Below are 71,697 nucleotides of genomic sequence, written 5' to 3' on the forward strand. Positions count from 1 at the left end.
CTCTCTCTCTCTCTCTCTCTCTCTCTCTCTCTCTCTCTCTCTCTATTTCTCTCTCTCTGTTTCTCTCTCTATGTCTCTCTATGTCTCTTTCTCTCTCTTCTCTTTTTCTATTTAGTGGTTATTTATACTCTAACTGTTCCTGTTCTCTGTCCTGTTAGCTTACTGGACTCTCTCTGACTGGCGCCTTCACTTATTTATACAAAAGCTTGCAAATGTACGATTTATCCTAATTCACTCCATTTAACCCAGTGTCATGTTCACTCTAACTGTGTGTGTGTGTGTGTGTGTGTGTGTGTGTGTGTGTGTGTATTGTAGACACCCAGTCATCCCTCACTGCTACCGCCCTGTTCATTCCTACAGTCCATCCATCCTTACTACCATGTGTGAAACTTTGATTAAAGAACACTTAAACCTGCTATCACATTCTCTTATGAAATACTATATGAACCTGCAGTAACAACACCTCAGTAAGTAGGTTATGATGTGAACACGATACGGGTCACAGAGGGGGAGAGGGTTCAGTTAAGGGGTGAATACACAAATGCAGTGGAAGAGGATTTAGTTTGAGAGGAGAGAACGAGGGGAGGAGGAGGTTTTGAGGAGGAAGGGTAGGGGTCAAGGGAGTGAGAGGAGTGAATTGTGAATGGTCCTGTTGCACCAAAAAACAGTGTCAAGAGAAGCCAGTTTGGATTTGGCTTCACTCCAATTGCATCTCATCGAGAGCAATATGTCATTGACAGAAACAACTTGAATTGTTGCATCTCATTGTGTTGTTGTCCTCCGGTGTGTAGCTAGCTAGCTAAAATTGCCCCTTTCCTAAATTAGCCATGGATGGAGATAGGGATTTTTACTTGTGGTTTTACTTAATTCTCCGTATTGGCCAATGATTATAACGGCGATTCTGATCCAACCATAAATTCATACATTGTGCCCCTGGACTGAGAGGATGGAAGTTCAATATGTAGCTAGATGTAGAAGGCTAATGTTAACTAGCTAACGTTGCCCATGTAAGTAAGTTAGGTTAGCGAGCAAGCATTTTAGCCAGGTAGCCTAGGACACAAAAAAATAAAAGCTTGTACTGTATGACAGAGTCATAGACCATTTTGTCAACATGAAAGAGAGGAGGATGGCATTTGTGTTTCTCTACAAGTAGGGTGAGTCAACATGTTTTTTTCTACTTGCACGAACGCACGCACACACACACACACACAAATCAGAACCATAGACAGCCACATCATATTTATCTTACGTTGATTGGACTAAATTGTTTTTGGTATCTTTTAGTTGTCACTGTATTAGACTAAGCATAGATGATTTGATGATGTTGAAATTTTGAAGTTGAAATGGTGCTGGAATAATGAAGGCAGCTCCAATGTGTCTTCTTATTATCTCGACCTTAGGCCTGTACAGTTGAAGTCGGAAGTTTACATACACCAAATACATTTAAACTCAGTAATGTGAAATGTCAGAATAATAGCAGAGAGTGATTTCAGCTTTTATTTCTTTCATCACATTCCCAGTTGGTCAGAAGTTTACATACACTCAATTAGTATTTGGTAGCATTGCCTTTAAATTGTTTAACTTGGGTCAAACGTTTTGGGTAGCCTTCCACAAGCTTCCCACAATAAGTTGGGTGAATGTTGGCCCATTCCTCCTGACAGAGCTGGTGTAACTGAGTCAGGTTTGTAGGCCTCCTTGCTCGCACACGCTTTTTCAGTTCTGCCCACAAATTTTCTAAAGGATTGAGGTCAGGGCTTTGTGATGGCCACTCCAATACCTTGACTTTGTTGTCCTTTAGCCATTTTGCCACAACTTTGGAAGTATGCTTGGGGTCTTGTCCATTTGGAAGACCCATTTGCGACCAAGCTTTAACTTCCTGACTGATGTCTTGAGATGTTGCTTCAATATATCCACATAATTTTCCTTCCTCATGATGCCATCTATTTTGTGAAGTGCACCAGTCCCTCCTGCAGAAAAGCACCCCCACAGCATGATGCTGCCACCCCCGTGCTTCACGGTTAGGATGGTGTTCTTCGGCTTGCTAGCAACCCCCTTTTTCCTCCAAACATAACGATTTTCATTATGGCCAAACAGTTCTATTTTTGTTTTATCAGACCAGAGGACATTTCTCCAAAAAGTAAGATCTTTGTCCCCATGTGCAGTTGCAAACCGTAGTCTGGCTTTTTTATGGAGGTTTTGGAGCAGTGGCTTCTTCCTTGCTGAGCGGCCTTTCAGGTTATGTCGATATAGGACTCGTTTTACTGTGGATATAGATACTTTTGTACCGGTTTCCTCCAGCATCTTCACAAGGTCCTTTGCTGTTGTTCTGGGATTGATTTGCACTTTTTGCACCAAAGTACGTTAATCTCTAGGAGACACAACGCGTCTCCTTCCTGAGCGGTATGATGGCTGCATGGTCCCATGGTGTTTATACTTGCATACTATTGTTTGTACAGATGAACATGGTACCTTCAGGCGTTTGGAAATTGCTCCCAAGGATGAACCAGACTTGTGGAGGTCTACAATTTTTTTTCTGAGGTCTTGGCTGATTTCTTTTGATTTTCCCATGATGTCAAGCAAAGAGGCACTGAGTTTGAAGGTAGGCCTTGAAATACATCCACAGGTACACCTCCAATTGACTCAAATGATGTCAATTAGCCTATCAGAAGCTTCTAAAGCCATGACATCATTTTCTGGAATTTTCCATGCTGTTTAAAGGCACAGTCAACTTAGTGTATGTAAACTTCTGACCCACTGGAATTGTGATACAGTGAATTATAAGTGAAATAATCTGTCTGTAAACAATTGTTGGAAAAATTACTTGTGTCATGCACAAAGTAGATGTCCTAACTGACTTGCCAAAGCTATAGTTTGTTAACATGAAATTTGTGGAGTGGTTGAAAAACAGAGTTTTAATGACTCCAACCTAAGTGTATGTAAACTTCCGACTTGAACTGTATATCACGGTGGCAAGGGATATGAACTAGCAGGTTATAGAGCAAATAACGCAATTATCACAACACATAGGTTGTAATATGGCTTTTGTTCTGGCTAGGGTTCCCCAGTGATTTTACCCACGCACTGCTGCTCTCATCTTTCTCTCACCCTGTCACTTTTCACAGACTGAATTGCAGGCCATTCTGGATGATTCCCTCGTGAGTGCTTAGAGGCTTCCGTTGCTTCCGTTTCTCTGGGAAAAAATTGATGGAGGGATGGATGAAGTGGGTAAATAGAGGAAGTAAGGCCTATTTATCTTGAGAAACCGCTTGTCAATACAGACAAAGTAGTGTAGAACAGACACATTTACAGTAGGGCTCTGTTCAATCAAATAGGTGTTTTGTGATAAGTCAAACTTTAAGGGGTGAAGGCACTCCCTTTTTTTACAATCTGAAGTGCTTTGTAAATGCAATCCATTATATGGGGTCTTGGCCACTGCCTGAAATACAATGGAAAGGCAAGAATGGCATATTTTTGCTTTTCTACCCTCAACATGACAGCCATGGAAATCAATGCATTTCACTGAGCTGGAGTACATTTTTGTATTGATTTCCAATTTCATATATTGATTCTTGTGCAATTTTTTTATTTCTCATCACCAAGACACAGTGTATAGGCATCAACTATTGCTAAATGGACCCCCATACCAGTTGAACAATGCCATATATCATCTTCGAAGATATTGTATCCTATGTGCCTTTTAGAAGCGCTAGTTTTCTTTCCATACAGTAGTATCCCGTTTAGTAAATCTGTCTCAAATTGATCTCCTCCAGGTCGCGGTGTGTGTGTGTGTACATACTGTTTTCAAGAGGTCAATGCCAACGGTCATTAGTTCAGACCGCCCTCAGGTGGCGAGGCCTCTGTGTACCCCAAAGGGGGCTCTTTAGAAGGGGTGCAGCCTACCCTCAGACGTTACCCCTCTTACCTAACGAGATTTGTTGGATCCGTCAAAGTCTCTGAGTGGGGTTTAGGGGCAATAAAACTGTCCTAAAGGAGACTGACACCTTTTAAACGCAATTACATAAAAAGGCTTGAAATGGTACATTTAAATACTATCTCTTTATGGCCTGGTAAAGGGGGCCTTGAAACACAATATTTTTAAGGCTGAGAGAGAGAGAGAGAGAGAGAGAGAGAGAGAGAGAGAGAGAGAGAGAGAGAGAGAGAGAGAGAGAGAAAAAGCAGCCAAGACAACCGCCATTTCTGACCCATATACTGTATGTCCACACATGCTTTCACAGCAGAATGACTACTATGATGAAGAGGAAGATGATGAAGAGCAGGAGGACATTGATGACATTAATGATGATGATGTTCTGGGATTGGCCGCCACCCGTGTCCATTCAGACTGCCGCCTCAGCAGGACCCGATTCAGCTGCCCCAGTTACTGCCTACTCACTTTTCTGCAAGCTGGCCCTTTCCTCTGCCCGATGGCACTCAAACTCAGCTCCATCCTCCGTCTTTTTTATGATTACCCCACATTTCCTTTCTTCTCTATCCCTCACTCTTTTTCTCTCTCTCTCTCTCTCTCTCTCTCTCTCTCTCTCTCTCTCTCTCTCTCTCTCTCTCTCTCTCTCTCTCTCTCTCTCTCTCTCTCTCTCTCTCTCTCTCTCTCTCTCTCTCTCTCTCTCTCTGTTTCCCTCTCTCCCTCTCTCACAAACCCTCTCTCTCTCTCTCTTTCTCTCTCTCTCTGTTTCCCTCTCTCCCTCTCTCACAAACCCTCTCTCTCGCTTTCTTTCTTATTTTCTATCTTTCTTGTCTATTCTCATTTCCTGACAGTTCATGTTTAATCTTGGCTCTTGATGATGATGATGAACATGATGATGATGGCAGCAGCAGCTGTAATAACGCTCTGGCCACTTTATCGATAATGTGTCAGAGGATATCTTAGTGTCGTTATCGAACACCTCCCAACCGACCAGAAAACCCCAATTGCATTTACCCATTTACCGAAGAGGAGGTTGGAATGGAGGGAGGGAGGATGGAGCGGAAGGAGGGATGAATAGAGAGAGGAGGAGAGGAGGGATGGGGGTATAACTGATCAATGGCTAACAGTGAATTAAGTAATTGCATATTTTGTGTCGATGCATATTACAGCGTGTTTAACAGCAGAGGGCCATAATAGCCTGGCTCCATATCGCTATAGTGACCAGATCAATACAACACAGAGAGAGAGGGCCTGTCTGCCAGACAATGTAATTGGCTATCATTATAACTATATGAAATTGTAGGAGATTTTTTTTAGATTTCACCTAATTTTAACATTGTCATAAAGAGCACTTATAACTTAATAAAAAACATGTTTCCCATCTCAAGAGGTTATTAAATAAAAAATTAAAATATAGTAAGAGGGTTGACCGTAACAGGGTTGATGATTTCATCTTCAATCAGCAATAAATCACCTTGTGACAGGGGGAATGGAAGCTTGTTGTGTGCAACAGGGAGTGACAATTGAATATAAAATTTTTTTTATTGCTAAAACATTTCTAGCCAGTCTATCTACGGATAACAGGGTTGACGTGTTATGCTCGACCCGCTCAGATTTCCACCACAAAACACCAGAAAATGTTCAAGAAGAGTAGAACCAGCTCATCTGCTTTTACACCATGATTTGACTATTAGATGTTCAATGTTTCTTTAAAACTATATTTTATAAGGAATAGCTTCGCTCTATTAAAACAAGAGTTCAATTCACTTAACAGAGTTGACCTTAAAATGAGGGACAGATGTACACTACCGGTCAAATGTTTTAGAACACCTACTCATTCAAGGGTTTTTCTTTATTTTTACTATTTTCTACATTGTAGAATAATAGTGAAGACATCAAAACTATGAAATAACACATATGGAATCATGTAGTAACCAAAAAAGTGTTAAGCAAATCAAAATATATTTTATATTTGACATTCTTCAAATAGCCACCCTTTGCCTTGATGACAGCTTTGCACACTCTTGGCATTCTCTCAACCAGCTTCACCTGGAATGCTTTTCCAACAGTCTTGAAGGAGTTCCCACATATGCTGAGCACTTGTTGGCTGCTTTTCCTTCACTCTGCGGTCCGACTCATCCCAAATCATCTCAATTTGGTTGAGGTCAGTGGGATTGTGGAGGCCAGGTCATCTGATGCAGCACTCCATCACTCTCCTTCTTGGTAAAATAGCCCTTACACAGCCTGGAGGTGTGTTGGGTCATTGTCCTGTTGAAAAACAAATGATAGTCCCACTAAGCCCAAACCAGATGAGATGGCATATCGCTGCAGAATGCTGTGGTAGCCATGCTGGTTAAGTGTGCCTTGAATTCTAAATAAATCACAGACAGTGTCACCAGCAAAGCACCCCCACACCATAACACCTCCTCCTCCATGCTTTACGGTGGGAAATACACATGCAGAGATCATCCGTTCACCCACATCGCGTCTCACAAAGACACGGCGGTTGGAACCAAAAATCTCCAATTTGGACTCCAGACCAAAGGACAAATTTCCACCAGTCTAATGTCCATTGCTCGTGTTTCTTGGCCCAAGCAAGTCTCTTCTTATTATTTGTGTCCTTTAGTAGTGGTTTCTTTGCAGCAATTCGACCATGAAGGCCTGATTCACACAGTATCCCCTGAACAGTTGATGTTGAGATGTGTCTGTTACTTGAACTCTGTGAAGCATTTATTTGGGCTGCAATTTCTGAGGCTGGTAACTCTAATGAACTTATCCTCTGCAGCAGAGGTAACTCTGGGTCTTCCATTCCTGTGGCGGTCCTCATGAGAGACAGTTTCATCATAGCGCTTGATGGTTTTTGCGACTCACTTGAAGAAACATTCAAAGTTCTTGAAATGTTCCGTATTGACTGACCTTCATGTCTTAAAGTAATGATGGACTGTTGTTTCTCTTTGCTTATTTGAGTTGTTCTTGCCATAATATGGACTTGGTCTTTTACCAAATAGGGCTATCTTCTGTATACCCCCCCTACCTTGTCACAACACAACTGATTGGCTCAAACGCATAAAGAAGGAAAGTAATTCCACAAATTAACTTTTAAGAAGGCACACCTGTTAATTGAAATGCATTCCAGTTGACTACCTCATGAAGCTGGTTGAGAGAATGCCAAGTGTGGAAAGCTGTCATCAAGGCAAAGGGTGGCTACTTTGAAGAATCAAATATAAAATATATTTTGATTTGTTTAACACTTTTTTGGTTACTACATGATTCCATATGTGTTATTTCATAGTTTTGATGTCTTCATTATTATTCTACAATGTAGAAAATAGTACAAATAAAGAAAAACACAAGAATGAGTAGGTGTTCGAAAACTTTTGACCAGTAGTGTAAATGAATCTCAAATCACATGAAATTAATAATAATCTTCAGAAATGACTTTGTCAAAGCAACAAAATAACTAGGGCTTTACAATGATGGTGAAACTTGGAGACGTTTCTGGATTTAGTGGGTTGAAATCTTCCTAGAAGTGACAGGATTGACTGAGGGACATGTCAAAATGCTACATTTAAATCCCAGGTGGCTACTGTGGTGACCCCAGGCAGGGACAGCTAATATATATAAAATGTAGCCTCCCTCTGTGTCAGAGTACCTGCCAAGAGTTCTGAACCTTTATGGCACAGCATGCTGGATTAACCCCCTGGAACTGGACTCTCTCAAATGTAGCATAGCCTATAACCTTATTGTAGCTTAATCCTAATATTAGTTTATAGCATGAGGCATTTGTTTAAAGTGTTCGTGCAATTATGATCCATCTAATCTCAAGCATGCCAAAAATGGATTTCGCACATATAGATTGGGGAGGGGTGCGATGCACGTGTCACGAGGCTAATTAAATAGTAGGTGGAGGCGTGAGGTGACAGCTGTGGCCCGGTGTGGTCGATCAGTAGCAGAGGGACTCAGCCAAGAGAGAAGGAAAGGGAGGGGGATCAATAAACTGTCTTTCACTCTTTTACTCTCTCTGGTGGGCTGTCTGCATGAGGCTTGCCCCCGTGCTTAGAACATTGTTCGGTCCTCGAGCGTGCGAGGGAGCCTGTACGAATCCCATTAGACTCTGACATTTGGGGGGAAACCATGACAACAGCAGAGACCGGAGAAAACTGCCAATAGACTCTGATGTGAGCGAAGGAGCATTTTATTTTTTTTACAATACAATTTTATTTCAAAGCCCTGACTTTTTCTCTGTCAAGTATGAAATCCTCGAAGAAGCGCGCGGAGCAGAATATCCTGAGAGTTCTATGGGGAGTGATGGTCATGGCCTCGAGCGGTCACGGCGCACGAGTTGTCAGTGGTAAGTTGATGATGTGATAACTTTTATAGTCCGTTTTTCACATATAGGTCTACTTTCAATGATCGTATAAAACAATTAAGTGTTATAAAAGAATAACATTTGAATATTGGTTGTATTTCTGTTATCTTCAAGATAAGAATAATCTAATAACAATTCCTTTACTTATGTTATCAAACAATAATGTCAACTCCTAAACTACCAGTAAAATGTTACCTTTTGTGACTATGTTAAAGTTATAAGCCTATAGCTCATCATCACCATCACCATCATCATCATCATCATCATCATCATCATAACCACCACCACCATCATCATCATTAGAATTAGATGGACATTTGTGAATTAAGTTAGGATTGGAAAATGTAAATCAATCTATAAGATTAGGTTATCTGAGACAAAAAAAAACATTTTCTCCACATGGAATCATGTTTTCTATTCCTTCAATTAGTCACGTCAAAAATGTAATTAGATGTAAACTGCTGCAGTTTTGCTGTTATTGCATTGCTACAGTTACAGATTATGAGGTGTGTGCTTGCTTTCATACATGTGTATGAATGTGTGTGAGCCTGTTAGAGTTTGTTTACACTGGGAACTGGATTTATTGGTTTTATTGACTGGTAGTTATTGGGGATGTAAAGATTGAGTCTATTTACTGTTCCTTACCTCTGTGACTCTAAATGTATGAATATCTATGATTTACAGCAGACTGCTATTCTACATGTGTCAGGGCTGTCAGTGTTATAGGGCAGGCAGCTGACTTAACACGTTTGCATTCAAATCTGTTACATACTGTGGAGAGAGAGCGAAGCGAGAGAGAGAGAGTCTTATAGTCAGACAGATGACAGATGGAGAGAGTGAGGGGAGAGTGGACAACTTTTATTTCATTAGGGGTGAGATATGCCCCTCTCTAACCTAAAATGTCCCTACTGTGTGATTTAGATTAAATCAGCTGCAAATGGCACAGAGGGGGAGAAGACAAAGAGACAGAGGGAGAATCAGTGAGAGAGATGGGTTTATGTTCCAACATAGGGAAAGTGCAGAGGATGAAAAGGGGGGATGAGGAAGAGGGATGAAGGAGAGAAACTGAAGAAGAGGTGAAGGTGGGTGAAGGAAGAGCAAATGAGGCTGTTAGAGGAAAATAGATAAGAGAACGTTTGAGGGGAAAAGAGAGCGAAGAACTGATGAACATTTGGATTTGAGAAATCAGAGCAGAGGAGGCAGGATAAAGGGAACAAATTAATAAAGGAGAGAGAGCGAGAGAGGAAGAAAGAAAGGAAAATAATAAAGGGAGAAAGGAAAGACGATGACGCTTTGGGTTGAAAATAATAATTTTGAGGTATCCGACCAGGAAGAAGGCAGGATGGATGGAGGGAAAGAACGAAGAGAGGAAGAAAGAGAGAAAGGAGGTGAAAATGCTGAGTGTGTTGGTCGTCTGTGCGCCCCGGTACCATTACTGGGTTCCAAAGTGATGATAGTGCAGATCTGATCTAGACCAGGCAGGCAATAATTTAAAGTACCTCCTGGCCACACTGCTAATGTTATTATTAGGCCTCTTTAACTGGCTGTGTATTAAACACTGGTATTATTCACTGATGCACGCATGCATACACGCTCACACACACACACACATTAGCGTATACACACACACTGTGAGGCTGACCTCTCTGGTTTTTATGAGTCTGTCCAGAATCTGGGCCAGATCCGCCACTTTTCACCCATTTAACTGCCATCATAGAGTACAGCTTTATAATGCTGGAGATTGTGTGCTGCATGTGTGTGATTATATGTGTGTGTGTACGTGTGTGTGCATGCTTGTGAAAGTGCATGTGTCTACTCTGTGTTTGTGGGTGTGTCTACTCTGTTTTTGTGGGTGTGTTACTCTGTGTTTGTGGGTGTGTCTACTCTGCGTTTGTGGGTGTGTCTACTCTGTGTTTGTGGGTGTGTCTATTCTGTGTTTGTGGGTGTGTCTACTCTGTGTTTGTGGGTGTGTCTACTCTGTGTTTGTGGGTGTGTCCGACAGTATAGGTACAGTACAGCATGACTGCTGCTTACTGTAAATGTCATATCAGTTATGAGTGTGAAAACATCCAGTAAAAGTGTGTTTGTGAGCGGTAACAAGGCTGTTCTGAAAATGGGCCTCCAGCCTACAGAGTGATTAGCAGCCCTGTTACTACAGTCAGTTAGCTAGAGTCACTTCCTGATTGACAGAGGATATTGACCACGCTAGGAAAGTTTGACGGTAAATTCTAAGGGACTGAGAGGATGGGAATGCGATGACCACATCCTTTTGGCCGGAAGCCAAAAGTCGTTAAGGGTGTGTGTGTGGGTGGGGGTCGAGGGGTTGTGTACAACTGATAAGTTCAATGGAGGTTTGCATTTGATTAAGACAATGAAACCACTTCTTAAGGTCAACAGAGAGTCACTGAGGTGTAGTTCTCCTGATATATGAAATTCACTAATATTAACTGATTGACTGATTGATAAATTAGTTGTTCAGTGAGGTGGTTGATTGACAGGTGGGTTGGTTGATTTGTTGACTGGTTGATTGACAGGTGGGTTGGTTAATTTGTTGACTGGTTGATGGATGTACTGACCGGCGGAGGGGCTGATTGGGTGTAGATACAGTAGTCTGGTGGATTTACTGATCACTGATTAGTTGATAGATGGTTTGTCAGATAGATGGAGGGAGGGAGGAAAAGACTAACAGCCACGGCCACAGGAATGAGTAGAGAACAAGGGAGTAACTTGATTTTGAAACGGTTGTGGAACCATTGCTTGATGGCATTGACTGTATTACTGGCATACTGATCTCAGCAAACAAGAACCGAAAATCTCACGTAAATTACTACCATTTATGTTACGTAGTCTGTCCACGAGAGATTCCTGGCATACAGTAGATGCCTAAATTGACTCATATTGCATACAACTGACACAGATAGATTTGACAGAATAGTCCATTGATGAATTTATCAATCCTTATGTAAAATGGTCTACTTACAATTAGGGCTGTGATGGTCATGGAATTTTGGATGACGGTAAGTGGCCAGCCAAATGACCGCGGTCACTGTAATAACCGTATACTTATTTTTTTAAGATGCACATTTTCTGCTCTCATCTGCTCCTGACTGCATGTGCTGCCATAGAAATAGAATGAATAGAATGGGCGTCCCCATTCAAGTCAATAATGGCATAATGAGTGGACTGGTGGCCATTGCGTGGAGCAGAGCAGGAAGTAAAAGCAGGAAGTAAAAGCAGGAAGTGTACCCATCAATATGCTATGATTTGTTGATTCAACTCAACTAACATTACAAAAAATACATTCCATTGCATGTGCCACATCAGTTAACATCATTTGAATGAACATTCTGCTGCCTGGTACTCAGCACTCTATACACTTTAATGAGAGCTCATGAGCTCATGTTGCGCAACATTTCTATAGGCTATGCAATTGCGTGAGAAAACAGAGTTTTGATGTCCTCTATTAAAAATAGGAGGATCACATCAGCTTTCTATAGGCTAGGCCTACTATATTTATTTCTCAACTTTCACATTGCTTCTCTTTACAACAGGAGTATAACCTACCTGGCTGGCATGAAAATAAACCACAGGAAAAGCATCCTCCATTCGCTATTTAAGTGCAAAGATTACATGCATTTTTTCCCCCTGCCCCTGTTTCGAGACAGGTGCATGATAGTGGTCCATTCTAAATCAAAACTAATTTCACACATATATTATTTAGTACATGTAAAGACAAGATTAAATCAAGAGTAGTCTGATGGGTGACAATATTGGCCAATCACTTGTGAATGATATATTATCACTTGTGAATGATGCCCAGCTTGTGTGCAGTAAGGCAGGAAACAGTGCATCCCTTTTCCCCCCCGACCTTTTCAAATCATAGTCGCACACCTCAGCCCATAGGCCTATATGTTTGGATAAGGTTTGAATCACAACTAAAGTGGCCAAATAACTTCTTAAAATGAAGCACATCAACCCGCTTTACAACGGGTGTAGAGCCTAACTGGCATACATACGCAGCGCGTGAGTTTCAAGTTTGGGGAAGATCATTTTCACCATGAAAATACACCTTTATAAGCCTTACATGCATAATCGCATTTGCGGTCACTTTTGAGATTGGGGTTTTCCCGCTAATTTATTGCATTTTGGAACATTTGCGCTCATAGCCTACTGCTGTGTGCGCATTGCTGCACTTATAATGTGAAGAAATAGCCTAATAGTTTATGAACATTTTAAGATAACATTTCTGATCTGTTGCATCAGCCTCATTGCTTTTAAAAGTTGTTTTGATGCTAGTGGTTGTATTAATTTGGGATCAATCGCATCCCACAACTGTCCCAGACTATGCTTGGAATATTTATTTCTCGCACAGAATAGAATAGGTCAACTTTTGGACTACGGGGGATAGTAGATTGACATAGGCTAGTGCTTTTGCTGTTCGTTAGGCCTACTCATCTTGTTGGCTGACGAAAAGTAAATGTGAACAGTTCTTCCAACATCTTCAATATGCGCCTCAGAATTGGATAAGGATGCGCGCAGTTGCGTCCCCAATGTGTCTGTCTTCACTTGTAGTCTGTGAGAAGGACCCGATCACGTGACGGGCATTGGCTAATAAGAATTGAGATATCTGAGAGAGCCATGTGAGTGAGAGGTGCTTCGGAGCTCGCAGCCGGGAGAAGGAAATTATATGTATTATATTCAGCTCAAGGGCACAACAGCCACTGGCCGCAAAAGGCATGGATTTTTTTAGGGGGCATTACGGCCACACAAAGGGGATGCTCCCGGGAAATTTGAGGCATTATCAAGTGCTTGTCAAATTGTGAATGAGAGACTGATGAAGTGTGTGCAGCCTGCGCAAAAAACTAAGCAGCGCTCATGCCTTTCATGTTACTTTTTTCAAATCATCATTAGAGTCGCATCATGCAGCCTTAGAATGTATTAAAAATCTAAACATATAGCCCAAAGTTTGTATCAGAACTAAAGTTGCATAAATAACTCTAAATTAAGCATATAGGAGGACCTGTTTCTTTGTTAACCGCTCAACACAGAATAGCCGCATGTGCGCACTCTATTTTATTCAGCTATGTTCAATTGTATTCTTCATACTATAAAATAATATAAAATAATGCCACGGAATTCTAAGCAAATCTTGTTTGCTAAATTAACTAGTGTAGCCCACAGCCATATGGCATAGCCAGATCAGGGCCTAACATAAGGACAACTCAGAGTATGCTATTCTGTTCATCTGAAATAGACAACATTTTCTTCATATCATGTTTTTTTGGACCTGTCTAAAATAAATAATGGATTTATTGTGATGGTGTAGGCTATTTTAAATGGATTTATAGAGACCTTTTTTTTATGTACAGTACCATTCAGAGGTTTGGACACACCTACTCATTCAAGGGTTTTTCTTTATATTAACTGTTTTCTACATTGTAGAATAATAGTGAAGACATCAAAACTATGAAATAACACATATGGAATCATGTAGTAACCAAAAAAGTGTTCAACAAATCAAAATATATTTTATATTTGATTCTTCAAAGTAGCCACCCTTTGCCTTGATGAAAGCTTGGCACACTCTTGGCATTCTCTCAACCAGTTTCATGAGGTAGTCACCTGGAATGCTTTTCCAACAGTCTTGAAGGAGTTCCCACATATGCTGAGCACTTGTTGGCTGCTTTTCCTTCACTCTGCGGTCCAACTCATCCCAAACCATCTCAATTGGGTTGAGGTCGGGTGTTTGTGGAGGCCATGTCATCTGATGCAGCGCTCCATCACTCTCCTTCTTGGTCAAATAGCCCTTACACAGCATGGAGGTGTGTTTTGGGTCATTGTTCTGTTGAAAAACAAATGATAGTGGGACTAAGTGCAAACCAGATGGGATGGCATATCGCTGCAGAATGGCCCAAGCAAGTCTCTCTTATTATTGGTGTCCTTTAGTAGTGGTTCATTTGCAGCAATTCGACCATGAAGGCCTGATTCACGCAGTCTCCTCTGAACAGTTGATGTTGAGATGTGTCTGTTACTTTAACTCTTTGAAGCATTTATTTGGGCTGCAATCTGAGGTGCAGTTAATTGCCGATTTCTGAGGCTGGTAACTCTAATGAACTTATCCTCTGTAGCACTTTCCTGTGGCTGTCCTCATGAGAGCCAGTTTCATCATAGCGCTTGATGTGTTTTTGCGACTGCACTTGAAGAAACGTTCTAAATTCTTGACATTTTGCATATTGACTGACCATCATGTCTTAAAGTAATGATGGCCTGTCGTTTCTCTTTGCTTATTTGAACTGTTCTTGCCATAATATGGACTTGGTCTTTTACCAAATAGGGCTATCTTCTGTATACCAACCCTACCTTGTCACAACACAACTGATTGGCGCAAACGCATTAAGAAGGAAAGAAATTCCACAAATTAACTTTGAACAAGGCACACCTGTTAATTGAAATGCATTCCAGGTGACTACCTCATGGAGCTGGGTGAAAGTATGCTAAGAGTGTGCAAAGCTGTCATCAGGGCAAAGGGTGGCTACTTTGAAGAATCTCAAATATAAAATATATTTTGATTTGTTGAACACTTTTTTGGTTCCTACATGATACCATACAGTTGAAGTCGGAAGTTTACATACACCTTAGCCAAATACATTTAAACTCAGTTTTTCACAATTCCTGACATTTAATCCTAGTAAAAATTCCCTGTTTTAGGTCAGTTAGGATCACCACTTTATTTTAAGAATATGAAATGTCAGAATAATAGTAGAGAGAATGATTTATTTCAGCTTTTATTTCTTTCATCACATTCCCAGTGGGTCAGAAGTTTACATACACTCAATTAGTATTTGGTAGCATTGCCTTTAAATTGTTTAACTTGGGTCAAACGTTTCGGGTAGCCTTCCACAAGCTTCCCACAATAAGTTGGGTGAAATTTGGCCCATTCCTCCTAACAGAGCTGGTGTAACTGAGTCAGGTTTGTAGGCCTCCTTGCTTGCACATGCTTTTTCAGTTCTGCCCACACATTTTCTATAGGATTGAGGTCAGGGCTTTGTGATGGCCACTCCAATACCTTGACTTTGTTGTCCCTAAACCATTTTGCCACAACTTTGGAAGTGTGCTTGGGGTCATTGTCCATTTGGAAGACCCATTTGCGACCAAGCTTTAACTTCCTGACTGATATCTTGAGATGTTGCTTCAATATATCCACATAATTTTCCCCATGTGCAGTTGCAAACCGTAGTCTGGCTTTTTTAATGGCAGTTTTGGAGCAGTGGCTTCTTCCTTGCTGAGCGGCCTTTCAGGTTATGTCGATATAGGACTCATTTCACTGTGGATATAGATACTTTTGTACCTGTTTCCTCCAGCATCTTCACAAGGTCCTTTGCTGTTGTTCTGGGATTGATTTGCACTTTTCGCACCAAAGTACGTTCATCTCTAGGAGACACAACGCGTCTCCTTCCTGAGCGGTATGACGGCTGCGTGATCCCATGGTGTTTATACTTGCGTACTATTGTTTGTACAGATTAACGCGGTACCGTCAGGCGTTTGGAAATTGCTCCCAAGGATCAACCAGACTTCTGCAGGTCTACAAAACATTTTCGGAGGTCTTGGCTGATTTCTTTTGATTTTCCCATGATGTCAAGCAAAGAGGCACTGAGTTTGAAGGTAGGCCTTGAAATACATCTACAGGTACACCTCCAATTGACTCGAATGATGTCAATTAGCCTATCAGAAGCATCTAAAGCCATGACATAATTTTCTCAAATTTTCCAAGCTGTTTAAAGGTACAGTCAACTTAGTGTATGCAAACTTCTGACCCACTGGAATTGTGATACAGTGAATTATAAGTGAAATAATCTGTCTGTAAACAATTGTTGGAAAAATTACTTGTGTCATGCACAAAGTAGATGTCCTAACCGACTTGCCAAAACTATAGTTTGTTAACAAGAAATTTGTGGAGTGGTTGAAAAACGAGTTTAAATGACTCCAACCTAAGTGTATGTAAAGTTCCGACTTCAACTGTATGTGTTATTTCATAGTTGTAATGTGTTCACTATTATTTTACAATGTAGGAAATAGTAAAAAATTAAGAAAAACCCTTGAATGAGTAGGTTGCACGGTTAGAAGGTAATTGTGCCAGCCCTATTTGCAATCAATAGATAGATTGATGACCTCCTGCGCCTCCAGGTCAGACGGTGTGTCAGGGAGGGGAGGAGCATCCATGCTATAAGATCGCCTACTTCCGAGGCATGACCAGCCGTGTTGCATTCTGGGAGGCCAGCCATACGTGTGAGATAGACGGAGGGTCGCTGCTGAGCATAGAGAGCGCTGCAGAGCAGAGCCACATAGAACACCTGCTACAGGTCAGTGTGTGTTTGCGCGTGTGTGTGTGTCTGTGTGTGTGTGTGTGTGACAGTACAAAGAACACAAAAAACACCTCCTCAAAGTCCTCCAATCCTGAACATGTAAATATATTTCTTATTTACTTATAATATACTTACAATATATATATATATATGATTTCTTACAGGAGCTTCGGACCTCCTCAACAGGAGCGGGGACAGAAACGGGGGTAGGAGCAGGTACCGGTAATGGAGGAATAGCAGACGGTGATTTCTGGATCGGGCTGATGAGGACAGAAGGAGAAAGCACACAGGAAAACGGCGGCTTCGCCTCCTGTCCTGACCTCTACCGCTGGACCGACGGGAGTGTGTCCCAGTTCAGGTGTGTATGTTTCACACAGCAACTGGTACTTTGGTGAGGCGTGTGTGTATGTCTTTGTTTTAATTTGTATGTGTGTATTATTGTGTGTGTGTGTGTGTTAGGAACTGGTATTTTGACGAGCCGTCGTGCGGAGGGGAGGCGTGTGTAGTGATGTACCACCAGCCTACAGCTCTCCACGGGCTGGGCGGGGCCTACATGTACCAGTGGAACGATGACAGGTGCAACATGAAGCACAACTTCATCTGCAAGTACGAACCAGGTACGAAGCATCACACAGGTACGCAAACGTCACGGCAGATAAGATGAGTTCTGTGTGTTTTGTGTAGTGTTCTATATACGTTTCCCTTTTTAAAGTGTTTTAAATATATTTTTTATGATTATTTATTTTTTACCCCCCGTTTTCTCCCAACTTCGTGATATCCACATTTTGTTTTAGCCTGGTACAACATTACACTAACATAAATGCATATCAGTTTTGTTTAATCAAGTTTTTTCTGATTCTGATGTTGATCCAGAGAGCCGTCTGGTGAAGGAGCAGGGGGACAGGCCTGGAGCTCGTGACCCAGGTGAGTAGGCACACACTGGGGCATACCCCGGCCACATCATCTCCTCTCCTGGAGGTCAGCTTGGTTGACTGCATGAGGGTATCAGTTAGTATATCCCTTTTTGCTTTAGTATCTTTGTCTGCCTGTCCCAGATGTGACGGTGGTGCAGACAGATGAGGTCAAACAATCCGGACCCAGTGAGGACGACGCCCCACACGTAGTCATAGCTGGATCCTCAGGTGAGAGGTGGAGGTGAGACAGGTGGAGGTGAGACAGGAGGAGGGAGACAGGTAGAGGTGAGACAGGGAGGTGAGACAGTTAAATGGTATGGCAGGACTCCAGAAGGTGAGACGTGGAGTAGCGATGATATGGAAGGTATGAGTGTAATTACTAAATAGAGTGTAATTACTGAAATAGCCAGTCTGGTGCTCCATCTCTGCTCTATCCTCCTTCTGCAGGTATGCTGCTGGTCTATGTAATCATCCCCACCATCCCTCTGCTGCTGCTCATCCTGGTGGCTTCTGGGACTTGCTGTTTCCAGATGTTTAGTAAGAGGTGAGACAAGGCACACCACTGCAACAACAAAAACTACAACTCCCTATGGTACAACACAACTGAACACACTAAGTCCCCAGAGTCCCCAGGACTGCCTTACTGATAACAACTTCACTAAAATATAAATCTATGATACTCATACAAACCAATCATATAATATTCTCTAATATACTCCTCTTTCTCTCATTTTCAATCACACATACACTCCCATCAACTCTCTTTTTAAAATTCCTTTAATTGGCATACTCAAAAATGAATCAGAGAAACAGCTCAATCTTTGAACCCTACCCCCCCTAATGGATGGGTCCAATCTCCCGTCCCTGTGCTGTGATGGATGGGTCTGGGCTGTAATTGTTTGGTAAGAACAGTGCTTACTCAGTCATAATCACTGGAATAACGCAGGGACGCCTTGTTAGCAAAGAGTAATTTAGCATAACAGCGCTGGCCACTGGCTCAGTCCGCTGTCATTAATTATTATTGTGAGTGTGTGTAGGCAGTGTGTGTGTTACCCTACTCTGGCAACAGTAAGGATAACGAAGTCTGTGATTTCTGGGTCGATAGCTGGACCCCTTGATGGCATTCTCACAATAACCAAAGTGCAACTCCAGCTCATTGTATAAAGCCAAACCAACCCCCCTACCCCGCTACTGTGACTTTATATTTCTTACAGTGCATTCAGAAAGTATTCAGACCCCTTAACTTTTTCCACTTTGTTACGTTACAGCCTTATTCTAAAATGGATTAAATAATGTTGTTTCCCTCATCAATCTACACGCAATACCCCATAATGACAAAGTGAAATTTTAGCTAATTTATTAAAAATAAAAAACAGAAATACCTTATTTACATAAGTATTCAGACCCTTTAATATGAGACTCGATATTTAGCTCAGGTGCATCCTGTTTCCATTGATCATCCTTGAGATGTTTCTACAACTTGTTTGGAGTCCACCTGTGGTACATGCATTTGATTAGAAATCATTTGGAAAGGCACACACCAGTCTATGTAAGGTCCCACAGTTGACAGTGCATGTCAGAGCAAAAACCAAGCCATGAGGTCGAAGGAATTGTCCGTAGAGGTCCGAGACAGGATTGTGTCGAGGCACAGATCTGGTGAAGGGTACCAAAAAATGTCTATAAAATTGAAGGTCCCCAAGAACACATTGGCCTCCATTATTCTTAAATGGAAGAAGTTTGGAACCACCAAGACTCTTCCTAGAGCTGGCCGCCCGGCCAAACTGAGCAATCGGGGGAGAAGGGCCTTGGTCAGGGAGGTGACCAAGAACCCATTGGTCACTCTGACAGAGTTCCAGAGTTCCTCTGTGGAGGTGGGAGACACTTCCAGAAGGACAACCATCTCTGCAACACTCCACCAATCAGGCCTTTATGGTAGAGTGGCCAGACAGAAGCCACTCCTCAGTAAAAGGCACATGACAGCCGCTTGGAGTTTACCAAAAGGCACCTAAAGACTCTCAGACCATGAGAAACAAGATTCTCTGGTCTGATGAAACCAAGATTGAACTCTTTGGCCTGAATGCCAAGCGTCATGTCTGGAGGAAACCTGACACCATCCCTACGGTGAAGCATGGTGGTGGCAGCATCATGCTGTAGGGATGTTTTTCAGTGGCAGGGACTGGGAGTCGAGGGAAAAATGAACGGAGCAAAGTACAGAGAGATCCTTGATGAAAACCTGCTCCAGAGTGCTCAGAACCTCAGACTGGGGTGAAGGTTCACCTTCCAACAGGACAACAACCCTAAACACACAGCCAAGACAACACAGGACTGGCTTTGGGACAAGTCTCTGAATGTCCTTGAGTGGCCCAGCCAGAACCCGGACTTGAACCCGATCGAAGATCTCTGGAAAGTCCTGAAAATAGCTGTGCAGCAATGCTCCCCATCCAACCTGACAGAGCTTGAGAGGATCTGCAGAGAAGAATGGGAGAAACTCCCCAAATACAGGTGTGCCAAGCTTGTAGCGTCATACCCAAGAAGACTCGAGGCTGTAGTCACTGCCAAAGGTCCTTCAACAAAGTACTGAGTAAAGGGTCTGAATACTTATGTAAATGTGATATTTCCGTTTTTGTATTGTTTATTTCTTTCAAAAATTTCTACTAACATGTTTTTTCCTTATCATTATGGGGTATTGTGTGTCGATTGATGAGGGGGAAAAAAACAATTTAATCAATTTTAGAACAAGGCTGTAACGTAACAAAATGTGGAAAAAGTCAAGGGGTCTGAACACTTTCCGAATGCACTGTATATACACACACTCCCAACTCTCCTCTGTCTTGATTGGGCAGCAACTTTGTTTGTTGTATTTATCCAGTTTAGTATCGCCGTCCGTCTGAGTGATGTGTATTTAACAGTGGTGTAAAGTACTTAAGTAAAAGTACTTAAAGTACTACTTCAGTCATTTTTTTGGGTATCTATACTTTACTATTTATATTTTTGCCAACTTTCTTTTTACTTCATTACGTCCAAAAGTTTTGTGTTTTTTTTACACCCAAAAGTACTTGTTACGTTCTGAATGCTTAGCAGGACAGGAAAATTGTCTAATTCACGCACTTATCAAGAGAACATCCTTGGTGATCCCTATTGCCTCTGATCTTGCGGACTCACTAAACACAAATACTTGTAAATTATGTCTGGCTATCCGTAAATTAAAACAAGAAAATGGTGCCATCTGGTTTGCTTAATATAAGGAATTTGAAATGATTTATAATTTTACTTTTGATACTTAAGTATATTTAAACCAAATACTTTTAGAATTTTTTTCAAGTAGTATTTTACTGTAGCTCAATTGGTAGAGCATGGCGCTTGTAACGCCAGGGTAGTGGGTTCGATCCCCGGGACCACCCATATGTAAAAATGTATGCACGCATGACTGTAAGTCTCTTTGGATAAATGCGTCTGCTAAATGGCATATTATTATTATTATTATTTTACTGGGTGACTTTCACTTTTACTTGAGTCATTTTCTATTTAGGTATCTTTACTTTTACTCAAGTATGGCAATTGGGTACTTTTTCCATCACTGGTTTTTAACATATTTCCGATAGCTGGGGAACTGAGGGGGCGTCCCCAGACAGAGACCAGTTAATCACGCCTCTGACTCCCACCTGCCACAGTAAAATGCTTCCTGGAATGCACCCAAATCCCTAATGCGGCTAGAAGGGATCGAGCTTTTGTCAAATTAATGTCAAAAGTTGAAATGTTTTGCATTTAACCTAATTCTCCTAACCTGCTACATTAATTATCCTAACCTGCTACGTTAATTCTCCTAACCTGCTTTGTAAATGTTCCTAACCTGTACGAAAAGTCAAATCTGACGTTCATTTGACAAAAGTTTGATCCCTTCTAACCATGACCCTAACGCGTACGAGGTCCCTCCTTTACAACAGGCGACACACTTGAATTTACAACACGACAAACGCGATCTGAGGAAATATGAGTTATGAGGTGTTATGATAGGCAAGGAGCCAGAGTTTTATCACTGCGTATGGCTGGCACAGAAGTGTTTGTGTGAGCAACGGCTGTCGTGTTTTACATTTGCACACACACACGCAACCACACACGTAAACGCACACACAGTTTTGTTTTACGATTCATCTGTGGTTACTATTCTAATTTAGTTTTGTTCTACTATTGTTCATTTCGTTTTCACTGTTTTTATTTCATAAAGCAAACCAATGACCAAAACCAGTGTTAACCACCAATCAACGCTCTGGATCTCCAAGACACCCAAGACGGACAGCATGGAAGTGTGAACAGCAGGTTACATCACAAACAAGAAAAACAGAATAGGCAAAACTAACTGAATGATACCTCTCTTTCCCTGATACTATCCTCTGTTCAAAATACATCTAACTATCCACCTCAATCAATCATCTGCTCTCCTCTTCTGCATTTCCTTTGTTCAATTTGTTCATGTCTCCACCACTGTTTTCAGTTTTCCCTTATTTCCGTTCCCCTCCCCTCTCCTCCTCTCCACCCCTCCTTGTCCTGTCCTCTCGTTAATGTGTTCCAGCCAACAAAAATGAAACGACTTAATGGATAATTTGGCAATCCTCGTACCTCTCTGATATCAAGGTAAACATACAGTGTTGCCTTTTCCCCTTGCTGCTGTTGCCAGGGAGTTTTTGCTGGAATCACAGTGTCTGTGCATGTGAGCGTGCTACCGTGTGTGTACACTAATGTGTGTGTGTGTGTGTGTTACACTAATTGATCTCAAACAGGGGAAGTAATTAAGTATCAGTAATTAAGGGTGGTGCGAGGGGGACACTGATAAAATAAGGAATTGAACCATCCCCTGTGACCAGGAATAGGGTCAGAGCCACTTAACACATCACACAGATTTACTCCTGAACAGCAGCACTCGTCCCACACAGGGAGGGGTAAGAGAGGAGGTAGAGGGGGGGAAAAGAGGAACATTAAGGGAAAGTGAATAAAAGATTAAAAGAGAGGGAAAGAGTGGGAAAAGAGGGAGGGAGAGGGAAAATAGGGAAATAGGGCTTTAAAATGGAAATTGAAGTTTGTTGTTTGATCTGCTTCCCGTGGTTCGGGGTTAGTACTAGCTTAACTCTCTGTTCCCTCGGCAGGGAGCTATGTCTAAGACAGGATCCTTCAGTCAGCTAAATTACTTTCCTAAATGTCCTGAAAAAACCTTATTACCTAGTTATTATAGAAAGATGAACTTGAAAACATACTGACATACCGACCTGATTATCTGTATCTGTTGTCATGCAGAGGGATATTATCAAAGTTGACCATGACTTTCTATTGTGAAGGTATAATGCTATTTCTTATTATTTTTGTTATCCAAAACTACACACTGTGTTTTGGGAGAGGTTGCTACCAAGATGAGGACCAAAGCTAGTGAACACTACAGAAGGGGCTTTTCATTATAAAATCTACTTCAATGCATAATGCCAGTAAATATCTCATGGATGAAACAGTCAATATTTATCCAATATTTATCACCGCCTGATATGACTACTATAAGTGCAGTTTTGTGCATGTTACATGGTCTACAATGTTATGTTCTATAATCTGTATAAGCGTTGCCTGATGTGAATGAGATTATCAACCTGGCTAATATTGATACATGCCATACATCTCAACTTCTCCTCAGATGTCCTATGTTATTGTTTTTATATGATGGAATATATGAGCATACTACATGTGTGTTATCTTTCAATGGTAAAGACACGTGTAGCACGCTCAACCATTGAACGAGGTTTTAATAAGGGATTTGTGTATATTTCAGTGTGTTGGATGGAGTGTTGTACATACATTAGGTTCTAGAGTTTCTAGAAACACATACAGTAGATCTGCGGTACATATATGAGACTAGGTTCTGGTAATGGTATGGTACGTATTGGAGCCTGTGTGTGAATGTGATGTTAAGAAGTGGTGTGTTTTGTACCCAGCGTTGTGATGCAGTCACTGTCCTGCTAGCATGTCTACCCACAGCCAGAGATAAAAACAGAGTTTATAAAGAGCCATGCAAAAACTTTAAGAAACCTTTTTCACCCATAAATTGTTTTGTGACGAGATAACTCAATAAAAGGCTTTATGTGATTCATTGACGTCAGTGTTTAATTGTGCTTTTTTGATGATGAGACACACACTGAAGAGTGTATGTGGGTTACCCCTAGTCTGTTATAAGTCGTACTTTGTTAAAGTGATTAGCCTGCCAATTTAACTTATCAGTCCAGTGCTTCAACAAGAGAAAACACACACACACACACGCACGCACACACACACACAGAGGTTCTGGTAATTATAGATATGAGTAATCACTGCATTTTAAAGCTCAGGGTAGAATTAAGAAAATAGAACCTTACACATTGGAGGTTCATTAGAAACACACACACACACACACACTGCATCCTACATATTGCGATGATCAGTTACAATTGATCATGCATCGTCAAAAATAGTTAAAAGGACACAATACATTGTAAAGATTTTGTATAAACAGTTTAAACAGTACTGGTCAAGCCTGAATGTACCCATAACAGTAGATACAGAGCTGGATGGAGAATCCTGGTCAATAAAAGCCCTCTTCAATCAGAACAGATTTATGCCTAACTGAGAGCGAGAGAGAGAGAGAGAGCGAGAGGCCGTGAGCAGGCAAACAGGCCCAACCCCCACTCTTACACTAGCCCAAGCACTGAGGCCAAACCACACGACTAACAACATTGGACACTTTATGGAGCACAAAGCCTTCAGTATCTCATCCTGGAATATCCAAGGCCTGAGGTCATCCGCCTTTGGCCAAAAGAGCAGGAACCTGGACTTCACCACCAAAGAAATCAGAAATACAGACATTGTCATCCTACAAGAAACATGGTATAGAGGAGATGGACCCACTGGTTGCCCTCTAGGTTACAGAGAGCTGGTAGTCCCATTCACCAAACTACCAGGTGTGAAACAGGGAAGGGACTCAGGAGGTATGCTAATTTCGTATAGAGCAGACCTTAATCACTCTATTTAATTCATCAAAACAGGAACATTTTACATTTGGCTAGAAATTCAAAAGTAAATGATCTCAACATTGAAAAATGTCCTCCTGTGTGCTACCTATATCCCCCCACTAGAGTCCCCATACTTTAATGAAGACAGCTTCTCCATCCTGGAGGGGGAAATCAATCATTTCCAGGCCCAGGGACATGTACTAGTCTGTGGCGACCTAAATGCCAGAACTGGACAAGAACCTGACACCCTCAGCACACATGGGGACAAATGCCCCCCTAGCCACAACTACGAATGCCCCCCTAGGCACAACTACGACAACATAACCAACAAAAACAGGTCACAACTCCTGCAGCTCTGTCGCACGCTGGGTATGTACATAGTCAATGGTAGGCTTGGAGGGGACTCCTATGGTAGGTACACCTATAGCTCATCTCTTGGCAGTAGTACTGTAGACTACTTTATCACTGACCTCAACCCAGAGTCTCTCAGAGCATTCACAGTCAGCCTACTGACCCCCCTATCAGATCACAGCAAAATCACAGTCTACTTGAACAGAGCAATACTCAATCATGAGGCATCAAAGCCAAAGGAATTGAATAATATTAAGATATGCTATAGATGGAAGGAAAGTAGTGTGGAAACCTACCAAAAAACAATTAAGCAACAACAAATTCAATACCTTTTAGACAACTTCCTGGACAAAAAGTTTCACTGTAATAGTGAAGGTGCAAACTTGGCAGTAGAAAACCTAAACAGTTTATTTGACCTCTCAGCTTCAATATCAAATCAGAAAACCAAAGAAAATTAACAACAATGACAAATGGTTTGATGAAGAATGCAAAAACCTAAGAAAGAAATTGAGAATCCTATCCGACGAAAAACATAGAGACCCAGAAAACCTGAGTGTACGCCTTCACTATGGTGAATCACTAAAACAATAAGGAACAGCACGTCAGAAATCAGCTCAATGTAATTGAAGAATCCATAGACTAACCACTTCAGGGAAAATTGGAAAACACTAAACAAACAACAACACGAAGAGTTATCTATCCAATACTGAGATATGGGTAAACCTCTTCTCCAATCTTTTTGGCTCTATAACAAAGAACAAACAGCAAAAACATATACATGATCAAATACAAATCTTAGAATCAACTATTAAAGGCTACCAGAACCCACTGGATTCTCCAATTACATTGAAAGAACTACAGGACAAAATACAAACCTTCCAACCCCAAAAGGCCTGTGGTGTTGATGGTATCCTCAATGAAATGATAAAATATACAGACCACAAATTCCAATTGGCTATACTTAAACTCGTTAACATCATCCTTATCTCTGGCATCTTCCCCAATATTTGGAACCAAGGACTGATCACCCCAATCCAAAAAAGTGGAGACATATTTGACCCCAATAACTACAATGGGATATGCGTCAACAGCAAAATTGGGAAAATCCTCTGCATTATCATTAACAGCAGACTCATACATTTCCTCAGTGAAAACAATGTACTGAGCAAATGTCAAATTGGCTTTTTACCAAATTACTGTACGACAGACCACATATTCACCCTGCACACCCTAATTGACAAACAAACAAACCAAAACAAAGGCAATGTCTTCTCATGCTTTGTTGATTTCAAAAAAGCTTTTGACTCAATTTGGCATGAGGGTCTGTTATACAAATTGATGGAAAGTGGTGTTGGGGGAAAAACATACGACATCATAAAATCCATGTACACAAACAACAAGTGTGCAGTAAAAATTGGCAAAAAACACACACATTTCTTTCCACAGGGCAGGGTGAGACAGGGATGCAGCTTAAGCTCCACCCTCTTCAACATATATATCAACAAATTGGTGAGGGCACTAGAACAGTCTGCAGCACCCGGCCTCACCCTACTAGAATCTGAAGTCAAATGTCTACGGTTTGCTGATGATCTGGTTCTTCTGTCCCCAACCAAGGAAGGCCTACAGCAGCACCTAGATCGTATGCACAGATTCTGTCAGACCTGGGCCCTGACAGTAAATCTCAGTAAGACAAAAATAATGGTGTTCCAAAAAGGTCCAGTTGCCAGGACCACAAATACAAATTCCATCTAGACACCGTTGCCCTAGAGCACACAAAAAACGATACATACCTCGGCCTAAACATCAGCGCCACAGGTAACTTTCACAAAGCTGTGAACGATCTGAGAGACAAGGCAAGGGCCATCTATGCCATCAAAAGGAACATAAAATTCGACATATCAATTAGGATCTGGCTAAAATGGTTGTGAGGTCTGGGGTCCGCTCACCAACCAAGAATTCACAAAATGGGACAAACACCAAATTGAGACTCTGCATGCAGACTATCCTCTGTGTACAACGTAAAACACCAAATAATGCATGCAGAGCAGAAATAGGTCGATACCCGCGAATTATCAAAATCCAGAAAAGAGCAGTTAAATTCTACAACCACCTAAAAAGGATTCCTAAACCTTCCATAACAAAGCCATCACCTACAGAGAGATTAACCTGGAGAAGAGTCCCCTAAGCAAGCTGGTCCTGGGACTTTGTTCACAAACACAAACAGACCCCACAGAGCCCAAGGACAGCAATACAATTAGACCCAACCAAATCATGAGAAAACAAAAAGAGAATTACTTGACACATTGGAAAGAAAAAAATTAAAATAAACAGAGCAAACTAGAATGCTATTTGGCCCTAAACAGAGAGTTTGACCCAAAATTAAGGAAATCTTTGACTATGTACAGACTCAGTGAGCATAGGCTTGCTATTGAGAAAGGTCGCCGTAGGCAGACCTGGCTCTCAAGAGAAGACAGGCTATGTGCACACTGCCCACAAAATGAGCTGGAAACTGAGCTGCATTTCCTAACTTCCTGCCAAATGTATGACCATATTAGAGACATACTTCCCTCAGATTACACAGACCCACAAAGAATTCAAAAACAAATCCAATTTGGATAAACTCCCATATCTATTGGGTGAAATACCACAGTGTGCAATCACAGCAGAAAGATTTGTGACCTGTTGCCACAAGAAAAGGGCAACCAGTGAAGAACAAACACCATTGTAAATACAACCTATATTTATGTTTATTAATTTTCCATTTTGTACTTACACTATTTGCACATCATTACAACACTTTAGACATAATATGACACTTGAAATGTCTTTATTATTTTTGAACTTTTGTGAGTGTAATGTTTACTGTGAATTGTTTTATTGTTTAATTCACTTTTGTTTATCATCTATTTCACTTGCTTTGTAAATGTAAACATATGTTTCCCATGCCAATAAAGCCCCTTAAATTGAAATTGAATTGAGAGAGAGAGAAAAATCAAAGAGAAAAATGAAAGATACATTAAGGGAAGGGGGGTTGGTATAGAGAGAGTCTGTAGTCCAGGTAGTAGTTTGTTGTGCTGGTGTCAGTCATTGAGATAAACTTGCTGCATGTATTGAGTGCTGTGCTTACTGTGCTGTATTTATTGTACTTTTAGTATTGATCCTGTATCACCACATAGTCAGAGTACACTTAAAGCCCTGGCCACAGTCAATGAGGTTCCTCTATAACTCAGTTTCACATTGAACACATTGCCAAAGTATCACAGTCACGGCAACCAGATAGCCCCATTGAGCCAAGATGGACGCTGCTGGTAAAGGATGAGGTAAGTAACCTCATCACAATGTAAAGCCCTTTAGGATCCTCTTACGAGGGGCACTTAACACATGGTAATATAATAATATGGTAATTTAGCAGATGCTTTTATCCAAAGTGACCCACAACTCTGGTGTTACTACTCTGGTGTTCAAACCCACAACCCCATGTGGTCCTCTGTAGCTCAATTGGTAGAGCATGGCGCTTGTAACGCCAGGGTAGTGGGTTCGATCCCCGGGACCACCCATACGTGAAAATGTATGCACGCATGACTGTAAGTCGCTTTGGATAAAAGCGTCTGCTAAATGGCATATCATATCATATTATGCTTCAAACAACTGAGCCAACCCAAACAGCTAGTCCAGTATCATTATGATCATGGGTAAGATGATCCTAGATCTGTTCCTGATACCAACTTCTACCCTCACTCTTCACTCTTCTGTGTCTGGGTGTCTATGTGTCTCAGAGAGCAGCTGGGAGAACAGTGCCCCCCTCTGGAGGAGAGCAGAGGCACAGTCAAACTCAGCTACACGCCCCCATCTAACACCAACACCCTGGAGAGGCAGGCAGGGGAGGAGAGGGGGAAAGAGAGAGATACAACTGGTCAAGCATATGGAAAAAAGTTAGCAATATTAATCTCTTCTTATAAGGTAAAATGACAGAACACAAATCCCACAGAAGAACACACAGACCTCCGTAACCCTCACCTGTCAGTGTGTGTGACGTTCCCAGGGTTCTGTGTTAGATACAGCCCGGTGCAGTGGGAGAAGTGTGTGTGTATGATGCTCTGGAGCAGCCTCTCAGTATGGAGGTCTACAGGGGGAACAGGGTCCTCCACTATCAGGACAACACAGCTCTTCAACAGGGCACGACACACACACAGCAGCCTCCTCTCACTGGAGCTGGAGATAGAGAGGGAGAGAGGGAGAGCCATTACAGCCATTACAATGAGCACGTCCTCCTATAGCTCCTCCCACCAGCCTCCTCTGATTTTAGTCTACACATTGTCAATCTGCCACATACCTTTCACATGCATACCTGTCTCTCACACACCTGTACCTGTCTCGCTCTCACACACCCATCTCTCTCTCTCACACACCCGTCTCTCTCTCTCACACACCCGTCTCTCTCTCACACACCCGTCTCTCTCTCTCACACACCCGTCTCTCTCTCTCACACACCCGTCTCTCTCTCACACACCCGTCTCTCTCACACACACCCGTCTCTCTCTCACACACCCGTCTCTCTCTCACACACCCGTCTCTCTCTCACACACCCGTCTCTCTCTCTCACACACCCGTCTCTCACACACACACACACGTCTCTCTCTCACACACACACCCGTCTCTCTCTCACACACACCCGTCTCTCTCTCACACACCCGTCTCTCTCTCACACACCCGTCTCTCTCTCTCACACACCCGTCTCTCTCTCTCTCACACCCGTCTCTCTCTCTCACACCCGTCTCTCTCACACACCCGTCTCTCTCTCACACACCCGTCTCTCTCTCTCACACCCGTCTCTCTCTCACACACCCGTCTCTCTCTCACACACCAGTCTCTCTCTCTCACACACCCGTCTCTCTCTCACACACCCGTCTCTCTCTCACACACCCGTCTCTCTCTCTCACACACCCGTCTCTCTCTCTCACACACCCGTCTCTCTCTCACACACCCGTCTCTCTCTCACACACCCGTCTCTCTCTCACACACCCGTCTCTCTCTAACCTGTACCTGTCACAGGGGGCTGCTGAGAGGAGAACGGCTCATAATAATGTCCGGAACACCGCAAATGGAATGGCATCAAACACCTGGAAACTATGTTACCATTCCACTGATTCCGCTCCAGTCCTTAACACGAGCCCGTTCTCCCCAATTAAGGTACCACCAACCTCCTGTGGTACCTTAATTGGGGAGAACGGGCTCGTGTTAAGGACTGGAGCGGAATCAGTGGAACACCTGTACCTGTCTCTCTCACACCTGTACCTGTCTCTCTCACACCCGTACCTGTCTCTCTCACACCTGTCCCTGTCTCTCTCACACCTGTACATGTCTCTCTCACACCTGTACCTGTCTCTCTCACACCTGTACCTGTCTCTCTCACACCTGTACCTGTCTCTCTCACACCTGTATCCGTCTCTTTCACACCTGTACCTGTCGCTCTCACACCTGTACCTGTCTCTCTCACACCTGTACATGTCTCTCTCACACCTGTACCTGTCTTTCTCACACCTGTACATGTCTCTCTCACACCTGTACCTGTCTCTCTCACACCTGTACATGTCTCTCTCACACCTGTACATGTATCTCTCACACCTGTACATGTCTCTCTCACACCTGTACCTGTCTCTCTCACACCTGTACATGTCTCTCTCACACCTGTACATGTCTCTCTCACACCTGTACATGTCTCTCTCACACCTGTACCCGTATACAGCGGTCTGATACCCACCTGAACCCGGCCCCTCCATAGTGTAGTGGGTAGTGGAGCTGTCCTGGCAGCAAGCTGACCCTTTCCTTCAGGTGGCACCTCTCCAGTGCCTGCCACACCTGGGCATCACCATGGCAACCCCAGGGGTCCAGGTTGGAGCGCAGTGAACAGGAGAACAGGGTTGGAACCCGAGGTATCACGGCCAACCGGCTGCGGAGATCGTGGAGTCCCACACTGGAGATGTCCACCCCATCAATCATCAACACGCCCCTTCGGCCCTCCACCAATCGGAACAGAGAACTGGTTATGGCATCCAGCTCCGCCCCTGATCTGCTCACCACACCAACCTGTAGAGTAACACACACCTAGTAATATATACATGTACACATTCACACACCTACAGCAAAGTACACACAAACACACACTGAGAGATTCAAGATCCACACACATACCTTCTCTCTGGTCCGTGTGCAGAAGGACAATTCAGCGGGTGAGGGGTTAAGCTCTGTCTCATAGCTCCTGAACTCCACCACTCCCTCCTCTGGCCAGCTAGGGGGCGCTCTACAGGGCACATACCAGGAGGGCTGAGAGAGGAAGAGAGGGAGTGATAAAATATACATCTGTATCTGTGTCCTCTCTCTACTCTTTAATACCATAACAGTGCTGTATCTGTGCCAGTAACTGTAGCCTACCCCCCCCTCTCTCTTTACTCTGTAGCCTACTTCTCTCTCTCTTTACTCTGCAGCCTACCTCTCTCTCTCTCTTTACTCTGCAGCATACCTCTCTCTCTCTCTTTACTCTGTAGCCTACCTCTCTCTCTCTCTTTACTCTGTAGCCTACCTCTCCCTCTCTCTCTTTACTCTGCAGCATACCTCTCTCTCTCTTTACTCTGTAGCCTACCTCTCTCTCTCTTTACTCTGTAGCCTACCTCTCTCTCTCTCTTTACTCTGCAGCATACCTCTCTCTCTCTCTTTACTCTGCAGCCTACCTCTCTCTCTCTCTTTACTCTGCAGCCTACCTCTCTCTCTCTCTCTCTCTCTCTTTACTCTGCAGCCTACCTCTCTCTCTCTCTCTCTCTTTACTCTGCAGCATGCCTCTCTCTCTCTCTCTTTACTCTGCAGCCTACCTCTCTCTCTCTCTCTCTTTACTCTGCAGCATACCTCTCTCTCTCTCTTTACTCTGCAGCCTACCTCTCTCTCTTTACTCTGCAGCCTACCTCTCTCTCTCTCTTTACTCTGCAGCATACCTCTCCCTCTCTCTCTCTTTACTCTGCAGCCTACCTCTCTCTCTCTCTCTATCTTTACTCTGCAGCATACCTCTCTCTCTCTCTCTTTACTCTGCAGCCTACCTCTCTCTCTCTCTTTACTCTGCAGCATACCTCTCTCTCTCTTTACTCTGCAGCCTACCTCTCCCTCTCTCTCTCTTTACTCTGCAGCCTATCTCTCTCTCTCTCTTTACTCTGCAGCATACCTCTCTCTCTCTCTCTTTACTCTGCAGCCTACCTCTCTCTCTCTCTTTACTCTGCAGCATGCCTCTCTCTCTCTCTTTACTCTGCAGCCTACCTCTCCCTCTCTCTCTTTACTCTGCAGCCTACCTCTCCCTCTCTCTCTCTTTACTCTGCAGCCTACCTCTCTCTCTCTCTCTTTACTCTGCAGCCTACCTCTCTCTCTCTCTCTCTCTTTACTCTGCAGCCTACCTCTCTCTCTCTCTTTACTCTGCAGCCTACCTCTCTCTCTCTCTCTTTACTCTGCAGCCTACCTCTCTCTCTCTCTCTCTTTACTCTGCAGCCTACCTCTCTCTCTTTACTCTGCAGCCTACCTCTCCCTCTCTCTTTACTCTGTAGCCTACCTCTCCCTCTCTCTTTACTCTGCAGCCTACCTCTCTCTCTCTCTTTACTCTGTAGCCTACCTCTCCCTCTCTCTCTTTACTCTGCAGCATACCGCTCTCTCTCTTTACTCTGCAGCATGCCTCTCTCTCTCTCTTTACTCTGCAGCCTACCTCTCCCTCTCTCTTTACTCTGCAGCCTACCTCTCCCTCTCTCTTTACTCTGCAGCCTACCTCTCTCTCTCTCTTTACTCTGTAGCCTACCTCTCTCTCTTTACTCTGCAGCATACCTCTCTCTCTCTTTACTCTGCAGCCTACCTCTCTCTCTCTCTTTACTCTGCAGCCTACCTCTCTCTCTCTTTACTCTGCAGCATACCGCTCTCTCTCTCTTTACTCTGTAGCCTACCTCTCTCTCTCTCTTTACTCTGCAGCATACCTCTCTCTCTCTCTCTCTTTACTCTGCAGCCTACTTCTCTCTCTCTTTACTCTGCAGCCTACCTCCCTCTCGCTCTCTTTACTCTGTAGCCTACCTCTCTCTCTCTCTTTACTCTGTAGCCTACCTCTCGCTTTCTTTACTCTGCAGCATGCCTCTCTCTCTCTCTTTATTCTGCAGCCTACCTCTCTCTCTCTCTTTACTCTGCAGCATGCCTCTCTCTCTCTCTTTACTCTGCAGCCTACCTCTCCCTCTCTCTCTCTTTACTCTGCAGCCTACCTCTCTCTCTCTCTTTACTCTGCAGCATGCCTCTCTCTCTCTCTTTACTCTGCAGCCTACCTCTCCCTCTCTCTTTACTCTGCAGCATGCCTCTCTCTCTCTCTTTACTCTGCAGCATACCTCTCCCTCTCTCTTTACTCTGCAGCATACCTCTCCCTCTCTCTTTACTCTGCAGCCTACCTCTCCCTCTCTCTCTCTTTACTCTGCAGCCTACCTCTCTCTCTCTCTTTACTCTGCAGCCTACCTCTCTCTCTCTCTTTACTCTGCAGCCTACCTCTCTCTCCATGTGTGTGTGTTGGTCCATCTTCTGGATGGCACCAGTGCTGCTCTCTACACCACAGCTGGCCTGGACCAGGAGATGAAGAACCTCTCTCAGGCTGAGGGTGTAAGTCAGGACCAGTCCTACAGTACTGGGGTCTACCTCAGAGTCCAGTAGAGCCACAGAGACCAGGAACAGAACCAGTCCTGCAAAGGCATCCAACCACACTGATACCCACCTAGAGAGAGAGAGAGAGAGAGAGAGAGAGAGAGAGAGAGAGAGAGAGAGAGAGAGAGAGAGAGAGGGAGAGACATAACATTTTATCAACACATACAGTATTTCTTTGTTTGTGCTATGTATGAGTTGTGTGAATGTGTTTGTGTGTGTATGTGTGTGCTAGGTGTGTACAGGGTCCTGTCCTCTAACCTGTCCAATAAAATGCAGTTGTAGCGACAAACCAGGTGCTCGTTGAGGGCGCCATAGCAACGGGTCAAGGGGTCATCATGACTACCGGTGGTGACCTCATCCCTGTGTGACTCAGAAAGGAGGGATGAGAGAGAGGAGGCGGAGTCTGAAACCATCCTCCTCACCTGACCTGAGACTGACCTGTAGTATGACTGAGAGAGAGAGAGAGAGAGAGAGACAAAGAGAGGGAGGGGATAAAGAAATAGATGGAGGAGAGAAATGGAAGAACAGAAGGTGAGTATAAGAGAAAAAAGCAATTGCAGAGTTACATAACTCTGTCTCCATGTGTTTCTTATAGAAGCTCAAGTGGATCAGTGAGTCAGTGATGTGATTACTCCATCTAGTGGAGAGGAATGCACTTACAGCACATAGACAGACTAAAGGCATAAAAAACACACGACATGTTATACCATACCATTACATGTAATACCATACCATTACATGTAATACCATACCATTACATGTAATACCATACCATTACATGTCATACCGTACCATTACATGTCATACCGTACCATTGCATGCTATACCATACCATTACATGCTATACCGTTCCATTACATGCTATACCGTTCCATTACATGTTATACCGAACCATTACATGTTATACCATAACATTACATGTTATACTGTACCTGTATGGTGAGGAAGAGGTATGTCAGGACCGGAACTATCAGGATGAAGAGCGGGGAGATGTAGCCAATCAGCAGCACTGTCACAAACACCTGCAGCCAACAGTAGAGCCAGGAGAGCAGGTGAGCGGGGACTAGCTCGTCAATCACGTACATCTCCTACAGAGAGAGAGACAGAGATACATTTTAACCTGTTTTCTATTCATCTTATAAAAAATCAAATTCTTATAGATCCTCTCTCACCTGTGATAGGCTGCACAGGACCAGAGAAGAGGGCGTGGTCTGGTAGAATCTGAGAGGAAGGCGGAGCCGAGCAAAGAGCAGCTCAGAGTGGAGACTGGCAGACGCCTTCAGAGAACCACCAGTTACTGCTAATGCTACACAGCACACGGACAGAGCTGAAACACACATACGCAAGTTAGACAGTGCACGCCCGCCCGCACGCACGCCCGCCTGCACGCACGCACCTACCTTGCAGCAGCCCCAGTACAGCGTAGACAGATAGTCGTGAGTCTCGTAGTTCTCTCCACTCCTCCAGCCCCTGTAGTTCTTTAGCCTCCCTGGTCCACACAGCTAACAGGCCGGCCTGACACACACCCACCACACAAACACACACCTGGGATAATACAGTCAGCAACACCCAGCCCCAGCCACACACATCCAGGTACAGCCGAATACACACACCGCTCACCTGCAGGGAGAATACACACATGATTATTCAGTCATTTTGTAAACTGCAAGGTTGGGATTAGAAGAGGAAAATACTGTGTTTTAACAGCTGACCTCGGGACAGATTCTGATTGTATTCTATGTGTAGATTGATCCTAGATCTGTGTACTCACACCATGTTTGGGCGGAGGTACAGTGTTTGCTTCTGTCTCTCTCAAGGTCTCATTACTGCACCTGTTAATGAGAGGGGACATTTTATGTATTTGTCGTCGTGTGTGTGTGTGAGTGTGAGTGTGAGTGAGAGAGAAAGTGAGAGAAAAAGAGTGGGGGAAGGGTTAGTGAAGGAAAAGATGTGTATGTCTCTATGTCTCAGCATGCATGACCACAGATCAGATATGATGAGTGAGAAGTCATAAAGGGAGGACCAGGTCAGGGCTCTGCTCTGTGTGTCTAATGCTCTTATCTCTGTGAGGGGGTTAATGTTGTGGATTAGAAAGCTTTGTAATTTGGCCTTTCTAACTCCCTCAAACACGCCATGACTCGCACACACACTCTACCTCTCATCTCTCTCAGCACAAACATCCCATCCCTCTCCACTCTCTCACACACACCAACCTCATCTTTAAACTCACCTCAACACGACCTTGCTGACATAATCTCTAATTTTCCCCTGCACAAACCCACCCCAACCCCTATCTGACCAATCAGACCAGCACAGATGAGAGACCCTTGTCCAATCAGAGGGCAGAGATTAGTTTGGGGATGAGCCTCGGTCAGTCCCTCGAGGTCGCATGTCAGCTGGCTAGTGGCCAGAGAAACTGTATTGTGTGTGTGTGTCTACATTTTACATTTACATTTTAGTCATTTAGCAGATGCTCTTATCCAGAGCGACTTACAGTTAGTGAGTGCATACATTATTATTATTATTATTATTTTATACTGGCCCCCCATGGGAAACGAACCCACAACCTTGGCGTTGCAAACGCCATGCTCTACCAACTGAGCCAAATCCCTGCCGGCCATTCCCTCCCCTACCCTGGACGACACTGGGCCAATTGTGCGCCGCCCCATGGGTCTCCCGGTCGCGGCCGGCTACGACAGAGCCTGGATTCGAACCAGGATCTCTAGTGGCACAGCTAGCACTGCGATGCAGTGCCTTAGACCACTGTGCCACTCGGGAGACAATGTGTTTTGTCTATGTGTGTCTGTGTGTGTATCTATGTGTGTGTGTGTCTATGTGTGTGTGTCTATATTTGTGTGTCTATGTGTGTGTGTATAATCCTTGTCATTATTGTGTAAGCAGGTTAGGTAATAACATAACACAACTACAGCTTACGGATGACAGGGGACTTGCTTTCTAGTTAATAAACAGAAACACACACACACTGATCTGAGTGCTCCTCGAGACAGCTTTTCTTGACCCCATTTCCTGAAGGAGTGCCATTCTCTGAAAAATAGATTCATAAAGATTTAGAAAAAGGATTCCGGTACACACACAGAGGGTAGAGGGTTAGATCAGGTCAGATTTGTACAGTATCATGCTAATGCTAGGTAAGTACAGTGAGGGAAAAAAGTATTTGATCCCCTGCTGATTTTGTACGTTTGCCCACTGACAAAGAAATGATCAGTCTATAATTTTAATGGTAGGTTTATTTGAACAGTGAGAGACAGAATAACAACAAAAAAATCCAGAAAAACGCATGTAAAAAATGTTATAAATTGATTTGCATTTTAATGAGGGAAATAAGTATTTGACTCCCTCTCAATCAGAAAGATTTCTGGCTCCCAGGTGTCTTTTATACAGGTAATGAGCTGAGATTAGGAGCACACTCTTAAAGGGAGTGCTCCTAATCTCAGCTTGTTACCTGTATAAAAGACACCTGTCCACAGAAGCAATCAATCAATCAGATTCCAAACTCTCCACCATGGCCAATACCAAAGAGCTCTCCAAGGATGTCAGGGACAAGATTGTAGACCTACACAAGGCTGGAATGGGCTACAAGACCATCGCCAAGCAGCTTGGTGAGAAGGTGACAACAGTTGGTGCGATTATTCGCAAATGGAAGAAACACAAAATAACTGTCAATCTCCCTCGGCCTGGGGCTCCATGCAAGATCTCACCTCGTGGAGTTGCAATGATCATGAGAACGGTGAGGAATCAGCCCAGAACTACACGGGAGGATCTTGTCAATGATCTCAAGGCAGCTGGGACCATAGTCACCAAGAAAACAATTGGTAACACACTACGCCGTGAAGGACTGAAATCCTGCAGCGCCCGCAAGGTCCCCCTGCTCAAGAAAGCACATATACAGGCCCGTCTGAAGTTTGCCAATGAACATCTGAATGATTCAGAGGAGAACTGGGTGAAAGCGTTGTGGTCAGATGAGACCAAAATGGAGCTCTTTGGCATCAACTCAACTCGCCGTGTTTGGAGGAGGAGGAGGAATGCTGCCTATGACCCCAAGAACACCATCCCCACCGTAAAACATGGAGGTGGAAACATTATGCTTTGGGGGTGTTTTTCTGCTAAGGGGACAGGACAACTTCACCGCATCAAAGGGACGATGGCCGGGGCCATGTACCATCAAATCTTGGGTGAGAACCTCCTTCCCTCAGCCAGGGCATTGAAAATGGGTTGTGGATGGGTATTCCAGCATGACAATGACCCAAAACACACAGCCAAGGCAACAAAGGAGTGGCTCAAGAAGAAGCACATTAAGGTCCTGGAGTGGCCTAGCCAGTCTCCAGACCTTAATCCCATAGAAAATCTGTGGAGGGAGCTGAAGTTTCGAGTTGCCAAACATCAGCCTCGAAACCTTAATGACTTGGAGAAGATCTGCAAAGAGGAGTGGGACAAAATCCCTCATGAAATGTGTGCAAACCTGGTGGCCAACTACAAGAAACGTCTGACCTCTGTGATTGCCAACAAGGGTTTTGCCACCAAGTACTAAGTCATGTTTTGCAGAGGGGTCAAATACTTATTTCCCTCAATAAAATGCAAATCCATTTATAAAAATGTTGACATGCGTTTTTCTGGATTTTTTTGTTGTTATTCTGTCTCTCACTGTTCAAATAAACCTACCATTAAAATTATAGACTGATCATGTCTTTGTCAGTGGGCAAACGTACAAAATCAGCAGGGGATCAAATACTTTTTTTCCTCACTGTATGTGTGTGTGTGTGTATTACACACTACACAGGTGTATCTCTGTAGTTAGTTACCATAGTTAACTGTGTGAGAGACTTCCTGTGAAAAGAGGAAGTGGTCCAGATTGCAGAGGGAGTGCCAGGCCTGTCAATCAAAAAGAAACAGGGCGGGGTTAGGCAGAAGTCTTTATTGAGTGTGTTACCTGTAAATACCTGTGTGTGTGTGTATGTGTGCGGGTGTGTGTTACCTGTGTGGGTGGTGGGTGGGTGTGTTACCTGTGTGATGCGCAGTGCCAGGGAGGGCAGTAGGTTAAAAGGTGAGCGTAGCAGTGTGAACAGACAAACACAGGTGAACACCTGAGACGCTGTCAGAACATTACCATCATCCACCAGCACATACACACCCAAACTGGACACACACACCTGTAGAGACACAGAGAAAGGGGAGTGTGTGTGTGTGTGTGTGTTAGTACATGTTAATCATCCATCACCATCTACAGTATCTATCAGTCCCACAATAACAATCACAGACCAAACTATCCGATCCCAGATCCATTCATCAATAATCACTGATCCTTATCTGTGATCCGGTCAATCAGGGTTAATCTTACACATTATTATAACATCTAATATCCTTTCCAGTGCTTTATGTGCATGTTAGGTTTGTCCCTCCAGGGCTCAGGTAGGCAGACACCAGTCAGGACAGAAAGCTGTGATTGGATGCTGATTGGATCCCTCTGATTGCATATCAGCTTATGGGTCAGAGAGGTGGGAGGAAGATTATGACCGAAAAATGAAACGCACGCAATGTCCCAGACATTACTGATCAGCTTAGGACAGCGCTAAGCAACTACCCTCTCTATCTGGCCAGGGGACACACTAAAGTAGGGTGCTTTTTAAACACTTTAAACACATTAACAAAGCTTATGTAGGTCTACTTTCTCATCAGCATTGATGATATTGCCACTTTTGTACTGTTTAGTGACTGAATTAGGCAGCCTTGGTCCTGGAGAGCTACAGTGTCGGCAGAGGCTCAGCTGGTGTCCCAGTCTAACACTGACCTGCAGCCTCTACTGCACCTGTCTGTTAGGGTATTTCTGAGGGAGAGAGATGTCAGGAGAGGTCAGCGGTCAAAGACGGAGCTCCGCCACCTACCAGGAAAGGCACACAGACGCGGTCCAATAGGGAGAAGGCCGTCAGGAATCCCAGAATCCTCCGCGTCTCCAGCTCCTTCTCTCTGGCAATGCCCACTCTGCGCTGGAACCACGCCTCCAAGACCAACAACTTCACCGTCTAGAAGGATAGAGGGAGGAAGATAGAGAGGAAGTGGGAATAGAGAGAGTTGAGTACAACAGAGATCACTTAGAAAAAGAGAAAGAGACAAGAGCCAAGGAGTCTTGAGGCTACTAAGAAATTGAAGAAGAGTGCAAGAGACAGACCTTGATTCCGTTCAGCATCTCCTGCAGGAGCTGCTCTCTTTCTCCCCTCAGTCTCTCCTGGCTTCTCTGAGGGGGAAAAGACAGTGTTACACACATACACAGGTCTGTGCCACGCAGCCACACACACCCACATGTACAAACACGCTCTCTCTGTTACCTGTAATAGCCTTGCCCTGCGTTGTACAGCAGAGGTGAGAGGTACCAGCAGTATCAATACAGCTAGTCCTGCCAGAGCAGAAGGACCCAGCTCTCTCCATAGCAGACATGCACACACTGTCCCCTGCACCCAGGAAGACCACAGGGCAGACAGAGAGACTGGGAACTCTGCTAGCCGTCCAACGTCACCCCGGAGTGGAGTTAACGATGGGGCAGGGGAGGGTAGACACCCAGGAATCCTGCACTGGGACAGGGCCTACAGCAGAGAAGGGAGAGGGAAGAGAGAGGAGGTGAAGGTTAGGGGGGGGGTGTAAGGGCAAGGAGGGCAAGCGTTTAACAGTATTATTTTATTTTCTTGAATGTATGTTCACTGAGAGAGAGAGCGGTGGAGGTCTCTGTACCTGTTTATACAAGGCTCCAGTCAGCGCTGTCTGAACTCTGACCTCAGTCATCCTGCTGTGACGCTCACACACCTGCTGGACCAGGGCGTGGCACACTACAGCAGCCAATAGTGCCAGGGCATGGGTAAGTCCCGACCAATCAAAGACAGGCTGGTTCTCACAGTAGAGAATGCCACACCTGGGGGACAGGTGAGGCGGTGGGGTGTAAGGAAGATGGTATCTATCACCTGTGTATATTCTTGCAGAATCTAGAAGTTCTGTGCTATTACACTTTTATAAATGCTTTATTACATTTTTTACAGATTCATTCAGCAATATGGGAACAATATGCATTTGAAGATAATGCCAAAGGAAATGTTTACGTGTGTGTGTACATGAGTGTGTTTATGTGTGTGTGTTTGTGTGTGTGTACCTGAGGGCCTGAGGGGGCAGGAGGGCCAGTAGGTCAGAGGTCATCCTCAGCAGGGTCACCTGGAGCAGTGAGGGGCGGAGCCACCCACACAGGTGACACAGCAGGGCGGGGCCAGACAGGTGAACACCTGGGTGGGAGGTGTTTCCACCCCGTGACTCCTCCTCCTCTCCTAACTCCTGGCTATGACTCTGTCCCTCTGTCTTCCGGTGCTGCTGGAGGGCGGAGCATAAACTCTGGGCTGAGTCCTCATCGCCAAGGCAACACAGGTCCGACAGCTGTAGCCCCCTCCTATGGCCCGCTGACACAACTCTGACAGCAACCACAGCACAAAGGACATCATCAATCAAAAAATCTGCCAGTTACGTAACACACATCAGATACAGTATGTTTAATGATAATGATGCATCTAATGTGAAAATGTTGATATTCAGTGTTACCTGTTAATCCACCAGCAGGACAACTGGCTGAGGAAGGAAACATCCCTCTCCAGAGTTGGCTTCTGTCCCATGCAGAGAGGGAGGAGAGGGAAAAGAGAGTGGCAAACTCATTCAACTGTAACATAGGCCTACTGTTCTTTTCACCAGTTAACCATCAATACGAGCAAATAGGTTTAGACTACCCTTCTTTTGTATTCTTTAATTTTGGGTAAAGGGTATAAACGATTAGTCTTTAATTAATTGTATTTTATTATTATAGCTTCTGCTTTTATTGATTGCTGTATACATACAATGTATCATAATTATCACATTGTTTAAAAGTCTATCAGGCTTGTTTAAAAAAATAAATATGAACCATCGTTTTAAACCTGTGACCTCTAAAGCATAGGCTACTTTTATATGGCCTAGCTCGTCGGTAGCGAAGACTCCGAACAGACACTATAAACCCCACAGAAACAACAAAAGAACGAGAAAAGAAAGAACATAAAATGAGGAAAAAATTTAACTCACCTGTTCTCCGCCCCATCTGCCGGAGAGATAGAGAGACATACCTGAGGAGGGACGCACACGCCAGTTTGGCCCCGAGCGAGGGGATGGAGTGGAAGAAGATGGAGGGGACAATAGCTCGCGGGGTGAATGGGCTACTGTACTAGTATGTCCACATCTGCACGCGCCCCAGTAGCAGCAGACTGAGAGCAGCACGCGACATTAGGCTATAATCTGGTCCATTTCATAACAGAAAACAATTTGAAAGCACGATATAAGCCCCAACTTGACAATTTACGCCTGGTGACCTCTTTTCTTTGTTGTTGGCCTTTGCGGTTTTTTAAATATCCGTTCCCATTGTCGTTGCATGGCTATGACTGATTGAATGAATGGATGGATGAATGCTGAAGGAGCGTAAAGCGTATTGTAGAATCCCGCTGGCTGCCTGCGGGAGAGGGGCGTGTCTAGGGGCGTGTTTTACGGCTGTCAAAATTCTGACAAAAAGTTCCTTGGCTGCGTTTACATAGGCAGCCCAATTCTGATCTTTTTTTTCCCACTAATTGGTCTTTTGACCAATTACATCAGATATTTTTCAGAGCTGATCTGATTGGTCAAAAGACCAATTAGTGGGAAAAAAATATCAGAATTGGGCTGCCTGTGAGGACGGAGCCCACTGAGACGGTTTCCACTAGATACCACAGCGACAAAGACAGATTCCACAGCCACAAAGTCAAATTTGGCACACAAAGAAAATTGCGTTTTGGTCTTAATTTAAGGCAGGGCTGCCAACTTTTGAAGAAAGCTTGGAGTGAGATTTTGCCTAGATGGGGTCTGGCTCTTACATCAATCCTATTAGCCAACATACATTCATTTGAAAACAAAATGGACGACCTAAGATCAAGGATATCCAACCAACGGGACATTAAAAACTGTAATATCTTATGTTTCACCGAGTAGTGGCTGAACGACGACATGGATAACATACAGCTGGCGGGATAGACGCTACATCGGCAGGATAGAAAGGCTGACTCCGGTAAGACAAGGGGTGACGGTCTGTATATTTGTAAACAACAGCTGGAGCATAAAATATAATAGTAAGGAAGTCTCAAGGTTTTATTCGTCTGAGGTAGAGTATCTCATGATAAGCTGTAGACCACACTATCTACCAAGAGAGTTTTCATCTATATTTTTCGTAGTTGTCTATTTACCACCGCAAACCAATGCTGGCACTAAGATTGCACTGAATGAACTGTATAAGCAGTGTTGCCAACTCCTCAGGAAATAAAGTAGCTATTGGCTGTCCTAAAAGTCGCTAAATGACATCATCACCTAACTTGCATAATTGGCCATGTGCATGTATTTGTGATGGACGCTGTAGGAGAGAGGAATAACGTCATGGGAGAGACAAAAAGTGAGTAAAAAACACCCTACATTTACATCCCGCCCTGAATGTAAGCCAGGGCAGGATCAGCCAGCGGCGGCTTCCCGCATGCATGATTCATTTGCAGTCTGGACGCGGAGGGGTGAACATCTCCTGCTCTGACTGCAGCTGGGAGGGACTGCTGCGCGAGGACTGGGCTGCCTGTGAGTGCTTTGGGACGGGGGTGGGGCCCACGGCTGCACCCGCTGCTCGTTGAGAAGAGTAAGAACAATACGTGCTTTCATGTCAGTCTCCAAAAGTCTCCAATAACACCAGGAAAAAGTTGCTAGATTTGTCACTAGTTGCTTTTTTGAAAATGTGTCGCTAGAGGGGTCTGAAAACTCGCTAAATATAGCGACAAAGTCGCTAAGTTGGCAACACTGTGTATAAGGCCATAAGCAAACAGGAAAACGCTCATCCAGAGGCAGCGCTCCTAGTGGCCGGGGTCTTTAATGCAGGGAAACTTAAATCCATTCTACCTAATTTCTACCAGCATGATAAATGTGCAACCAGAGGAAAAAAAACTCTAGACCACCTTTACTCCTGGCTATGACTCTGTCCCTCTGTCCTCCGGTGCTGCTGCTGCTGGAGGGCGGAGCATAAACTCTGGGCTGAGTCCTGTGGGGATCTGGATGTGATACCTAGCTTAGAAAGAATGCATTAATGATTAAGCATAAAAGGTTTGTACTGTACTGATATAAATTGTTTAACCTAACAAGCTGTGATTAATGTGAGGAGCTGTTTTAGGGAGTAGGGGGAGATAAGAACTTGTGTCTCACAATACCCGAACACTGCCTCTTTGTGATCTGTGAACCGTCCAAGGACATGTACTGCAAAAGTGCTGACTTTCTGGATAAGTTGCAAAACTACTAGACACCTGGCAACAGTGGAGCGCCAAGGGTCTGGGACCAGCCTGAGCGCCAGCGATAGGTTGGGCAGTTCTAAACCACGCCCAACCTCTACTCTGATTGGCCAGCAGGGAGCGGGAACTCTCTGTCAGAGTATTTTAAGAAGAACTCATAACAATGGCTTAGTTCTCTGAGTGCCCTGTGTGGTATTTCAGTGGACCCGTATATACGAACATCATATTTACCATTGAAGTGGTTTGCATTAATTAAAATACTAGTCTATTTTAGAAGATGTGTATTGACCTCTTTTGTTCCAAATACCAGATTTGAATTGACGCAACTTAACAGTCCTCATCGCCAAGGCAACACAGGTCCGACAGCTGTAACCCTCTTCTATGGCCCGCTGACACAACTCTGACAGCAACCACAGCACAAAGGACATCATCAATCAAAAAAATCTACCAGTTACGTAACACACATCAGATACAGTATGTTTAATGATAATGATGCATCTAATGTGAAAATGTTGATATTCAGTGTTACCTGTTAATCCACCAGCAGGACAACTGGCTGAGGAAGGAAACATCCCTCTCCAGAGCTGTCTTCTGTCCCATGCAGAGAGGGAGTAGAGGGAAAAGAGAGTGGCAAACTCATTCAACTGTAACATAGGCCTACGGTTCTTTTCACCAGTTAACCATCAATACGAGCAAATAGGATTAGACTACCCTTCTTTTGTTTTCTTTAATTTTGGGTAAAGGGAATAAACAATTAGTCTTTAATTAATTGTATTTTATTATTATACCTTCTGCTTTTATTGATTGCTGTATACATAAAATGTATCATAATTATTACATTGTTTAAAAGTCTATCAGGATTGTTTAAAAAAATAATTATGAACCATCATTTTAAACCTGTGACCTCTAAAGCTTAGGCTACTTGTACAGTGGGGAAAAAAAGTATTTAGTCAGCCACCAATTGTGCAAGTTCTCCCACTTAAAAAGATGAGAGAGGCCTGTAATTTTCATCACAGGTACACGTCAACTATGACAGACAAATTGAGGAAAAAAAATCCAGAAAATCACATTGTAGGATTTTTAAATAATTTATTTGCAAATTATGGTGGAAAATAAGTATTTGGTCAATAACAAAAGTTTCTCAATAGTTTGTTATATACCCTTTGTTGGCAATGACACAGGTCAAACGTTTTCTGTAAGTCTTCACAAGGTTTTCACACACTGATGCTGGTATTTTGGCCCATTCCTCCATGCAGATCTCCTCTAGAGCAGTGATGTTTTGGGGCTGTCGCTGGGCAACACGGACTTTCAACTCCCTCCAAAGATTTTCTATGGGTTTGAGATCTGGAGACTGGCTAGGCCACTCCAGGACCTTGAAATGCTTCTTACGAAGCCACTCCTTCGTTGCCCGGGCGGTGTGTTTGGGATCATTGTCATGCTGAAAGACCCAGCCACGTTTCATCTTCAATGCCCTTGCTGATGGAAGGAGGTTTTCACTCAAAATCTCACGATACATGGCCCCATTCATTCTTTCCTTTACACGGATCAGTCGTCCTGGTCCCTTTGCAGAAAAAACAGCCCCAAAGCAAGATGTTTCCACCCCCCATGCTTCACAGTAGATATGGTGTTATTTGGATGCAACTCAGCATTCTTTGTCCTCTAAACACGACCCGAGTTGAGTTTTTACCAAAAAAGTTCTATTTTGGTTTCATCTGACCATATGACATTCTCCCAATCCTCTTCTGGATCATCCAAATGCACTCTAGCAATCTTCAGACGGGCCTGGACATGTACTGGCTTAAGCAGGGGGACACGTCTGGCACTGCAGGATTTGAGTCCCTGGCAGCGTAGTGTGTTACTGATGGTAGGCTTTGTTACTTTGGTCCCAGCTCTCTACAGGTCATTCACTAGGTCCCCCCGTGTGGTTCTGGGATTTTTGCTCACCGTTCTTGTGATAATTTTGACCCCACGGGGTGAGATCTTGCGTGGAGCCCCAGATCTAGGGAGATTATCAGTGGTCTTGTATGTCTTCCATTTCCTAATAATTGCTCCCAAAGTTGATTTCTTCAAACCAAGCTGCTTACCTATTGCAGATTCAGTCTTCCCAGCCTGGTGCAGGTCTACAATTGTGTTTCTGGGGTCCTTTGACAGCTCTTTGGTCTTGGCCATAGTGGAGTTTGGAGTGTGACTGTTTGAGGTTGTGGACAGGTGTCTTTTATACTGATAACAAGTTCAAACAGGTGCCATTAATACAGGTAACGAGTGGAGGACAGAGGAGCCTCTTAAAGAAGAAGTTACAGGTCTGTGAGAGCCAGAAATCTTGCTTGTAGGTGACCAAATACTTATTTTCCACCATAATTTGCAAATAAATTCATAAAAAATCCTACAATGTGATTTGCTGGATTTTCTTTTCTCAATTTGTCTGTCATAGTTGACGTGTACCTATGATGAAAATTACAGGCCTCTCTCATCTTTTTAAGTGGGAGAACTTGCACAATTGGTGGCTGACTAAATACTTTTTTCCCCCACTGTATATGGCCTAGCTCGTCGGTAGCGAAGACTCCGAACAGACACTATAAACCCCACAGAAACAACAAAAGAACGAGAAAAGAAAGAACATAAAATGAGGAAAAAATTGAACTCACCTGTTCTCCGCCCCATCTGCCGGAGAGATAGAGAGACATACCTGGTAAATGTGCAACACCATTTGGCAAATCTGACCATAATTCTATCCTCCTGATTCCTGCTTATAAGCCAAAACTAAAGCAGGAAGCACCAGTGACTCGGTTAATAAGGAAGTGGTCAGATGACGCAGATGCTAAGCTACAGGACTGTTTTGCTAGCGCAGACTGGAATATGTTCCGGGATTCTTCCGATGCAATTGAGGAGTACACCACATCAGTCACTGGCTTCATCAATAAGTGCATCGATGAAGTCGTCCCCACAGTGACCGTACGTACATACCCCAACCAGAAGCCATGGATTACAGGCAACATCCGCACTGAGCTAAAGGGTAGAGCTGCCGCTTTCAAGCAGCGGGACTCTAACCCGGACGCTTATAAGAATTCCCGCTATGCCCTCCGACGAACCATCAAACAGGCAAAGAGTCAATACAGGACTACACCGGCTCCGACGCTCGTTGGATGTGGCAGGGTTTGCAAACTATTACAGACTACAAAGGGAAGCACAGCCACGAGCTGCTCATTGACACGAGCCTACCAGACGAGCTAAATCACTTCTATGCTCGCTTCGAGGCAAGCAACACCAAGGCCCTGAGTTCCTCCAACACTCAGAAGATCAGTGGCCTTATATGCCTTCTGCTGACCCGGAGGCCGATGACAGCGAACTGAAGAAATCAGCCTTCTGCGAACATATGTCTGTCAGTTCCAGTCCTCAGCTCCCAGATATCAGCAAGTTTGATACATGGAAAGGCCTCATGAAGGCAACAACTAGATCCCTACACGGGGCGGCCGATCCACTCTCCAGTTCACCCAGCGAAGCAGCAGACTACATAGCTGCAGAGAACCTCCTCCTGAAGCAAGCTCAGATGGAATCGTTCAAGGCCGTCATGTCAAACCAGTCTATACATTCTACAAGTCGTCTGGGTCCCTTATCTCCTGAGTATCATAAGGATTCAGGACTCCTCAGAGTTGGCGGTAGACTGAAGAGCAGAGCACCTGGAGATGGATGCTATGCACCCCATCGTCTTGGATCCGCATCATCCGCTGACCAAGTTACTCATTCAAGATTTTGATGAGACGCTCCTCCATCCCGGCCCAGATAGGGTTCTGGTGGAACTGAGTCGTAGATACTGGATTCTGCTAGCAGGATTTATTTAAATTATTTTCATAGTTACAAATCAGGTTACCCTACCAAACTTCCCTGCTAAAACATACTGTAGGTCTGTCTGCTGCCTTTTCATTGTCACAGCCTAAAAACCAATCTCGAAACAAGGGGACTAATGCAAGTGTGGATTAAATCGACTGTAGTACATGCTGTCAAAAGTCTGCATTCTGCAATAGGGGTGGGAGTAACAGCAACATAATTTTGTTGACAACAATGTACATAAAACAGCGCCACCGTGCTGCTCTTTTTACAGTTTTATAAACTAAGCGGAGAACGTTCTCTCTCTCTGTTCAGCTCCATTCTAATCTTGAGGGGCGTTTCTTTTAAAATGCGCATCCAATCCCCTTGATTCCTTACATAACTACACCAATCATATGCTTCAGTGTGTCACGGGTCACAGTGCTGTGGCAAGACAATGATAGAGGTTTCGTGTGTGATGTTAAATTGCGGTCGCAGATGCTCCGATTTCAAAACGATTTGGAGCACAGTTGAAAAGTTAACGCACTATATACAATGGAGTAATTAGACAAATAAAAGCAGTACTTTCCAATGCGTGAGATATAAGAGGTGTGGCGTGTGAGCATGAGAAGAGGGTCAAATGCGTCTCACGACCAATGCGTGAGAGTTGGCAGCTCTATTAAAGTTAGGTTGAGGCATTAGGTTAGTAGTGTGGTTAATGTTAGGGTTAGTTTTCAAATCAGATTTTCTGTAGATAAATTGTAGAAATGGATGGGGTTTTGTGGCTGTGTTAACTAGTGACAACCCACTGAGACCGAGGCAAGCCAGCGGTGCGTGTGGGGGTGGGGGTAGAGGAATGGACTGAATAATGTAGGCTAGTAATCACAATGTACAGAAAAAAATGGGGAGTCAATGGAATAAAATGAATATAAGGTTTAAAAAGAAAATGTAAGCCTGAACAGAATGTCTTGTAATCTGTTTTCTTTTTGGGGGGGCAGTGTCTCTGCTTCTTTGTGAATTTCCCAAATGACCATCTGGACAAATGGACATTGGACAAAATGCAGTCAGTGCCCAATGAAAATAACTGTCAACATAAGTAATCCGACCCATGGGCGATTTTCAACAATCAATTAAGAATAGCCTAAATGCGACTTTAAGTAAACTGTTTCTCAGAATTGAAATGAGGTTAATCAATGTTGTTTAAAAGCTGAAGGAAAAACAACAACTTGTATTTAAAGCCTACAAAACTTTTGAAATGCCAAGAGGTCTGGACCTGTTGAGCGCTTGACCTGTAGGTTAATTATCTGCAAGCTCATTATGAAATAGATCCACCTGCAGATTAACTTCTCTCTCTATGACAGTGGGTCCCAAACTAGGGGTCGCGACCCCATGTGGGGTATGAAAAATGGGGTCGCTGGAGAATTTCCAAAATACTGAGAAAAAAATATACAGTACCAGTCAAAAGTTGACACACCTACTAATTCAAGGGTTGTTCTTTATTTTTACTATTTTCTACATTGTAGAATAATAGTGAAGACATCAAAACTATGAAATAACACATATGGAATCATGTAGTAACCAAAAAAGTGTTAAACAAAACAAAATATATTTAATATTTGAGATTCTTCAAAGTAGCCTTTGCCTTGATGACAGCTTTGCACACTCTTGGCATTCTCTCAGCCAGCTTCATGAGATAGTCACCTGGAGTGCATTTCAATTAACAGGTGTGCCTTCTTAAAAGTTCATTTGTGGAATTTCTTTCCTTCTTAATACGTTTGAGCCAATCAGTTGTGTTGTGACAAGGTAGGGGGGTATACAGAAGATAGCCCTATTTGGTAAAAGACCAAGTCCATATTATGGTAAAAACAGCTCAAATAAGCAAAGAGAAACGACAGTCTATCATTACTTTATGACAGGAAGGTCAGTCAATCCGGAACATTTAAATAACTTTGAAAGTTTCGTCAAGTGCAGTCGCAAAAACCATCAAGCGCTATGATGAAACTAGCCCTCATGAGTACCGCCACAGGAAAGGAAGACCCAGAGTTACCTCTGCTGCAGAGGATAAGTTCATTAGAGTTACCAGCCTCAGAAATCAGCAATTAACTGGGGCAGCTACTGAAGCTATACCTAAGAGTTCAGGGAGGAGGAGGAGGAAAGCAGTCCCATGGTGGACGGAGGAGTGAGGGGCAATGGTGAGGAGTAGGAACAGGGCATTTAGAGTACTGAAAAGGATGCATAATTTCCAACATCTGATTCAGTATAAGCAGGCCCAGGCCATGGTGAGGAGAACTCTCCGTCAGGCAAAGAGGTCATGTTGGCATCGGTTCTGTGACACCATTGGAAGGGCGACACCTGTGGGAGCAGTGTGGGGGATGATTAAGAGGATGAGTGGGATCAGAAGGGAGTGGGATTATCTAGTGTTGATGAGTGGGGAGGATGTGGCAGTAACAGGGGAGAAGGCAGAGATGATGGCCAAAGCATTTGTCCAAGTGCATAGCTCCTCAAATCTGTCAGAGGAGGGGCAGAGGGGGAGAGAGAACACGAGAGAGGAGCATCCTGGAGTGCTGGAAAGGAGGGAGGATGTAAATGATGTGTTGAATGCACCATTTACCATGGCAGAGGTGAAAAGAGCAATAGGTAAGGGTGGGTTAACTTCACCTGGAAAGATGAGGTGTGCTATGTTATGTTGGCCCATCTTAGTGATGAGGCACTGGATAAGGTATTGGTGTTGTACAACAGAGTGTGGGAGGAGGGGAAACTACCAGGCAGTTGGAAGGAGGCAGTAGTGGTACCAATCCGGACACCCGGGAAGGATCCAACTAGGCCAACAAGCTATCGGCCAAAAGCTTTAACATCACATGTATGTAAGATTATGGAACGTATGATTACGGAGAGGCTAACTTACTTCCTGGAGAGCAGAGGGCTAGTAACGCCATATCAGAGTGGGTTCAGGAAGGGTAGGGGAACTATGGATCCAGTGCTCTGCTTAGGTCAGGAAGGCTCATGTGAACAAGGAGACTGTTGTAGCTGTCTTTTTTGATGTGGAGAAGGCGTATGATATGATGTGGAAGGAGGGGTTGTTAATCAAGCTTGATATTATGGGGGTAGGAGGAAGAATGTACAACTGGATAAAGGACTTCCTGTTTGGAAGGTCTATCCAGGTGAGGGTGGCGAAGTCTTTATCAGGCAGCTATTTGGTGGATAACGGTACACCGCAGGGGAGCGTGATTAGTCCTCTGTTGTTCTCAATCATGATCAATGATGTTTACTCTCAGGTACAGACGGATATAGGGAGGTCGTTATTTACAGATGATGGTGCCTTATGGAAGAGGGGAAGAAATGTGCCATACATAGTCAGGAAGGTACAGGAAGCAATTGATGAGGTAGAGCGGTGGGCATTAATGTGGGGATTCAGGTTCTCTGTAGAGAAAACTCAAACAGTGTTCTTTACCAGGAGGAAGGTGGGAGATGAGGTATGCTTGAGGTTATATGGGAGAAACTTGGAGAGGGTGGGGGCCTTCAGGTTCCTTGGGGTATACTTTGATACTATACTGACATGGGCAGAACACATTGAGAGAGTGGTGGGAAAGTGTAAGAAGGTGCTAAATGTGATGCGCTGTCTGATGGGGAAGGAGTGGGGGGCTGGGCGTTCCTCATTGAGGACCATGTATGTTGCATTGATCCGATCTGTAATAGACTATGGCAGTATAGCGTATGGTTCGCCAGCCCGGACCTCATTTGAAAGGCTAGATGTCATACAGGGGCAAGGACTCAGAATATGTAGTGGGGCGTTTCGGACCTCCCCAGTGGCTGCACTACAGGTGGAGATGGGGGATATGCCGTTGCAGATTAGGAGACAGCAGCTGGCAATTAATTATTGGGTCAACCTACAAGGACATGGGGTGTCTCAGCCTGCGAAAGGGATTTTACAGGCATGCTGGGAACATGAGCGAAGACCGAACACGAGCTTTGGGTGGGTGGGTAATACCCAGGCGAAGGAGATGGGACTGTATGGAAGGGAGTTTAGTCTAACGGTAGTTATTACTGTAAATCCACCATGGCTACTCTCGCCTCTAGTAGTAGATGTAGAAGTGTTTGATAGACTACAGAAAGATGGGGGGGGTTGATCCAGCTGATTTCTTTAAGAGATGTCTGGAAACTGTGTATCAGGATTTCGTGGCCATTTACACAGATGGTTCAAAAGATCCAAGGACAGGACATACCTGGTCAGCATTTGTAGTGCAGGAGTGTGAGGTGGAAGTCAGGAAACGTATTACAGATCATCTGGCTGTATATACGGTGGAGCTGATGGCCATACTGTTGGCCTTGCAGTGGGTGGAGGAAGTCAAACCAGACATAGTAGTTATTTGCGAGTACAGTTGGTGAGAATGAGAATGAGTGGACGATGGTGAAGAAGAGTGGAGTGAAAAGGACTAAAGTTGGAAATGAACAGCAGTTTATGGTTGGAGTGAGATTCACCAGCAAGGATGTTTTCTTGGGTGACCCGTTTGCACAAGACAGTTCACAGAATTTTCCATTTAAAGACATGTTGCCAATTTATTCGTTACTACATTTCGCTAACATTAGATAGTTCATCCAGAGATGCTTACCTTTTCCTCAATTCGGCAGTCTCGTCCAGATCATCATGGCATTTGTAGTTCTTTATTATAGCCACATTAGCAGCTAATTAGCATTTCATTTTTGGGGGGTAAATACAGGTGAATATATTGATAAAAGTCACCTTGTCCTAGAGAGATTTACACGGTTATCAAAACATCACGCCAGGGTAAGCCTAGACAAAACACTTCCCGTATTTTAAGTATTTCTAAAATCCCCTATGGGAAAAATGAATGGTGGAGAAATTTTTTTGAAACTTTTCCCTGTTTGACCGCTAGGTTTTACGGGTATTATGACTCATACTGTGGTACTATATTGACTGCTACACAAGACAAATGCAACTTCCTACCCTCACACCATAAATGGGGCTGGCACATTTACATAACCGACGGTTTTGGATGAAGACTGTTATGGTGGAATGAACAGCTGGGATGGCCGGGCATTCGTGCTGCTGAGTCCTTTTCTGCGGTAACATGGACTCTTAACAACATGATGATTTGTTGCTACTTGCTGAAACAAGCAAGATGTTGTAGCAAACATTGTACATTCCATGGTAATGTAGAGTGTTCATTCAAATGATGTTAAAGGTAGACTCAGCTAAATGACGTTGCCACAAGCAACACCACAGATACTGAGATGAGTGGGATGCAAGACTTTGCACTCACACAGTCACACACAGTATTTGCAGCCAGTCCACCCATTATGCCATCATTCATTGACTTGAATGAGGATGCCCGTTCTATTCATTCTATTTATATGGCAGCACATGCAGTCAAGAGCGGAGTAAATGTGAGTCTTAATTTTCTATTATAAATTGTTTGGGCTATTCGAATGGTTTTTATGGTGACCGCTGTCATTTGGCTGCCAATAACCGTCATTTGAAATTCCATGACCATCATAGCCCTACTAGGCAGCATGGTTGTTTCTTTCAACAGTGAGAAAACTGTCTTTTAATTTTCTCATAGAAATAATACTCACTGCACCCTCTGGATAAATGGATGGGACAGCGTCTGTCTTCAGCTTCAGCCATCGGTGATAACCCAGCGTAACTTGTAATGCATTTGAAAAGCTGTCCCTGTCAAAGTGAGCAGTGCAAATTCTGGGATTTGTCGGCTTCAAGAAAAGTACTTCAGACTCTTCCCTGCTGATAAATATCAGCCATTGTTGATGTGTTTCTGGGTCTTTTGGTAAGCAATGCAGCCTAGGTGTTGGCTTGGCAGTTGCTGGACCTGGGTTTGAGTCCCGGTTGGGGGTATTCCCCGAATTCACTGCAATATCGTAATTTTGTGTATTATTTATATGGCTAGCCAGCTCTTGAACTTGAAGTTCATTTAATCTGTTTCAACTAAGTAGCTAGACAGAATTCTAAACAAAGTTAACTAGCTAGCTACTTAGTTAGATATTGTTAGATCATTGTTCCAGTCCCGAAAAAACTAAAGGTGTCCTGCCTGAACAACTACAGACCTGTAATGCTCACCTCGATCATCATGAAAACCTACTGCCCCATCTCAAAACCATTACTGACGTCTCCCTCGGCCCATTGCAGTTCGCCTACAGAGCTAACAGGTCTGTGGACGACGCTGTCAACATGGGCCTACACTACATCCTCAAACACCTCGATAACCCAAAGACGTATGCAAGGATATTGTTTGTGGACTTTAGCTCTGCGTTCAATACCATCATCCCAGAACTGCTACAAGACAAACTCTCCCAGCTGAACGTGTCCAGCTATATCTGTCAGTGGATCACTGACTTCCTGACCAACAGGATGCAATAGGTGAAGCTAGGAAAACAACTTTCGGACTCTTTATCCCTCAGCACTGGAGCGCCGCAAGGATGCATGCTCTCACTTCTACTCAATGACTGCACCTCCAACGCATCTGCCAAACTACTCAAGGTTGCAGATGAGACCACTCTGGTCAGTGTCATCACCGATGGCGATCAGTCCATGTACTGTGGAGAGGTCGACCGGCTGGTGGCCTGGTGCAGTCGCTATAGGAACTCAAGGCAGACAAAACCATGGAGATGGTGGTTGACTTCAGAAAACGCCTCCGTCATCTCTCCCCCTCGAGATTGATGGTTCAGCTGTTAGCACAGCTGAATCATTCAAATTCCTGGGGACCATCATTTCCCACAACCTCAAGTGGGAGGACAACATCACAGTGGTCACCAAGAAGGCACACCAGCGGATGTACTACTTGAGTCCATCCTCACCTCCTCCATCACCGTCTAGTTTGGGTCTGTGACTGCACACTGCAAGGGAAAACTGCAACGCATTTTCCGGTTTGCAGAGAGGGTCATTGGCTGCCATCTGCCCTCCATCGAGGTCCTGCACTACTCCAGGGCAAGGAACCGTGCAGGAAAGATAATCGCTGACCCCTCCCACCCCAGTCACCCCCTCCAATATTTGCCTTTGGCAGGCGGTTTAGGTCACTCATGACCAAAACCTCCCACCACCTGAAAAGTTTATTCCCCCTGGCTATGGTTCTCACCAAATGGCCACCTGGACCTTAGAGACTAAAGGACTCTATGCTGCACACCGCATCAAGCCATCTCTGAACTGTACACAAAATAACTGCACTACAGTGCCTTTAGAAAGGATTCATACTCCTTGACTTATTCCACATTTTGTGTTACAGCCTGAATTCAAAATGGATTAAATAAAAAAAAATCTCACCCATCTACATTCAATACCCCATAATGACAAAGTGAAAACATGTTATTAGACATTTTTACATTTTTAAATACAGAAATATCTAATTTACATAAGTATTCATACCCCTGAGTCAATACATGTTGGAATCACCTTTAGCAGCGATTACAGCTGTGAGTCTTTCTGGGTAAGTCTCTAAGAGCTTTGCACACCTGGACTGTACAATATTTGCACATTATTCTTAAAGGAATTCTTCAAGCTCTGTCAAGTTGGTTGTTGATCATTGCTAGACAGCCATTTTCAAGTCTTGCTTCAAGACGGTTTTTAAGTCAAAACTGTAACTAGAACACTCAGGAACATTCAATGTCATCTTGGTAAGCAACTACAGGGTAAATGTGTCCTTATGTTTTAGGTTATTGTTCTGCTGAAAGGTGAATTTGTCTCCCAATGTCTGTTGGAAAGTAAACAACCAGGTTTTCCTCTAGGATTTTGCCTGTGCTTAGCTCTATTCTGTTTCTTTTTATCCTAAAAAACTCCCTAGTCCTTGCTGATGACAAGCATACCCATAACATGATGCAGCCACCACCATGCTTGAAAATATGAAGAGTGATACTCAGTAATGTATTGTGTTGGATTTGACCCAAACATAACGCTTTGTATTCAGGTCATAAGGTACATTACTTTGCCACACAGTTTTACTTTAGTGCATTATTGCAAACAGAATGCATGTTTTGGAATATTTGTATTCTGTACTTTTCACTCTTACATTTATGTTAGTGTGGGGATCTATTTTCTTATAACTGGATGTGATGCCTAGCTTAGAAAGAATGCATTAATGATTAAACATAATAGGTTTGTACTGTACTGATATAAATTGTTTCACATAACAAGCTGTGATTCATGTGAGGAACGTTAGGGGGTAGGATGAGATAAGAACTTGTGTCTCACATACACGAACACTGCCTCTTTGTTAAACCGCGCTCAAGGACGTGTACGGCAAAAAGTGCCGACTCTCTGGACCAGCTGCAGATAACAACTTATGCCTGGCAACAGTGTGCAACAGTGAAGCGCCAAGGGGCTGGGACCAGCCTGTGCGCCAACGATAGGCTGAGTAAGTCTAAACCATGCTCAGTCTCTACTCTGATTGGCCAGCAGGGAGCGGGAACTATCTCTGTCAGAGTATTTGAAGAAGAACTTAAAACAATGGATCAGTTCTCTGAGTGCCCTGCGTGGTATTTCAGTGGACCCGTATATACGAACATCATATTTACCATTGAAGTGTTTTGCATTAATTAAAATACTAGTCTATTTTAGAAGACGTGTATTGACCTCTTTTGTTCCTAATACCAGATTTGAATTGACGCAACTTAACATTAGTATTGTGGAGTAACTACAATGTTGTTGATCCATCCTCAGTTCTTCTTCTTCTTCTTCTAGATTAGGTTGGCGGATCGCATCCAACTTTTAGGTGCATACACCACCACCTATTCTACTGGAGTGTGAGGCCTGACAACTATTAGCCCTCACAACAACAAAACAATAAGAAATTCCACTATTTAACCTTATCTAATCCTACTCCATGCCTACGGTCTGGGAGGACAGAACACTACCACTCAACACCTCCTGCAAATATTCTGTTGTAAAACCTCGCAATCCCATGTACTTCTCTGCAGCTGCCACCACAAACTTTATTTCCTGTGACTTACGTTCCATTGCTGCAGTACAGTTGACAACCATGGCTATGAATGCTAAGAAGCCCACCTTACTGAAGCATATATTATTCCCATCCCTCTGTATTCGTCTCTGCCTACTCACAGGAATCCTCTCAGGATCCCTCACCCTGTACCTATCTTCCTCTACCACTCTCTCCACTGCTTCAGCATACAACACTTTCTTTACTACTCTGACCCTGGCAACCTCAACCTGCCTTTCTCTCACCATGGTCACCCCCAGAGCTTACACACACAACTTTCTCCAATACTACACATTGCTTTGCCTCATGCCCTCCTGCACCTTCTCACATCTAGGAATCTCCCTCCTACACACTGCTGCAACATGACCATAAACTTGCCACCTAAAACTCTGTAGTATTTTTGGAAGAAAAGCGCTGATGGAATAACTAACACATCCTAACTTGACCTTGTCGGGCAAAGACTCTGCATTAAAACTCTGTAGAACAGACAATGTCTTCTCTGTTTCACCACACTCTCCACCGGGTCTGCGTCGCACCAAACGGCGGGCGTCACAGACACCAGGAATCTTCCATTTCAGCTGATCCTGCTCAACACTTGATGCCACCCCCTTTATCACTCCTTTCAACAGTGCCCTGCTCAGGAGAGCAAAGCAAGTCACAGTTATTGTCTCTAGTAGCGTGGTCCGGAGCGCCCGCTCTCTCTGGACGGAAGAAACACAATAAATCATTACGAGTCCACTTCGCGTTACTTTCACCAACTCAACAGTACCCAACCTCTTCTCCACCCATCCTGACACCACAGATGGATCAGTCAGAATAAAAGGATCCACCCTCTCCACAAATCTCACTCCCACTGGGCCAGATTCATCCTTGTCATCATCGGGACGAGGCTTGAACTCGGCGGTCCTCACCGCAGGTACTTCATCCTCACTTTCGTCAGGTTCATCTCTGAACTACTGGAGCAAGTATCCCTCTTTTTGGACTTGACGCCAACCTTCCTCATCACACCGCTTCCCTCTACACTCAGCTCCTTCTCGGGCGGTCATCACTGCACCTGCCACCGCATTTAATTCATCTTCACTCGTCATGTTCAATTTACTTTTCTAGCTCTTCCAAAAGTTCTGTGTGATCATCCATTCCATATTTACTCAAAACATGTTCCACTTTTCTCCTTTTTTTCTTGTCCACCATCTTCTCCTTCATCAGTTCTTCCAGAAGGCTTGTGCCTCCCCCAATCCATATTTACTCATAATACTGTATGTTCCACTTTCCTCCTTTTTTCTTGTCTGCCATCTTCCAACCAACGTTGCTCTGTCGTCCGCTGTTACGTTCCCCAGTTTCTGCATTGTGGTTTGTGTATTTTCATGTATGTATTTCAGGAAATGGGTTCCTGAAATTCCCCAACAAGCAGCTGATTGATTGGATGAACATTGATGATTGGAAAGCTGACCCCGCGCCCTCGTCAGGATGCAGCTGTCTCCAATTACCAACTCCTCCTGAAGCTATATAAGCTATATATACATCTCCCGAGTGGTGCAGTGGTCTAAGGCACTGCATCGCAGTGCTAGCTGTACCACTAGAGATCCTGGTTTGAATCCAGGCTCTGTCGTAGCCGGCCGTGACCGGGAGACCTATGGGGCGGCGCACAATTGGCCCAGGGTAGGGGAGGGAATGGCCGGCAGGGATGTAGCTCAGTTGGTAGAGCATGGCATTTGCAACGCCAGGGTTGTGGGTTCGATTCCCACGGAGAGCCAGTATGAAAAAATTATAATGTATGCACTCACTAACTGTAAGTCGCTCTGGATAAGAGCGTCTGCTAAATGACTAAAATGTTAATGTAAAATAAGCCCCAGTTGCTCAGAAGGTGGGGGAAACCAGAATGGCTGAGAACTATGGCATATTGGTTGTTGCTAAAACATTTGGTATGTACTGGGTAGTTGTTGCTGTGAGAACCAATTGTAATGTTTTGTGTTAGTTTATTGCTCAGAGAGTTTCTTTAATGTCCTGAGTTAGTTTTTTTCTCAGGTTTTGTTGTGAACCAGTTTGTGCTATTTTGTTTCATTTGTTCCCAAGGGGGGAAGGGGAAGGCACCTAGGGAGTGCTTAGGCAAGAGGCCCGCGGGCATACATTACCCGTAGAAGTATACTGTCTATGCACACTAGGAAAGACCTGGGCGGACCATCCCTTGTATTTTTGGTTAGTGCACCAGGAGGTGCTAGTTAAGTAAGTAGTGGGTAGGCAGGTAAGGTAGGAGAGGGGGATTTGATATTTACTTTCTTTGCTTTGGTTCCGTCCAGCCCCTTTTCCCCAAACTTACCGTGCGAAGGAATAAATTCCCTGTTAACGGTATTCTCTGCCTTTTGTCATCCTTACTCACACCTACAGTCCCATACCTCTTTCACGGCACGGTGAGTTGAGTTGTAGCAGGGTGTTGCGTTCCCTCTTCCGAGAGGAGTGCGTAACATCCGCCTTCAAAGTCAAACCACACTCGGAAAATCAAACAGCATTTTCTCCTATCACAGCCATTAAACGCTGTAACTGTTTTAAAGTCACCATTGGCCTCATGGTGAAATCCCTGAGTGGTTTCCTTCCTTTCCGGCAACTGAGTAAGGAAGGACGCCTGTGTCTTTGCAGTGACTGGGTGTATTGATACACCATTCAAAACGTAATTAATAACTTCACCATGCTCAAAAATATATTCAATGTCTGCTTTTTTTTTTACAGATCTACCAATAGGTGCCCTTCTTTGTGAGGCATTGGAAAACCTCCCTGGTCTTTGTGTTTGAAATTCACTGCTCAACTGAGGGACCTTACAGATAATTGTATGTGTGGGGTACAGAGATGAGGTAGTCATTCAAAAATAATGTTAAACACTATTATTGTCACACTCTGGCTCCAGGACTTGTGTATTTGAGCCAGGGTGTATGTTGTTTTGTTGGGTTTTGGGTGATTGTTTATGTTTGCATGTCTGTCACGTTTATTTCTAGGTTGGGAGTTCTGGGTGTCTATTTCTAGGTCGTTGATTGGTGTCGTGTGACTCCCAATCGGAGGTAACGAGTGTCAGCTGTCGGCTCGTTATCTCTGATTGGGAGCCATATTTAAACTGTTGTGTTTCACTGTTTGTTTGTGGGTTTTTGTTCCAAGTTCAGGCTTTGTCTCTGTTGGACTTCACTTTCGTCTTTTGTTTGTATTGACGTGCTTTTCGTATTAAAGTCATCATGTTCACTCGCAGCGCTGCGCATTGGTCTGCTCATTTTCAAGACGATCGTGACAGAAAAACCCACCAAAAAGGACCAAGCAGCGTGTCAAGCGGCAACAGGATCCACCTACACAGGATTTATATCCACCCATAAAGGATTCATGGACATGGGAGGAGATACTGGATGGTAAGGGTCCTTGGGCACAACCGGGAGAATATCGCCTCCCTCGTGAAGAGCTGGAGGCAGCTAAAGCCGAGAGGAGGCGATATGAGGAGGCAGCACGGAGGCAAGGCTGGAAGCCCGGGAGTACTACCCAAAAAATTTTTGGGGGGCACATGGCTTGGCGCCTGGGCAGCAGGAGGCTGCCACAGGGAGATGTGGAGAGAAGGCTATCGGATTACGGGAGCCATTGGCGAGTAGAGGGAGGGAAGTTGTTGTCGCACGGCATGAGAGACTGAAGTGTGTTACCAGTCCGGTCCGGCCCGTTCCTGATCCCCAGTTAAGGCCAGTGGTGTGTGTTCCCGGTACGGACCGGCCTGTTCCTGCTCCACGCACGTATCCCTACGGGGTGCGTCACCAGCCCAGCCCGGCCTGTTCCTTCAGAGCCGTCCGCCAGACCGGGAGCCGCTAGAGCCTTCCGCCAGACAGAATCATACACCTGCTATGGAATCAGCAGGAGCCGACGCAGCCTATGCTGGACTGGAGGCTCGGGTTCGTGACCGGCAGGAGCGGCTCATGCCGGATGGGAGCCGTCCTGCTGGAGGTGATGACTGCAATCCGAGGCTGGGGTCCGCCTCCACCGCTAGCCGCCCAGCCAGCACCATCAGCCAGCCATGAGCAGCCAGACCCGTCAGCCAGCCATGAGCAGCCAGATCCGTCAGCCAGCCATGAGCAGCCAGATCCGTCAGCCAGCCACGAGCAGCCAGATCCGTCAGCTAGCCATGAGCAGCCAGATCCGTCACGCCAGCCATGAGCAGCCAGATCCGTCAGCCAGCCATGAGCAGCCAGATCTGTCAGCCAGCCATGAGCAGCCAGATCTGTCAACCAGCCATGAGCAGCCAGACCCGTCAGCCAGCCAGAGCAGCCAGATCCGTCAGCCAGCCATGAGCAGCCAGATCCGTCAGCCAGCCATGAGCAGCCAGATCCGTCAACCCAGCCATGAGCAGCCAGATCCGTCAGCCAGCCACGAGCAGCCAGATCCGTCAGCCAGCCATGAGCAGCCAGATCCGTCAGCCAGCCGCGAGCAGCCAGATCCGTCAGCCAGCCATGAGCAGCCAGATCCGCCAGCCAGCCATGAGCAGCCAGATCCGTCAGCCAGCCATGAGCAGCCAGATCCGTCAGCCAACCATGAGCAGCCAGATCCGTCAGCCAGCCGCGAGCAGCCAGATCCGTCAGCCAGCCACGAGCAGCCAGATCCGTCAGCCAACCATGAGCAGCCAGATCCGTCAGCCAGCCACGAGCAGCCAGATCCGTCAGCCAGCCGCGAGCAGCCAGATCCGTCAGCCAGCCAGAGCAGCCAGATCCGTCAGCCAGCCATGAGCAGCCAGATCCGTCAACCAGCCATGAGCAGCCAGATCCGTCAGCCAGCCATGAGCAGCCAGATCCGTCAGCCAGCCATGAGCAGCCAGATCCGTCAGCCAGCCGCGAGCAGCCAGATCCGTCAGCCAGCCATGAGCAGCCAGATCCGTCAACCAGCCATGAGCAGCCAGATCCGTCAGCCAGCCATGAGCAGCCAGATCCGTCAGCCAGCCGCGAGCAGCCAGATCCGTCAGCCAGCCATGAGCAGCCAGATCCGTTAGCCAGCCATGAGCCGTCCAGCCAGGATCCGCCAGAGCCGTCCCAGTCAGGATCCGCCAGAGCCGTCCCAGCCAGGATCCGCCAGAGCCGTCCAGCCAGGATCCGCCAGAGCCGTCCAGCCAGGATCCGTCAGCCAGCCATGAGCCGTCCAGCCAGGATCCGCCAGAGCCGTCCAGCCAGGATCCGCCAGAGCCGTCCAGCCAGGATCCGCCAGAGCCGCCCAGCCGGGATCCGCCAGAGCCGCCCAGCCGGGATCCGCCAGAGCCAGCCAGCCGGGATCCGCCAGAGCCGCCCAGCCGGGATCCGCCAGAGCCGTCCAGCCGGGATCCGCCAGAGCCGTCCAGCCGGGATCCGCCAGAGCCGTCCAGCCGGGATCCGCCAGAGCCGTCCAGCCGGGATCCGCCAGAGCCGTCCAGCCGGGATCCGCCAGAGCCGCCCAGCCGGGACCCGCCAGAGCCGCCCAGCCGGGACCCGCCAGAGCCGCCCAGCCGGGACCCGCCAGAGCCGTCCAGCCGGGACCCGCCAGAGCCGTCCAGCCGGGACCCGCCAGAGCCGTCCAGCCGGGATCCGCCAGAGCCGTCCAGCCGGGATCCGCCAGAGCCGTCCAGCCGGGATCCGCCAGAGCCGTCCAGCCGGGATCCGCCAGAGCCGACCAGCCGGGAGCCACCAGAGCCGTCCCAGCCAGTATCCGCCATTCAGCCTGGTACTGCCCCTTAGTCCGGTACTGCCCCCTTAGTCCGGTACTGCCCCTTAGTCCGGTGCTGCCCCTTAGTCCGGTGCCGCCCCTTAACCCAGTGGGGTTTAGTTGGGGGGTGGTCATGTGGAGGAGGCTAGGGAAGCGGGGGTGACTAAGGTGGGATGGGGACCACGACCAGGGGCAGAACCGCCACCGTGGACAGACGCCCACCCAGACCCTCCCCTAGACTGTATGCTGGGTGCGCCCGGAGTTCGCACCTTTAGGGGGGGGTACTGTCACACTCTGGCTCCAGGACTTGTGTATTTGAGCCAGGGTGTATGTTGTTTTGTTGGGTTTTGGGTGATTGTTTATGTTTGCATGTCTGTCACGTTTATTTCTAGGTTGGGAGTTCTGGGTGTCTATTTCTAGGTCGTTGATTGGTGTCGTGTGACTCCCAATCGGAGGTAACGAGTGTCAGCTGTCGGCTCGCTATCTCTGATTGGGATTCATATTTAAACTGTTGTGTTTCACTGTTTGTTTGTGGGTTTTTGTTCCAAGTTCAGGCTTTGTCTCTGTTGGACTTCACTTTCGTCTTTTGTTTGTATTGACGTGCTTTTCGTATTAAAGTCATCATGTTCACTCGCAACGCTGCGCATTGGTCTGCTCATTTTCAAGACGATCGTGACAATTATTGCACACAGAGTGAGTCCATGCAACTTATGTGACTTGTTAAGCAAGGTTTTACTCCTGAACTTACAGTATTTAGGCTTGCCATAACAAATGGGATGAATACTTATTGAATCGACATTTCAGCTTTTCTTTTTTTTATTAATTTCTAAAAATGTCTAAAAACATTATTCCACTTTGACATTATGTGGTATTGTGTGTAGTTCAGTGACACAAAATCTATTTTTAATAAATGTTAAATTCAGGTTGTAACACAGCAAAATGTGGAAAAAGTCAAAGGGGGTGTGAATACTTTTTTGAAGGCACTGATACTATAAATGTGTACACCCACTGTATATCAACTGTATACCCACTGTATATCAACCGTATACCCACTGTATATCAACCGTATACCCACTGTATATCAACCGTATACCCACTGTATATCAACCGTATACCCACTGTATATCAACCGTATACCCACTGTATATTTGTATATCTGTTCATTCTCTTATAGCTCTATGCTCACTCTGCCTAGTTGTATATAATGTGTGGAAACTTTTTAAACTCTGCTGTCTGTATTCTGTCTCTAAATGTTGTCTATCTCTAACAGTGGCGATTTTAGCATGTACATCTTGGTGGGGCAAAAAAATTAACAATTGTTAGATGCATGCAACTACACAACACAACACTAACAATACATTAATTGCACTATAACGTGACAAACAGTGCCCACAAACTGTTAGGGCCTACATAAAGCTGTCCCAACAGCAGAGCTTTCTTTTCAGCACCATGGAGTGAATCCTTACCACCGCTACACCTGGCTATCAGCGAAGCCATGTTTGGCAGCGAAACAGTTCATTCAGCCTCATTTACTGCCTTTTTTAAAAACATAGCTGATATGGCTGACTTGCTTAACCAAATGTGGTTTCTAAAGACAATTTGAGATGTACAAACTATGGCATAAGGGAACGATGAGCGGATAAGAGGCAATACGTAATTTCCATTAAGACATTAATGAGCGAGCTAGGACGGATGTAGTCAATATAACTATTTGTTCAGCAATTTTGAAATGTACAGCGACAGAATTCAGTACATGGGCCGTTCTTAGAGTATTCTCCCTGTACACCAAGTCAGAACCGTAGGATAAATAAAGGGGACATATAAGCAGACAATGAAAGCTCTTACAATATTCGATGATGACATTTCTCTAAAACAGGCAATAGGCTACATGTGCACCACCAAGTCAGAACAGTTGGCTAAGTTATGAGGGGGAAAGGGACCAAATTATTAGGGTGAGGCACATGGGCTACTAACAGCTTAGTACACAACATACACTTAGTATTATTTTCTTAGCTACAGTATACATATCTTCCTGGCATATTACATCATTTATGCAGCCGCATACAATACATTTTTGGACTCACCTTGTTGTGCTGTGCTCACTTGAAACGGAAGGTGGCACGGTGGTCCTTCTTGTGGGCAAATTTTGTCATCAAACTTTGTCATCAAAGTCTGGCATTCTCTGGATTTATGGTGCTTTCAAGACAACTGGGAACTCAGAAAAAATCAAGGTTGAATCATGACGTCAGTGATCTTCAGGTCGGAACTCTAGAAAGAGGCCCGAGTTCCCGACTTGGAATTCTGAGTTGGATGACTGTTCAAAACGTATTTTCCCAGTTGTCTTGAACTCACTGAAGTCTGATATTTCCCAGTTCGAAGTTTCCAGTTGTTTTGAAAGTGGCAGAAGTCATGCTGGATTGACAGCACGGCCAATGTATTCAACCGTTTCTGGCCCATGGTGTTGAATGTGAATGTTTATCCTTTTAAGCTTGAAAAAGAGACCCTTAAACCCAGACTTGGACCACACACACTCTCCACTGAATAACGGGCTAGTGATTGCTTTGCAATGCTTGCAGTTAGCCACCGATTCCTTCCAAACCACTCATTGTTGATTTTGCGATTTCCAACTTGTGTAATGTTTATCTCCAATGGCCGATGAGCACCGATTCGTTTTATCTATAATTTCTCTTCAAATGACAAGGATTTGCCAGTAGATTGACAACTTGATTCATGATGATGACTGCTTCTCTAGCTTGCTAGCGAAGATTTTGAAAGTATGATGTTGACATGATCAGTCCAATCAAAGCTATGGTAGATCTAACGTGATTTGACGTCATTTTATCTGTGGCCAATGACCTTGAGCCTTCATGGATGGGCACTTCTAATGTAAATCTATGGCAGCACCCAAGGGGCTTGAACTTTCGAGCTCTCCCTGTAGATTTTGCTGTGACGTAGTGTCCCCATGAGTGACAGAACACCGAGCCAATCACAGCGCAATTAGAGAACATTACCAACCCCTACGCTCTGTATTTTCCGCTGGCTGCCCCACCACCACAGAAAGCACCGAGCTAGGCTGAAACATTTTGGAGCTGCCTTACTTAACAGCAAAAAAGAGACCATGTTTGTATGCAGCTTTATTAACTCAGTGATTTTTTTTTTTTTTACATTGTTTGCAAACTGATATGTGACACGTTTTTTATATTGTGGAGACCTTCCTGTATGAGTTACAATAAACCTTTTTATTTGAAAACTATAACAGTGTTCTGGACATTGTCATTTATTGTATAGCGGTCTTTTTGTGGGGGTGGGACAAAGGGACAATGGAGTCTGAGAGATTAGTGAGCGCACAACATATGACCCCAATTTTTTTCAATCAGTGCAACTGATTCTCCAGGTTTCTTGGTAAGTTACATGGCTCTGTAGCACCTGATATTTGAACACTGACTATCTTCCTAGTGTTTTCTATTTCTAAGGCAGACAACTGTTTCTTGCCTAGTGTAAATGCACGGAGCTTTACAGTGGCACAGTAGAACCCTACACTGTCTGCTATATTAAACCCGCAGTCTGCCATAACAACATCCCCTGGCTCGAGATTGTCAAGTAAGCCACTCTGTTCTGTCAGCTGTTTGTCACTTACTCTGCCACCCCATGCTACAGAAATAAGTTCTTCCTCCATTTCACTAATGGCAGTGCTGGTCAGGTCGGTCTGGCATGCGGTGCTGACAGATGTACCTATGGACAACAATATCATATATACAATTGTCTTAATATAACCTTCCAATAACTGTCAAGTTTATAACATTAGGCATAATAGGCAGTAGAACTCCGGCTGCCTGTTCCTCATGCGCGTCCACATCTAAATTGACCACAAGTTCACAACTAAGCCCAAAAATAGATTATTTTCAAATACACAATCATTTCATACCTTGATTACATTGAGACACAATCACATCCCACTGGGCAAAAACAGGTTGAAGTAACGTTGTTTCCGAGTCATTGTTTGGGAGTCATTGATGATGTTACATCTACATGGAACACTGATTCGATTTGAAAAAAGTCATCAATGTAAGGGAATCTCGTCTTTGTTTCACAGAATAAAAGGTTTAATTCCGAAAAACGAGGATCGGATGTTGTCAACCTTCTTTTCAAAATGGTTGACGAAGTCATCCACAGAGAGGGAGGAGGGAGGGGGAGGAGGAGGAGGATTCAGCAGGGAGGAGAAGGTGGCAAAAAGCTTCCTAGGGTTAGAGGCTTGAAATTTTGACTTTGAACTGACGTCTTTACCCAGTGGCATGTCTGTACCCAGTGGGATATGCAGGGGCGGTGTGTTCAATAGGGCGATATGGGCGACGCACTGCCAAACGGGAAAAGGAAGGGATTTTTTTTCTAATCAATTATATCACGGCAACAGTAGTTATCAGTGTTGTAATCTAGACGTCTGATCTGCCACAGTGCCACTAAATGTCCAATCAGGCTAAAGTCGTGCTTCAAATGCCCCCTTTTTGGGGCGATTTCAGTCAGGTTGAAAATCGCCCAGAAGTCTGTCATAGACTCCCATGTAAAATCTATTTTTTTCAAATATCAGAGCTTTCAATACAATCTCTATGGGTTTCTGAGGGCTTGCACTTACGCGCTTTCGTCATACGTAACATAACCATGAACGTAACTAAGAAAAGAGCGGGTAGCAGCGTGAGCGTCAATCAATTCACTACTACTATCAAAATGGCTAGGCTTCAGTGCAACTCGATTGTGTCTTTGAAAGAAGTTCCTTTTTGTCGGCGAACAAATGAAGATAAATTGGCAACGAAACAATTAGGACCTCCCAGACCAAATTTAATAATTCAACAGGTTTCTACTAAAGGGGGGAAGTCCTACACCCGAGGATTTTCCAAAAATGGGTACGAACGAAAAACCTGGCTAGCAGGCTGCGATGTAGCTAATGCAGTCTTCTGCTACCCCCTGCTTACTCTTTCACCCTGAAGGCGGCACGGCAGACAGCACCGCTTGGACAGCGACTGGTGTGTAACGGACATGCACCATCTTTCAGGAAAGATTAAGAAACATGAGCTGTCAAAGACCCACATGGATAGCTGTTTGAGATTGTCTGCTTTGGGGAGAGTGAACATTCCCACTCAACTGGATGAGGGATACAGGCTAGCTGTCCGCCGCCACAACGATGAGGTTAGTGTTGATAATCACAAGTTTACTGGAGAACTGAAACTGACAAGGCTGACAAGATAGGACCCTTTTGTCCATTGTTATTGGATAGGAACAGAACTTATAACCAGCTCCTGACCTAAATAGATCTTAGCACAACATTTTACTCAACATATCATGTTCCATATTCACTATAACAAATATATTTACTACGACATTAGCAAGAACCGCCACATCCTCAGCCGGCTAATCCAGTGTGTGAAGTTTTGCGTTGAGTTGGCTTTGTGTTTGAGTTGGCTTTGCGAGGCAAAGATGAAACTGAGGGTTCCACCAACCCTGGTAAGCCAACACTTTTGAGATCAGTCAATAAATGCTTCTGGTATTGACTTATATGCTGCCCCTGTCTTCATGTTGTTGCTGGACATATCTTTTTTAAAATGTGTGTAGGTCACCTAAATCATCAGAAAAATTGCCCCCCCTGAGAATTTTTTCAGGAGCCGCCACTGGGGATATGTATATTTTTTTGTTGTTGGTGGGAATACTTGGGAACAGATTTCCAAAATGATTTTGTTTAGCTGATTCCTGGTGTTTTTTGTTATTTAAATGTTTTTACCAAAAACTAACATCCCTTTTATTTCAAAAAATAAACTGGGGGGGGCAAAAAAATATCACTCGTGGGCCGTTTTTTGCCCGCGCTCCGCCTGTTGCCGACCCCTGTTCTAAGCTAAAATATTTAGCAGTAATAAATGCAACTTCATAGTAGACTATGTGCACTATGTTGTGGACCAGTTGTACAGGCAGGGCTTTGTGCTTGTCATGGAACCACAAGGTCACTGGTGTAGGCTATTAGGCCCACTCCTACTGCCACCCTTCTCCCACTCTCCCCAGTCACATACAATATATTCTGCAGTGATATTTTGTCACTTTAATGATAGATGGTCACTCAAGCATTTTTATGTCCATTTAAGATTTCACCCCTCTCTATCCCCTGCCCTGGATGGACAGAGACCCCCCCCCACCCAGCTGCTGTCCATCTGTCACTGTTTCCGGTGGTGAGGAGGGTGAGCCTGAGTAGGCTAATCCACAGCACGCCTCGAGGGAAGCCCTACCGGTTTAAACCTGCACGCAGGGAGTAAGGGAAGGAGGGAGGGGGGATAACGAGTGTAATTTCGGTCTAAGAAGATTAGTCAATGTCATTAGCCCGTTGGAGGCACTTCGGCTGCCCTGGTGGTCTCCACACCACTGGTGCAGAGCAGGGAGACAGGTAGATACACAGGTGGCTCGAGGAGGCAGGAAAGGCACTCTTTCTCCTCACCTCAGGATGATTTATTTTACTGTGAGCCTCATGGAGGTGGCGAGGATACTGGCGATACACCGGCAGCAGGTATACCAGATTTGACGGTTCATGTTTTTACCAGGGGGGGGGCGTGAGATCAGATAGGAGCCATGAAGACGCGGCCCACGGGTATTGGTGCCTCCAACGCCAACTGGATGAGCTCACTCTCCCCCAAGCTCACAGCTATGCCCCTGAAGCACCTTGCAGTGCCCGGTAAGCGTGTGTGTGTTATGTAAATACAAAATTATTTTTTTATTTACAGTGCCTTCAGAAAGTATTCACACCCCTTGACGTTTTCCACATTTTGTTGTGTTACAAAGTTGGATTAAAATTGATTGAATTGTCCTTTTTTGTCAATGATCTACACAAAATACTGGGGGGAAAATCACCGTTGGCTGCGATTACAGCTGTGAGTCTTTCTGGGTAAGTCTCTAAGAGCTTTGCACACCTGAATTGTACAAATCTGCACATTATTCTTTTAAAGATTCTTCAAGTTCTATCAAGTTGGTTGTTGATCAATCCTAGACAGTCTTGCCATAGATTTTCAAAACTGTAACTAGAACACTAAGGAACATTCATTGTCTTCTTGGTAAGCAACTCCAGTGTATATGTGGCCTTGTGTTTTAGGTTATTGTCCTGCTGAAAGGTGAATTTGTCTCCCAGTGTCTGTTGGAAAGCAGACTGAACCAGGTTTTCCTCTAGGATTTTGCCTGGTATTTGTGATATAATGAAATTCACTGCTCGACTGAGAGACCTTACAGATAATTGTATGTGTTGGGTACAGAGATGAGGTAGTCATTCAAAAATCATGTTAAACACTATTATTGCACACAGTGAGTCCATGCAACTTATTATGTGACTTGTTAAGCAAATATTTACTCCTGAACTTATTTAGGCTTGCCAATAACAAAGGGGTTGAATACTTATTGACTCAAGACATTTAAGTCTTTCATTTTTTATAAATTTGTAAACATTTCCTAAAACATAATTCCACTTTGACATTATTGTCACGATCGTCGACTGAAGACATGGACCAAGGCGCAGCGTGATAAGCGTACATACTTTAATTGTACTTACACTAACAAAAACAACAAACAAACGATACGTGAAGTCCTAGGTTATTCACAACAAACCAAACGGAACAAGATCCCACAAATACTAGTGCAACACAGGCTGCCTAAGTATGGGCCCCAATCAGAGACAACGAGCTACAGCTGCCTCTGATTGGGAACCACCCTGGCCAACATAGATCTAAACGATCTAGAACGAAAACATAGAAAAACTAAACAAAGCAAATCCACACCCTGGCTCAACATTTAAGAGTCCCCAGAACCAGGGCGTGACAATTATGGGTGTGGGCCAGAGACACAAAAATCAATTTAATCAATTTTTAATTCAGGATCTAACACATCAAAATGTGGAAAAAGTCAAGGGGTGTGAATAATTTCTCAAGGCACTTTACATGTGTGTGTTGTAGAGGTATCATATGTCGGTCGACATGAGGCGTATAATGATGACTGTTGGCTCTGACTTGGTTTATGACCTCCCACTGGTAAAGTCTATCTGGGGTTATATGGTTTTAACAGCAAAGCCACACTTTAGCTAAATGAAGTTTCACCTCTGTCTGAGAACAGCTTAGGCTACTGTTGGGCTAGAGAGGAAAAGACTGATGTTGCACCTGTGGGTCTGGGGAACTGGGGTGTGACTGAATTGCCGTGTGACGTGTGTGTGAGACTGATGTGGCGTGCATGTGTTTGTTTTGTTTACAACGTAGCAAGGCTAGCCTAATGGATTCAGAGAGGGTTCTTGGTGTTAATCTGTATTACCTGGATGTGACCTGAGTTTGTGTGTTTGAGGGAGAGAGAGAGAGGGAGAGAGGGAGAGAGAGTGCACAAGAGTAGATGGTCAGCCTACTCATAAGATCGACAGAAGGACCTTCACTTTCCTTTTCCAGAGTGAAAAGGCATATATTTCTCTATCTCACTTGATCTGTCTCTTTCCCTCCCCTCCCTCTCTCCCATCTTCCTCCCTCTCTCCCCTCCTCATCCCTCTCTCTCAGGTTCCCATGACTCATTTAGTTTCTGGGTAGATGAGAAGGCCCCGGTGGGTCCTGACCAGAAGGCCATAGTCAAATACCTGGCCACAGCCTTCCGTTTCGTTTCCAAGAAAGTCATGAAGAAGTGGTCCATGACACAGGTGAGGGTTCAACTGGTTCAGATGATTAACCAATACTCTCATGAAAAGATGGGATCCTCAGTCTTTGTCAATATATGACTTTTATCACCACCAGAACCTGACGTTTAAGGAGCAGCTGGATGCAGGGATTCGTTACTTTGACCTGCGTGTGTCATCCAAACCTAGAGAGTCTGGTACTGAGATCTACTTCATCCATGGCCTGTTCGGACACAAGGTGGGTGTACTGACCCCATACCCAGACACCTAGAAGATCAATAAACATGTTATTATATGAAAACCTACAACAACAAAAAACCTAGTAAATGTCGGCTCCTGCTATTGACTTATCTCCCTCTCCCCCTCTCTCTCTCTTTCTTGCTCTCTCTCTCTCAGGTGCGTGACGGTCTGTTGGACATTAACTCTTTCCTGGACGCCCATGGTAAGGAGATGGTGTTCCTGGACTTTAACCATCACTATGCCATGGGGATGGAGCATCACGCCTACCTCATCAACATGCTCCAGGAAGTGTTCGGAAGTAAACTCTGCAAGATCAGCGTTGTCGAGGATATCACCCTGGA

At 44.5% G+C, this 71,697-nt stretch overlaps 3 protein-coding genes across 8 annotated transcripts in view; 2 read left to right on the forward strand and 1 right to left on the reverse strand.

Moving 5' to 3' along the window:
- Positions 1–7,858: 7,858 nt before the first annotated feature.
- On the forward strand, positions 7,859–23,693 carry chodl (chondrolectin). 3 transcript variants are annotated; one of them, XM_041861865.1, is made up of 8 exons: positions 7,859–8,273; positions 16,476–16,651; positions 16,819–17,012; positions 17,114–17,289; positions 17,528–17,578; positions 17,710–17,796; positions 18,016–18,112; positions 21,794–23,693. In XM_041861865.1, exons 1-8 carry the CDS (start codon positions 8,174–8,176, stop codon positions 21,876–21,878), a joined length of 966 nt encoding a protein of 321 aa, XP_041717799.1. In that variant the 5' UTR covers positions 7,859–8,173; the 3' UTR covers positions 21,879–23,693. The 3 variants fall into 3 exon arrangements, with proteins under 3 accessions (XP_041717799.1, XP_041717800.1, XP_041717801.1); XM_041861866.1 differs by having other exon boundaries at positions 17,114–17,271; XM_041861867.1 differs by having other exon boundaries at positions 17,710–17,809; positions 21,794–21,874.
- Positions 23,694–28,492: 4,799 nt separating this feature from the next.
- Positions 28,493–42,137, reverse strand: abcc13 (ATP-binding cassette, sub-family C (CFTR/MRP), member 13). Of its 4 annotated transcripts, none has more exons than XM_041861870.2 (20): positions 41,745–42,137; positions 41,235–41,296; positions 40,798–41,106; positions 40,386–40,563; positions 39,986–40,240; positions 39,829–39,894; positions 39,545–39,682; positions 38,666–38,812; positions 38,465–38,534; positions 36,629–36,689; positions 35,416–35,476; positions 35,045–35,264; positions 34,817–34,971; positions 34,577–34,666; positions 33,903–34,093; positions 33,492–33,714; positions 31,134–31,265; positions 30,703–31,028; positions 28,959–29,153; positions 28,493–28,805 (listed from the first exon to the last, which is right to left on the reverse strand). In XM_041861870.2, exons 1-20 carry the CDS (start codon positions 41,781–41,783, stop codon positions 28,778–28,780), a joined length of 2,946 nt encoding a protein of 981 aa, XP_041717804.1. In that variant the 5' UTR covers positions 41,784–42,137; the 3' UTR covers positions 28,493–28,777. The 4 variants fall into 4 exon arrangements, with proteins under 4 accessions (XP_041717804.1, XP_041717802.1, XP_041717805.1 ...); XM_041861868.2 differs by having other exon boundaries at positions 34,577–34,732; positions 41,745–42,136; XM_041861871.2 differs by lacking the exon at positions 35,416–35,476 and having other exon boundaries at positions 34,577–34,732; positions 35,045–35,159; positions 36,625–36,689; positions 41,745–42,136.
- Positions 42,138–68,824: 26,687 nt separating this feature from the next.
- The window catches only part of plcxd2 (phosphatidylinositol-specific phospholipase C, X domain containing 2), a 10,742-nt gene continuing 7,869 nt past the window's right edge, over positions 68,825–71,697 (forward strand). Inside the window, exons 1-4 of the mRNA XM_041861873.2 lie at positions 68,825–69,157; positions 71,004–71,140; positions 71,235–71,354; positions 71,513–71,697. The exon at positions 71,513–71,697 is cut by the window's right edge and continues 25 nt beyond it. Of these exons, the coding sequence (XP_041717807.1) occupies positions 69,055–69,157; positions 71,004–71,140; positions 71,235–71,354; positions 71,513–71,697 (545 nt within the window). The 5' untranslated portion in view covers positions 68,825–69,054. The remainder of the gene's footprint in view (positions 69,158–71,003; positions 71,141–71,234; positions 71,355–71,512) is intronic.

Source organism: Coregonus clupeaformis, chromosome 34 (assembly GCF_020615455.1).
Source record: "Coregonus clupeaformis isolate EN_2021a chromosome 34, ASM2061545v1, whole genome shotgun sequence".
Taxonomy (NCBI): domain Eukaryota; kingdom Metazoa; phylum Chordata; class Actinopteri; order Salmoniformes; family Salmonidae; genus Coregonus; species Coregonus clupeaformis.

Bases quoted from the DNA above. Each gene is read 5' to 3' on its own strand.
- chodl (XM_041861865.1), top strand. From the start codon at position 8,174: ATGAAATCCTCGAAGAAGCGCGCGGAGCAGAATATCCTGAGAGTTCTA. The intron at 17,579-17,709 runs GTGAGTAGGCAC...TGCCTGTCCCAG, and splicing joins GCCTGGAGCTCGTGACCCAG to ATGTGACGGTGGTGCAGACA. The intron at 17,797-18,015 runs GTGAGAGGTGGA...CTCCTTCTGCAG, and splicing joins AGTCATAGCTGGATCCTCAG to GTATGCTGCTGGTCTATGTA.
- abcc13 (XM_041861868.2), bottom strand. From the start codon at position 41,783: ATGTCTCTCTATCTCTCCGGCAGATGGGGCGGAGAACAG. The intron at 34,733-34,816 runs GTGAGAGAGGAT...CTCTCTCTGTAG, and splicing joins TCCTGTGCAGCCTATCACAG to GAGATGTACGTGATTGACGA. The intron at 29,154-30,702 runs GTGGGTATCAGA...CTCTATCTCCAG, and splicing joins TATGGAGGGGCCGGGTTCAG to CTCCAGTGAGAGGAGGCTGC.